At 54.8% G+C, this 69830-nt stretch overlaps 2 protein-coding genes across 4 annotated transcripts; one reads left to right on the forward strand and one right to left on the reverse strand.

Annotated features, from left to right (window-relative positions):
* Window positions 1–27390: 27390 nt before the first annotated feature.
* On the forward strand, window positions 27391–38011 carry DGCR6L (DiGeorge syndrome critical region gene 6 like). Of its 3 annotated transcripts, none has more exons than XR_008664044.1 (6): window positions 27391–27561; window positions 27649–27809; window positions 31852–31952; window positions 32744–32884; window positions 33305–33570; window positions 37232–38011. XR_008664044.1 is itself a non-coding variant. In XM_055322158.1 (5 exons), exons 1-5 carry the CDS (start codon window positions 27452–27454, stop codon window positions 33386–33388), a joined length of 597 nt encoding a protein of 198 aa, XP_055178133.1. In that variant the 5' UTR covers window positions 27391–27451; the 3' UTR covers window positions 33389–33867. The 3 variants fall into 3 exon arrangements, 1 of the variants encoding a protein (XP_055178133.1); XR_008664045.1 differs by lacking the exon at window positions 37232–38011 and adding an exon at window positions 32157–32266 and having other exon boundaries at window positions 33305–33867; XM_055322158.1 differs by lacking the exon at window positions 37232–38011 and having other exon boundaries at window positions 33305–33867.
* PRODH (proline dehydrogenase 1) lies at window positions 34338–55841 on the reverse strand. The gene is made up of 14 exons (XM_055322157.1): window positions 55559–55841; window positions 50803–51011; window positions 45895–45929; window positions 45398–45547; window positions 43798–43862; window positions 43480–43596; window positions 43000–43079; window positions 42210–42291; window positions 40755–40847; window positions 40521–40667; window positions 39575–39750; window positions 38405–38503; window positions 34992–35080; window positions 34338–34920 (listed from the first exon to the last, which is right to left on the reverse strand). Exons 1-14 carry the CDS (start codon window positions 55829–55831, stop codon window positions 34733–34735), a joined length of 1803 nt encoding a protein of 600 aa, XP_055178132.1. The 5' UTR covers window positions 55832–55841; the 3' UTR covers window positions 34338–34732.
* Window positions 55842–69830: the final 13989 nt, after the last annotated feature.

Below are 69830 nucleotides of genomic sequence, written 5' to 3' on the forward strand. Positions count from 1 at the left end.
TCTGAGCCCCCTTCCTTAATTTATGAACACATTGGCAAATAAATATAAGATGTTTCCACCTGTGCATGGATTTGGGGAGGACAGTAAGGAAGTGGTAAATTATTTTTTTTCAGATTTTATGTATTTGAGAGAGAGAGAAAGCATGAGCAGGGGCTAGAGAGAAAGCATGAGCAGGGATAAGCAGACTCCCTGCTGAGCAGGCAGGTCGATGCAGGACTCGATTCCAGGACCCTGAGATCATGACCTGAGCTGAAGGTAGACACTTCACTGATGGAACCACCCAGGTGCCCCAGGAAGTAGTAAATTAAAGGGTAAAGAAAAACCCAAGATCGGGAAAAGATGTTTTCAGATTGAGTCCAGCACATGTGCGTGCATTCTGATACAGCAAGTGCAGAGGGGGAAATCAAGGTTTCCAAGGAGGGGGAGGGAAACAGAGAGTCCTGCATAAGGAAGGAGGAAGGGGGCAAAGCATGGGGAGGCAAGCATCATGAAGGAAGATTACCTTTTGTCTTAAGTCAGAAGGAAAGAAAAGGGGATGAGCAAAAGGACAGAAATAATTAGATGCAGCAGGGTTTTGGCAGGTGGCTAGGGCTGGAGGGATGAGGGAGTTCTCACTGAGTGACCTCAATCTGCTCAGGAAAATGGGAGACAAGGTCATGTGGTGAGGATAAAGATCTGAGTTTGATTGGAAGGGACAGGACTAGAGCAGCCACTCTGATGATGAATTGGGAAATGAACCTGATGTAAATAAAAGGATTGCTAAGCAGCAGAGAGAGCAGCAGTGCTGTTACCTGGTCCAGCTGTGCAGTCTAAGCCTGGAGTGGACAGAGGGGGAGTCATGTGAGAGGGAAGGCAAGGCCGAGACCAGGGAGCACTAGGACAGAAGCTCCCCGGAATTCTGACAGGTGGGAGCAAGAGCCGTGTCCCTGCTGTGTTCCCAGAGCCCTGCACTTGCACCACCACAGCTTGTCACAGAGGGGCAGAGCTGCTCTTTTGCAAGTGTCCCCAACTGGACTGTAAACAGCCCTAGGGAAGGAGTTGTGCCCCACCCTGCTCCTGTGTCAGTACAACAGAGAACACAACCCACCTCAGGCCACAGTCAAGGACCGGTAGTAATTGTTACCCTCTTGGACTTTGACCAACCACAGAGTAGCCTTCAGGCCTTTGTGCTGACCTGGAGCTGGTTGTGTTTTCTCTCCTGAGCTTTCTGTCACTGGAGATTCGTGTCCGTCTTGACTCTGACCTGCTAACCTGGCTTTGCCAGTCCTCCTATCTTTCCCTTTCAGAGTGACTATCTGCTTCCAGAACCACTCTTCTCCCTCAGTTACCAGTTTCCAGACATCCTTATCTCCATCCATGAGTTAAATCCACTGCCTGTGCTGCCACTGTCTGCCCAGCACTGACTGTAGTGCAGTGATATCAACACCAGTGTGAGGAGAGGTCATGTTACTGCAGTGTAGACAGGATCCAGGGACAGAACTGATGAGGTTGGAGTTAAAACAGGAGAGAAGGGTTTCAGCATCTAGCATCAGTAAGGAGAACGGAAATGGAGGTCAGAAAGCCAGAGCTCAAGGAGGGAGCAAAAGAGAAATGGAGTGAAGGGTGGCACGAGATCAATAACTAACAGAATAGATGTGAGCTTGTGGGTGAGAGCAGATAGGATGACAGCACGTGCAGCCTGAAGAGCTCAACTCTGGTACCTGTGGCTCTTGGGGACAAATAAGTGAGCCTGACACTTGGAAAGAGAGAGCATGACCTCAGCTATATTTATTCCCATGAGCAGGGGACACTGTAATTATTACAAGGGCCTGTGGGTTCAGGGCTGATCCAATATTTAGAATCAAGGTTATGAGTCTATGAATTCTCAAGACATTTGTTGAATACCCTCTTTATGTGACCCAGAAATACCCAGAGCTATAAGAGAGCACAGCAGCTGCATTCTGACAGTAAAGGAGAAGTGAAGGGACCTTTCCTAAGGAGAGATCTCAGAGGATTTCCAGAAACAGGTGTCACTAGACCAAGTTCTAACAACTGGTAGGACTTTACTGGGGAGGAAACTCTTCAGACACAAGAGAAAGTACATCTCCAAACACATCCCCATGAAAGAGCATGCTGTGTTCGGCAAACCATGGACATTTTAGCATAGTTGGCGCATAGAAGACGTATCAGTGACATCAGATGAAACTTTAAAAAAATTAAGTAGAAATTAGATGATTAGGGCCCTTGCCATGATAATATATATATTTGACATTACTCCTTAGGGAAGAAAAAATATGCCATAAAATGCTATAGGAACAGAAAATTTTCAGCCAAGGAAATAGAGAATTCATGGGGAATGACACCGGACAAATCTCTACTTACTAAATGATATGCTTTTCCAGATATTAATGGGGTGAAATGTAGAAATGGAAGCTTCCTGTGGGTGTTTGGTAAAGCTAGAGTCATTCTAGGGATGCCTGGGTGGCTCAGCGGTTGAGCATCTGCCTTTAGCTCAGGGCATGATCTTAGAGTCCCAGGATCAAATCCCATATCAGGCTCCCTGCATGGAGCCTGCTTCTCCCTCTGCCTGTGTCTCTGCCTCTCTCTGTGTCTCTCATGAATAAAATAAAATCTTAAAAAAAAAACTAGAGTCATTCTGTAGAATTGAAAGAAAAGCTCTATATGAGAATGACTTCTTATTTCATGAAGATTCTCTAGCAGTGAAATAGCATTTTGAGGGAGGGAGTCTCCTATCACAAGAGGCATTAAAATAGAAACCGCAGTTGGCCTGTAGAAAGCATGTGAAAGAAGATGGTATGAAAAGCAGAAAAGACAATAATGCCTCTTTCTTCTGTCCTTCAGAATGCCAGAATGTATGCTCCACAGAGGCTGAGCAGTTGACTACCTATAGCAAACTCCAAAATTAACTCTGACATAAGCTTTTGACAAGCAGTTTCCAGGCCTCAGCAAATCTGTGGAAATGCAATTGTAAACGAAATTTTATCGTCTGAAGAACTTCTTCCACTTTAGAGCCTGAGATTTCACGCTAAAAGTACAAAAGGGGAAAGCTCCTAACATATACATAAAATAGGTTAGCATTCTTAAAAGTCCATTTCCTACTGTTGAGGATATTTTAGCCTTCATTCCACAAAGATATGTTAATTATATTCAAGATTTTATTTTTTATTTTTTAAATATTTTATTTATTCATAGAGACACAGAGAGAGAGGGGGGCAGAGACACAGGCCCAGGGAGAAGCAGGTTCCATGCAGGGAGCCTGACGTGGGAGGATCAAACCTCGGGCTGCAGGTGGCGCTAAACCGCTGTGCCACCGGGGCTGCCCAATATATATATTCAAGATTTTAAAACTGGGTGTTATTCTGTATGTTGGCAAATTGAACACCAATAAAAAATAAATTTATTATTAAAAATAATAATTAAAAAAAATAAAAAATAAAACTGCCTTCTCGCAATTGGGGTTTATAACATGGCTTTTTTCTTTAGCAAGAAATTTATTCCTATATTGCTCTTAGTCTAATTTGTCTTATTCGAATCATTTTTCATGGAGATTGAGGTCAAAAGGTGTGCTGGTTTAATCATTTTTTGCCTCAGATGGGAGAAGTTCTCAGAGTTGCATTTAGCTTATAAATATGTTTAATGACATACAATTATTTGTGCTAAATTTTAATTATGTAAACGTTCTCAAGTGCATGAAAGTCTGAGTAGTGGGGTTTTTTTAATCTCATTTTTTTCTCAACAAAAGAGTATTTGACAAACTAGTCTGTTGTATTTTAATGAAAACCAACTCTTAATGAGAATCTCAGAATTAGTTCTTTAACATAGTTAACATTTCTCAAATCTACCTGTTTAGGTTTCACATGGAATTTCACCACACAAAATAAATATTTGCTTAATCAAGACAAACTCTGCAGTTCCTAATCAAGTCAGGCTAAAACATTATATGACCCGGTAGTTTCTTTTCCTCCATTGCATTTTGTAAGTCTCCCTGATGGAAATCTAAGTAGGGGTGAAGCTCAGAATGTTTGGAGAGTCTGCACCTGTGTGGCCACATCCTCACTTCCTCACCACCTGTCACTTACCATCAGAAACTTTCCTATGCCTTACAAATTATCTAAGAAGTGTTTCCCAAGCCTGTCTGCCCATCAGAACACTAGAAAAACTTAAAAAAAAAAATAGACATCTAAGCCTCACCTAATCTTGAGAATTATTAGGTAGAAGGCTCTGAAATCTCTATTTACTAAAAAAGAAAGTTCCCCACGGGGAAATGATAAAGCAGAGCCATTGGCTGATGTGTCCAGATTTAGATTCTTTTTTTTTCAATTATTTTTAAAATTTTATTTAAATTAAATCTGCCAAGATATTACACCCAGTGCTCATCCCATCAATTTTATTAAAAAAATAAAAATAAATTTATTATTAAAAAAATAAAAATAAAACAGCAAACCCAGGGAGGGGGATTAGAAATGCAGCACACAAGGAAGTCCCCTGGACACAATTTCTGGTCCTATTACGTCAGTAAAATAGGAGATGAACAAATCAGATTGCTAGCCAGTATTTCCCTTTCATTTTTGATTTCTTGCCCACCTTCTCCATTCTCCGGAGTAGGAGATGCATCCCCAGGGTCCCAGGAGCCCTCTGCCACTGTTCCCTACCTGAGCCCTGTTCCCTACCTGCCGAGTCTTCCTCCCCACTGCTGGAGCCGTCTATGCTCTCCAGACACAAATCTGTAGGAACACAAGCATGACCAATCCTGTTATTGGAGGGAGGGGTTCACCCATTCATCCTACTCTAGTTGAGTTCTCTGTGGGTCATGAGGCATCTACCTGCCTGACCTTTCTGGTGTGTTCTAAGATGTGCACTGGACTTGGGGGAGTCAGAGACATGACAGGAATCACAGTTTCAAACCTTCTAGTGAGACTGAGATGCTATAGGAATCCACTTCATCATGTCCATTCTACTTGCCCTTTACAGTGTTCCTCTCCAAATGTGGCATGTGAAATTCCAGCAGTTATGGAGACCCCCGACATGTGGCTAATGTGTGTGAGCAATTGGAGGGTTTATTTTCTTCTATGATTTTAGTGTAGTTATCGAGTTAATGATTGTGTCAAATGGACTATAGACACACTCTCCTTGGACTGCAGAGCACTAGTGTCCAACAATGAGCAAGACATAACCCCTGCTCATTCCCATTACATTAATTGCTGGCCTGATATGACCATTCACATGTAGGTTGTTCCTGGGCTCACCCACACATGCCAGGCACTATTGGAGGCCTTTGCACACTAAGAGAATGAGGTGAACACCCCGTTCTTGGATAAATGGCCACAGAGTCAATGTAGCAGCTCTTCAATCACAATGTCATATTATAGAAATCTAAAAGCTGCTAAAATACAGATGGAACCACAAAGGAATACAGGTACCAAAACATTGTTGAGAATGAAGAACAAGGTGGTGGCTCGGTAGTTGCTGACTTCCAAGTACATTAGACAGCCACACTAGGCAAGCAGCATGTGCTGGCATAAAAGTAAGGACACACTGCAGCAGAATAGAGAGCCCCAAAATAAATGCACTCATTCATGCCATATTGATTCTTGAGGAGACTACATGATGGGAAAAGTTTACCCTCTTCAATAATGAGCAGAATGAAAAGGCATCCTACATATTGGAAAAGATATTTGCAACCCTTATATCAGAAAAGGTGTTCCTTTTCAAAATGGAAAAAAAAATAAAAAGGCATTTATACCAAATTGGAGAACAAGAAGAAGGCTTGAGTAGACATTGCCCTTAGGGAAAAAAATCAGTGGCCAACAGACCTATGAAAAGCACAACATAACACATCATGAGGGGAAATGCAAGTCCAAAGGACAATGAGTATCATTTCATCTGTTAGAACGGTGAGGACTCAATCCCAAAACCCAAACCTACTACTAATGTCGCTGAGGATGTGGATAATTTGGGTCTTTATATGTTATTAGGTGGGTAGGCAATCAGTATGGACCGATTGCCAGGCCTGGCCATCCTTGCTGGATGAAGGAAGGTCGAGGAGAGGAGCAGGAAAGTACATAGAAACACTGCCTCTGACGCTTTCCTACAGGGAATCGAATCCATATGAAATAATCTAAATGAGGCTAAACCCTAAAATGCATGCTACCTGTTACTGACAGAGTCTGGTGAGCCCTACTGACACTTTGAAGTTCAGCAAAGCTGCCACTGCATTGTGGACATTTTCAAGACAGTTGCTTTGCTCAAGATAAACAGGCACCGCTCCAACCTGTGTCTCATCTCTTTCAAGAACACTGTGCTGCAGGCTGATTCAATTCTAGAAAAACTATCCTACGGTTTTATAATTGTTCACTAATCATCATAAGTAAAATGCTATTAACAAGATTTCAACATACTGATATCCCTGCATTTCAACAAGGCCTCCATCAACAAGGTGCTATTTCTTTCCATTCATCCTTTTCTGTGCAATGTGTGGGTGTCCGTCACATCAGTGGGGACCCATTCTCCCAGGAGCCAACCAGCAAGTGGCAAGTTCTGGACTGAGGGCGGGGGGCGCCTTATGTGAGCACTGACACTGTTTAACCTGGCCCTGGCCCTGGCCCTGGCCCTGGTCATGTAGGGTGGTAGGCACCAAGCTAATAGCAAAGCTTTACTTTGAGCTCCTATTTGACACTCGCTCTTCAGTGTGTGCTTACAAATGTTGAGCATTATTTTTTTTATTGGAGTTCAATTTGCCAACATAGAGCATAACACTCAGTGCTCATCCCGCCAAGTGCCCCCCTCAGTGCCCATCACCCAGTCACCCCAACCCCCTGCCCACCTCCCTTTCCACTACCCCTTGTTCATTTCCCAGAGTTAGGTGTCTCTCATGTTTTGTCACCCTCACTGATATTTTCACTCATTATTTTTAAGGCTAATGATGCTGCTATGAAATAGATGGAAATATCCTCCTGATTCTTCTCTGCTTTGACCCTGCATGAGACACACCCCCAGCCAGGACAGATGTCTGATCTTGATTTCTGCCCCAACCCTGTCTGTGGAAAGTGAATACTAAGCAAACCTCCAGGTGCAGCTGTGGTGAGAGAGGAATGTGGGGTCGTAAGCAGTGTGCCCGGTGGGGTGAGGTTTACTTTTAGAAATTTGACACTTGCATTGATTTGCCTAAGTGAGAAATGTCTTCTGATGGAACACACACACTCAACGCACCCACTCATACAATCACATCACATCCAGTCACACAGGAACAAACCCAGCCTCCTACAGACAACCTATATCTCCTAAATGACCTACTTGCTTCCAGAGTCTGTAGAGCTGGACAATCATTTTTTCTCACAACCCCACCCTCCATTCCCAGTAGGAACCCAGGATCAGGGAAGCTCTCCAGAGCAAAGCAGAGGGGAAAGACCCACCTTGTTCATAAGCTAGATTGTTCCTTGAGAAGTGACAGATGTTGGAATACATCAAGCCACCATCTTGGGCTGCCTCCTCCTGCAGTTAGAGAGAGGGAAAGAAACACTATAAGGATCACATCACCCTGTGCACATCATCTGCACATATCTTTTGTTCTCTTGGTGACATTAGTAAGGCAGCAGAGATATAGTCATTGAGTCAGTGATCACAAAAAAAAAAAAAAAAAATGCTCAATGTGACCTGCAGAAACTTTAAATGTCAGATCTCACAGGTCCAGTTTGATCATCAAACACAAAACTATGGAGGAAGATTATTTCCTGGAAAATGCTTGCTACCATTTGTTGTGTAACCGGTGTTCTTAAAGCCCCTCTAAATATGGTGTCAGTTGGTGATTGAAACTCAGGGCCACTGTCAGCACCAAGGAAATTGTATATACCTTCTGGGATGTACATGCTCGGAAGTTCATGTCTTAAATCCATGAATATGAAAATAAAGCATCAGTTGCATTTAACACAGAAAATGACTTTACCTGAGGGAGGGCTGGGGTTTCTTTCTCTGCCTTGAACTGAGAAGTTCTTGAGTCAGGCCCTTGAGGGGAGCTATGAGGACACAGCGCCACTGTGAGGATGCTGGTGGGGCTGCCCGGGAACTCGTCAGGGAGTTTAGATGGATGAGGACAGGAGTTGAGTGTGTACTGGCGGTTGGCTAGGAAGTTACAGATTGCTGCTGGGCATCCTCCTTGGTGGACAGAGGAAGGAATGAGAGAGGAGCAGGAAATAAATGAGAACAGGGGTTGTCTTTGTAGCTAAGTGAGACTGATCAAGGTGAAATAGTCTGTGGAAAGTGTTTAAACACTAAAGTGGCTTATATGTGATGACCAGGTCCCATAATCTCTTGACTGAAGTTTTGCTAAGCTGTCCCTCTCTTCTTCTTTGGAAATCAGTTCTTGCCCCAGGATCCCCATATACTGCTACTGTATTCATCATGTCTTTGTAAGATTTTGTGCTTGATGAAAAGCAGCCTTAATTGTGGGGCTGAATTCAACCCCAGGGAAAGTATCCTCATATGATTCTTTACTAATCATCTGTCCTAAGGAAACAAGACCTGAAACTACTGCCGTTGTATCTTTTCAAAATAACCAGTCAGCTTGATACATTCCTTCCACCTTTCTTGGGCTCTATGTGTGTGTATCCATTGATTCAGGCTAGCCTGGGGCCATCAGACAAATGGGAAGTTCCTTACACAGAGGAGGCCTGGGGTGAGAGCTGGCACTCTCTAACCCAGCCGTGCCTGAGATTTGCAATGGGACTGTTGGGCACAAAGCTAACAACCAAGTTTGACATTCAGTTCCTATGTGATCAAGTGGACTAAATTACCTCCTTGTTTCTTATCTGCTATTGGTCATGTACATGCAATGACCCCAGCCATGACAGATGTTGCTCTGCGCTATCCTCGATGGGGACTTACATTTTCCAGAATCTGTGGGCTGACCAGGAATACATGGCCTTTCCTATGTGCACTTGACACCAGTGACAGGACAAAATCATTGATATGTGCACCGATAGCTGCCCTGGTTTACGTGACCGTGGAGGCCACTGTGTAATGTTGGGCCATGTAGAAGACTTTGGTAGAATCTAGTATATTAAGGTATGGACCCAGATGCTGGCTCTGCTTTGCTGACTAGCTATTTGTAGATAATGACCCCATGACTGAGCGATTAGTGCAGGTCAAGAACCTATAGCTACATTCGAACTGACACCTGGTTCACACCTTGGCTGTCCATGGAAATGGAAACATCCTCCAGGTACAGCTGTGGTGAAGGAAGGATGAGCAGGTAATGGGTGTCACAATGATGAGATGACTTTGGAAAGATGACACCTTTATTGTGCTGCAAGTGTGGGAATACCTCCTGGGAAATACACACATCCACGTTCACATTCACAACACCAACACACAGACACACACACACACGCTCAAGTGGGCGTAGGTGCTCTTCGACCCACATGCACACACACCAACACCTCCTTCTTGCCATAGTGCCTCCAGGCCTTGTATAACAAATTCTCAGTGCTTTAGTGGACAATCTCTTCTCACTATACCCCACCCCTCATTCCCAGGTGGAACCAAGAATCATGTGGCAGACATCTTTTTACCCTAGATTGCAACACCATGGATATTACTCTTAAATACATACAGTTTTTGTTGGTCCCAGCAGCCACTGCGATTGGAGAAAAGAAAACACAGTCTGGGTCACACCATCCTGTATACTGTTTGTACAGCTCTTTTGTTTGGTGAGGCCTTCAGGAAACTGGATGGAGTACAGGGGTTGAGTCAATGTTCCCCCACTCCAGTGAAAGAGGACGCTTTTAAAGATGCATGAGCTTTTCATGGCAGATCTCTGAAGTCCATTCGGATCAACAGATCCAAAATTCTTTTTGAACGACAAATATGTTCTGCTGACGAAGGTGTTGGATCCCACACACTTTTTAAGTGAGGCTGCCCTGTTACGTCCCCCTTTTTGTGGCCGCTGTCATTGGTAACAAACTTTCATTCCCCTCACAAAGGAGAGTGCTTGTGTCATCGCTAAGGTGTATTATCAGAATTTTGTCCTGCATTCATTGGAGAAGAAACCAGTGAAGCAACATGTCTATCTCAGAGAAAGAGAGGCGAGGTTACCTCAGGCAGAGATGAGGTGCCTTCCTCTGCCCAGTCCCTGGAAAGGTCCTCAGCTGGTCCCTCCATGGGATCTAGGAAGATAGAGTAGCTGTCAGTACATTGGTTGGTTGCCCAGGAATTACTTGGGGAGTTTTGCTTGATGTGGACACGGGGACACAGTGCACGGGTGTGAACAGTGAACAAGCTGCTGGGCCAACCTCCTTGGTGGACAAAGAAATACAAAGGAGAGGAGCAGGAAGGAAAAGGAATCAGGGCCTTTGCTTTCAAGCTAAAGGGATCTAATCAGTGGGAAATCATCAGTCTCAAAATGGGAAACATTCAATGCACCTTGTATTTCATGACTGAGTCCCTTGAGTTGTCCTGCCCACTGTAAAGGCCAGCCACATTCCCACTTCTTCAGCTGTTACAGGACCAGTTCAGCTTCCATGCCTTCATACATGCTGTTATGTATGTGTCCTCTATTCCTTCAGATTGTTAGGTTTTTATGGGTTCATGCTTTTATTAATAAGTAAGTATATGCTCAGCGGCCCTGTATACATTCACGATGCTGTGTACTTATCACTGCCATCTACATCCAAACCTTTTCATCCTGTCTAAGGAATCTCTGTACCCATGAAGAGATGACAGTTCCTCCTCCCCCGACCCCCTGCCTCCAGCCATCCAAGTGTCTACTTTCTGGGTCTATGAATTTGCCTACTCTAGTTTCCTCCTATGAGTGGGATTGAAGAATTTATATCTTTCTGTGCATGCCTTCTTTCAAAAAGCTATTGGTTATTCAAGGTCTATCCATTCTGCAGCATATTGAAACATTTGGGTTCTTCTTATGGCTGAGTAACATTCCATCCAATGTGCATATCACATTTTACATGTCCTTTCATCACATGCTGGATTTGGGGGTTGTATCTATCTCTAGCTCTTAGGAAGACTGCTGTCAGGAACATGGGGGCACAGATGTCAGTTAGAAATGCATTTTGACTTCCATGGTTATACTATGGTGATGGACTTGATACATTTAAATTTGTACATTTGAAATAATAGAAAAATGTGTTGCAGCATTTTTATGCTCTTCTGCTATGTCTATGTCACTGAATGAAAGAATTATTCTTAAATCACAGTACCTTCATCTGTGTCACTGATCAGGTGTACATGGTTGGGCAGACAGAAGTGCACTTTCTTAAATTTCTTCCAGAGATGAGTGATGTGGTTGTGCAGGGCTGCATAATTTCAGTCTCAACCTCAACACAAGGTCCTGGAAAATACATAGCAATAGAGAGTAGTATTGGCATCTTGTGGGCAGAATGCCATGGGGGATTAGTCCTAATTGACTCAGAGTTTGGCCTTCTGTTCCCCCTCCCTACTCACCAGCTGCCCTGCGAGTGCCCTGGCTCAGAGTTGGACTTAGGAAGAGATTGCAATGTGGTGTGCACTGAAACTCCCCAAAGACAGGTTTTGTGGGCAAATACTCTGATTTAGCAGAGAAACACAGCAAAGCACCGTGACCACACCTTATGGCCTGGGTTCTCATCCCACTTAGAACCCACACATACCTGAGAGAGTTCTGGAGGGCCCTCTGTGCCTTATTTTCTTTTTCTGAGATGTGGAAATGTCCATACTGCCTATACACTAATGTGCTGTTAGGCTAAATGGGATTTACTACACTTAGAGTCTGGAGCACAGTCAAGGGTGCCTCACAATTGCTCTGTAGGTGTGCAGCACTTGAATCACTACTGAAGGAGTTAGATATCTGGTCATGGGTGGATCTAGACAGGGGGCTTGGCTGGCTCCCCAACACGGGAGGATGGAAGCTCCTTTTTTAGCCTTCATGTGGGAACAGCACTTTACAGCTCATGGAGAATGCATAGCATCCCACTGTTGGAATCCCCACAGCAGCACCATCAGGAGGGGAAGCAGGGGCTGTAACCCATGCTTTACAGTGTGGGCATTGATAGGTAGAGAGATGAGGCAACTTCCCAGAGTGGCCACACTGATGTGTGATGGATCCTGGACAGGAAGGTAATTGGTTCCCTGGTGAGAGAGATCCATGAGCTCCCAAGACCTGCCCAGAACCCCTGAGAAAATGTTCTGGACTCTAGCGCCAACAGCTGTCCTCACGTTCTCAAATCCACCTGTGCCAATGTGTCTTTCTTTTTATTCTTTAAAGATTTATTTATGTGACAGAGAGTGAGAGCCCGCACATGGGCCCATGTGTGCACAAGCAGGGGGAGAGGGAGAGGGAGAGGGAGAGGGAGAGGGAGAAGCAGGCTCCCTGCTGAGCAGGGACCCAGATGCAGGCAGAGACCCAGATGCAGGCAGAGACCCAGATGCAGGGCTGGACCCCAGGACCCTGGTATCTTGACCTGAGCTGAAGGCAGATGCTCAATCGACTGTACCTCCCAGGCGCCCGTGTGCACATGTCTCTTTGAGCAAGAGTGGGTCCCCTGTGCAATGTGTCTGTGCCATGAAATTATTCTCGGTCTTAACTCAGCCCTGTGTTTGAGTCCCTGACAGAAAATACGATGCAGTTTCTTCCAAATCAAGCCCCAGGAAAGGACCAGGGTAGTGCAGCTTTGGCACCTTCCCCCAGCTCTCAGCAATGTCACCTCAGTCACCCAGAGTCTTCCCACTGGCCACCTACTGTGACAGGTGGTCCTCTTGCCTCCCAAGCTGATTCAAAATCCAGGCCATCCAAACCAATGATCACACTACCACCCTGCCAAGAATTAGCTTGCCTTCAACTGACAGACCCATCCTGATGAGTGGTTAATGGGAATTAACGTGAAAGTGGCATCTGGGCTGGGACTTGCTGGTTTAAGCAATTAAACCTACAATGCTGAATGTCTTACTTTTTTTTTAATAATAAACTTATTTTTTATTGTGTTCAATTTGCCAACATACAGAATAACACCCAGTGCTCATCCCATCAAGTGCCCCCCTCAGTGCCCGCCACCCAGTCACCCCCATCCCCTGCCCTCCTCCCCTTCTACCACCCCTAGTTCGTTTCCCAGGGTTAGGAGTCTTCATGTTCTGTCTCCCTTTCTGATATTTCCTACCCGTTTCTTCTTCTTTCCCTTCTTGAATGTCTTACTATTGATCTAAGGAATGGTCTGAGTGGCCTGAACTAAAGACTGTCCAAGGGTAAATGTAGCTACGCTGGCTACAGTGAGTGCCTCCCTGCTCCTTCCTTCCCTCCCTCACACCTACTCTCTACTCCCAGCTCTCTTCATCCTCTCTAGACCCTGTAGGGTTGGGGACAGGCTCCTGTCTCCTCTTAGAGAATCCCCTCCATATACATGGCCTTGAGACCCCCATCCCAGGATTCTCTTTGAGGACCATCTAACCCTCCATGACTCGGCTGACGGATGTTCACTCCACCTACCCGATGGTCCAGTCCCTTCTTACTCACTCCAAGGCATCGCTCAGCCAGCCAGTGTGAATGCATCCACATCAACCCCTGAAAATACCACAGGGAATCCCAGTTTCCTTCCCTCTAAAAATGTCTAGATTTATTTTTTTAAGATTTTATTTATTCATGAGAGACACAGGGAGAGAGAGAGAGAGAGGCAGAGACACAGGCAGAGGGAGAAGCAGGCTCCACGCAGGGAGCCTGACGTAAAACTCGATCCTGGGTCTCCAGGATCAGGCCCTGGGCCAAAGGCAGGTGCTAAACCGCTGAGCCACCCGGGCTGCCCAAAATGCCTGGATTTTGACTGCTCACATTTGCTTTCAGATTTTGGCATCTACACTGAGAAGAGCTGACCTTTCCCTGTAATGTGTTGCTGGGTGGCATCTAGATTCTCCTGATCCAGTGAGAGCAGTGTGGTGTGTTCCCTGAGTGTGTTCTCTGTAAGACTATGGACAAAGTTGGTATTTAGAAGTAGAACATTCTTCTGTAGGTAGAAGATATTTAAGGAAACCAGATTCATCAAACATCGAAATTAAGTAATACAGATAAACCAGAAAATACATTCATCTTACAAGGTGGCCAAATGGGATGGCAGAAATGAAAAGAAAAAAAAAAAGATGAAGAGATGAGTTTCTGTAAAAGTGAGCCAGCCAACTTGAGAGAACAGAAATCAGAAAATCAGTATGAACATACCTGTAGAAAATCATACCTGTAGAAAATCAGTATGAACATACTGTAGAACAGCAATTCAGATTTCCCATCGTGGGGAGCTTCTCACCTGCTACCAAACTGCACTTGATCGGCTCAGAGAGTGACAGTTGGAATGAAAGGTGAGCATCATCACATTGGTGATGGGTCATCATAGAACTTTCAGAGTGAGGGCAGCTCTGCACACTGTGGGTCCAGCTGCTGCTGTCTGGCCCAGTGGTGTCCTCGCAGGTAACTGTGGCATTAAGAGGAAATGTCTTTTCTCAAAAATGGAAGCTGGCCCATACCTTATTCTTCTCTGTTCATGAAAACAAGTTCTAGCAGAGAAAATGGCCCACCCTCTAACAGAGGTGACAGTGAAAAATTTCAGGGCGAAGAGGGATCAATCAAACATGGTAAGAAAAGAAGTTCCTTTCTTGATTAGAAATCCCATCTCCTAAAAGAGAAAGAGAGAGAGGCAAACCAAGAAATATATTTTTTTAAAAGATTTTACTTATTTATTCGAGAGAGAGAGTGAGAGAGAGAGACCAACCGAGAAGCAGGCTCCATGCAGGGAGCCTGACGTGGGACTCTATCCCGGGTCTCCAGGATCAGGTCCTGGGCTGAAGATGGCGCTGAACTGCTGAGCCACCCAGGCTGCCCAAGAAATAGATTCTTAACTCTAGAAAACAAACTGATGGTTACCAGAGGAGAGGTGAGGGGGGGATGGGTGAAATAGGTGATGGGGATCAAGGAATGTACTTGTTGTGATAAACACTGGGTGATGTAGGGAGGTGCTGAATCACTATATTGTACACCTGAAACTAATACTACACTGTATGTTAACTAACTGGAATTTAAATTAAAACTTTAAAAGATCACCTTAAAAAAAAAAAAAAAAAAGAAATCCCATCTCCTGTGGGCACTTGACGGAATGAGCACTGGGTATTATTCTATATGTTGGCAAATTGAACACCAATAAAAAATAAATTTATTAAAAAAATTCATTGAAATAAACTGGGAGTTTAAAGAAAAAAAGAAGAAAAATCCCATCTCCTCCCATTTCTGCTATTCCTCAGTTATCAGACACTTTTATTGTTTAGGATTTTATTTATTTATTTGTGAGAGACACAGAGACAGGCAGAGACATAGGCAGAGGGAGAAGCAGGCTCCATGCAGGGAGCCTGATGTGGGACTCGATCCTAGGATCCTGGGATCACGACCTGAGCCGAAGGCAGACACTCAACCACTGAGCCCCCCACATGCCCCTTGAATTTAAATTAAAAAAAAAAAAAATTCTACCGCTGTTCACCTAGTAACCCTATCCAACATTTGCATTTCTGTACCCTGTCACTGCCCATGTCATAATCAATCCATTACCCTCTCCTATCCATTCTTCCACTGATATGTGTCTGTAGACACTTCTCTCCATTTCCACAATTACCCAGGCACCCACTCCTTCACCCAACTATTTAATATTTCGCTTCTTGACATTCCTCTCTATTGTTTCCAATTTGAGGGCTGTGATGAACAGAGATGCTAAAAACATTCATGTCTGGGCACCTCGGTGGCTCAGTTGGTGAGCATCTCTCTTAGGCTCAGGTCATGATCTTGGAAACCTGAGATCAAGCCCCACATCGGTCTCCTTGCTCAGTGAGGAGTCTGCTTCTTCCTCTCCCTCTGCTCTTTCCCACTGCTCATTCTCTCTCTCATAAATAAATAAAAATAGGGATCCCTGGGTGGCGCAGTGGTTTAGCGCCTGCCTTTGGCCCAGGGCGCGATCCTGGAGACCCAGGATCGAATCCCACGTCGGGCTCCCGGTGCATGGAGCCTGCTTCTCCCTCTGCCTGTGTCTCTGCCTCTCTCTCTCTCTGTGTGTGACTATCATAAATAAAAATAAAATAAAATAAAATAAATAAAATAAAATAAAATAAAATAGAACATTCATGTCCAAGATCTCGCATTCATATAAGTGTTGTTGGGCCTGAGGGTGGAGTCCTCCAGACCACCCTCCAGGTAGATGCATCACCCTCTCAGAAAGACTCACAGGATACTCTCACAGGACTCCATGAAGCTGACTTCCTGGAGGTCAGAATGATTCTGCATGGCCCAAGTCCTCCCCACCATAAACCACTTTGGTGGCTTACACTATCCAAGGCCCCAACTAAACAAAGACACTCTTTCCAGGGAAGACATTCAAAGGTCTTAGAGCTTTTCTCCCAGGAGCCAGGTGAGGTCAAGACCTTTCTTTGGAATGTGCAAGCTGTAAAACATGCCAGACCTACTGAGTCAACCCTTGACTGCACTGAATCCATTTTCTTTCCTCTGGAATAGATGCCTGAGGCTGAGTTTCTGGGCCAGACAGGACTTGCATGTTTTTATCGTTGTGTTTGCTTATTTGTAGTGCAGGTGGAGGTGGAGGGCCTGCCACGCCATTTTCCAGAGTGGCTATACCATCTTACACTAGTACCAGCGCTGTGTGAGTGGCCAGGTTTTCCACACCCTCACCAGCATCTGGAACTGTTTTCCCACATCTCGTCTAAGGCATTCTGATAGATATGTCATGATATGTTACTGTGATTTTAATTTTTTCATGTCCTTCTTTATCATCTGCATATCCTCTTCAGTGAAGTGCCTCTTCGTGTCTTTTGCCTATTTTGTAATCAGACCGTTTCTCACCAGCACATTTTGAGAGTTGGTTTTTTTTTTTTAAATTTTAGACACCTGCCCTTGGTTGGATGTGTGATTTATAAATATTTCCCTTCAGTATGTACTTTGTTGCTTCACCTTCTTAAAAGGGTTTTTCACAGAACCTTGGTTTTAACTTCTAATAAATTCTAATTTATCCATTTCTTTTTATGGGTCCCACTTGTGTTGTCAAGTCTGAAATCTCTTTGCCAACCCTAGATCCCTGGTTTTTCTCAACGACTTTTTTTTTTTCTAATGTTTTACATTTTATAAATAAGTGTGTGATCCACTTGGAGTTAATGTTTGATGTGGTGTGAGGTTTGGGGGTTTAGGGTAGTTTAGTTTGCCTGTGGATGGTTGCGTGCCCTACTTCCGTTTGACAGACGGACCATCTTTCAGCCCAGGAATTACTTAAACATGTTTGCCAAAAATCAGTTGCACATCTTTGTTTGGGTTTCTATTCTGTTCCATTGATCAACATGTCTATCCCTCTGCCAATACCACACAGAATTTATTAACTATGTAATAACTGTTAAAATAGGAGAGAGCTTTTCCTTGTTTTTCAAAATCGCTTTAGCTATTCTAATTCCTTTGCCTTTCCATGTAATTTTTTTTTAATTGTACCTGTTAGATACAGAGCACACAAGTGCAGGGAGGACCGGAGAAGTAGGGAGAAAGAGAAAGAATCTGAAGGGGATTATGGACTGAGCACAGAGCCACAAGCAGGGCTCAACCCACAACTCAGGAGATCATGACCTGTGCCCAAACCAAGGGCGTCTGCTTAAACCAACTGAGCTACTCAGGTGCCCCACTCCCTTGTAAGTATTTTTTTTTTAAGTGCATGTTTTTCAAGAGAAGTTCTACCATTTGCTGTTTTCATTTAGCAGGTCATCAACATCTTCTCATGTTAGTAACTATAGATCTGCCTCTTCTAAAAAGTGAAAAAAAAAAGTAAAACACAAATTCATAGTGTTGATGTGCTGGAATTTATCTTACAGCTAATTTTTTCCCTCGGTTATAATAAGTAATGCTGGGATGCCTGGGTGGCTCAGCGGTTAAGCATCTGCCTTTGGCCCAGGGCGTGATCCTGGAGACCGGGATCGAGTCCGCATCCGGCTCCCCGCAGGGAGCCTACTTCTATTCTCCCTCTGCCTGTGTCTCTGCCTCTCTCTCTGTGTGTGTCTCTCAGGAATGAATAAATAAAATCTTTACGTAATAATAATAATAATAATAAAATAATCAGTAATACTGAAATCAGTATTGTAGTCTACGTGTATTTGCATAAATGTCCCCCACCCCTGTTGTCATTTGACTTTGCTTGTGCTACCTGCAAAGATCTATCGTATTCAAACTTTGCGAGGTGGGGTTTACGGCTTCTGGACTGTGTCATGCTTTAGAAAGACCTTCCCCACTGCATAATGATAAATAACAATGATTTATCCGTGTTCTCTCGGAGTACTTCCAACGTGTCCCTTGCCCAGTCCCTGCCCCCTGAGCCTCCATAGAAGTGACCAAGTGCCCCGAGAGTCGGGGAGCCCCCGGGGCTGCTCATTGAAACCCAGGCAGCGCGCCCCGGCCTGCCGGCCCCTCGGGAAGATATCCCAGTGCTTCTCGCGCTCCGGGGTCTCGCCTCGCGGAGAAGGAGCCCCAGGAGCACGGCCATGCACGCGCGGCACCCGGCACCCTGTACCCCGCACCTGGGACCCCGCACCTGGGACCCTGCACCCGGGACCTTGCACCCGGCACCCTGCACCCTGCACCCAGGAGCACGGCCGTGCACGCGCGACACCCGGCACCGGCCTCGCGGAGGGACGCGGTCGGGGGCCTGGAGGCCGCTGCGCCACCGGGTGGCGGCGGTGTGGCCTCGCCGCGGGCCATCTGGTGCCCGTGCTCAGACGTGAAGCGCGGCTCTCGGGCGCCACCTGGCCGCCGCTTTGATATGGTTTCCCCGGACCCCGGAGAACCAGGCCCGGGACCCTCTGCAAGGCCGCGGCACCCGCGGGGGTTTCCCGGTCCTGCTGCCAGTCGTGCCTGGGCGCCCCGGCCATGCGCTGCCGAGTAGACACGCAGGGACCGGGCAGAGCCGCTGCGGGGTGACAGGGACAGCGCTCCGCGCCCACGCCGACCGGCCAGGGGCCTTCGGTGCTCTCGGCCGTGTCCCGCCCCGCCAGTGGCATCGGGGCCCTCGGCCATGTCCGCCCCGGCCAGGATGGGGGGACCGGCCTTCTGGGGAGGCCCGCATGCCCCTCGCAGGCTCAGCCGCCAGCCCTCAGAGATCCCAGCTGTCAGAGGCACCTGCTGCCCATTTCCCAAGCCCCATTCCTGGTGGTCCAGCAGCGGGAGCGGTTTGCGGGGGCACAGAACAGGGCTCCTGAGGTCCGGTGCCCAGAGGTGCCTCCAAGCCTCCCTCAGTTCCACTCCCAGAGACCCCAGCTGGCCCTAACCACACAGGTGGCCTGGGCAGGTGGGCCTGCATGGGTCCCCGTGGCCGGACTCTCCCATCAGCTTTTCTGAGTCCCACCCTGGAGGTGGAGGCCAGCTGGAGCCCCATAGGTGAGTCTAGGTCAGGGGCTCCATCCGTTGTGCGGGCCTCTGTGGGACCCAATCTTTGAACACCCCCAAATACTCCAAGTCCTTCTCCAGAGCTGTGGCCTGGCCAGTGTGGCCGATGCAAGGAGGCCTGCGTAGGGCTTTACTGGGCCTCCCCGTCTTCCTTATCATCTCGTCATGGGGACCTAGCAGGCAGGGCACCCTACTGGTTGCAGGGACCCAGATCCACCCCAGTGTGGTCCTTCTTGGTGGTGCTGCACCGCCTAGCGGCCCCTTTCACAGTTTAGTTCCAGAGTGCGGACTGAAATGGGCATGGGATCTGCCCCTGCCCCCATGCCGGAGGCCAAGTCCCAAGATGCCATCCAGGAGGGCAGGATCACTCAAGTGGCCTCCAAGAGCTGACCCGGGGTGACCCGGGGAGCAGCCCGCAGCTTGGGGGAGGTGCGCGGCCTGGGCTGAAGGATGGCCCAGCACAGGATGAGCCCCTTCAGCGCGCTGTCCACCGGCCCGCCGCGTCCTGCCTGGGCTCCAGTCATGCAGGTGCCCTCAGAAAATATTCCAAGACCTTGTTCACAGGGCGGCCTGGAGCACTGAGAAGGGAACCCCAGAGGGGCAGCTGTCCCTCTGGAAGCTGGTTCTTCTGAGGCACCTTGTGGGGAACGTTTCCAAGTAACCATGGGAGGCCAGGAGGGAATATAGGCTATGAAGGTAGGCAATTGAAGGAAGTTACTAAAATAGAGAATGGAAGTCCTGAGATTTATAGGAAGAATGATTGTTACTATTAACATTCCTATTACTCATCATTATCATAATTGTTACTGTTTTTTCTGGTTAATCGTAGTTGTAAAAACACTGAAGTTTCTTTATCCAAGAAGAGCATATGATTGACTTGAAATGATGAAGCATGGGTTTCAGTCCACAAAATTTTTTAAAAATTGAAATCGAATTGACATAACATTGCATATTAGTTTCAGCTATACAACGTGATGATTTGATATTTGTATATCCAGGCATGAGATGAGAACTTTCAAGATCCACTCTTATGGATACTTTCAAATATGCAAGATGTTATTAACTATCGTCACCATGCTGTGCGGTGCATCCCCATGACATTCCTTTAGAACTGGAACCTTGTACCTTCTGACTCCCTTCACACACCCGGCCCCCCTCGAGCCTCCCATTCCTTCCTCTAGATTGGCAACCACCAATCTGTCCTCTATAGCCATGAGCTTGTTTTTGTTTTGTTTTGCTTTGTTTTTCTAGATTGCACATATAGTGAGATCATACAGAGAGAGGCACAGGCAGAGGGAAAAGCAGGCTCCATGAAGGGAGCCCGATGCAGGACTCGATCCCCGGTCTCCAGGATCACGGCCTGGGCCAAAGGAGCGCTAAACTGCTGAGCCACCCGGGCTGCCGTATTCATATCCTTTATGCCTGACTTCTTACACTCAGCATCATGCTTTTGAGACACATCCATGCTTTATCATATATCAGTGATTCATTCCTTTGACCTAATAATTTTACACTCTAAGCCACTATTATTCCCCAAATGCTAGCACAAAAAAATGTGGCAAAATGCACACTGCATTACATTGACTTCTGTCACCATTCTTCAGCTCATGCCACAGAGGCATTACGTACTGCCCTTCTCCCCAGGCCCAACCTGCCCCACACACCTTGAACCACCAGCCTGCCCAGATGACACCAATCCAGCCCAGTCACTCTGACTCAGAATACTCCACGGCACCCATCCACCTGCACTAGGACTTCAGGGGTGGGCTTTCCCAAGAGTACCCAAAAGGAGTGCTCTTAAAGGGGACGGACACAGAGTACAGCTCCCCCACCGGAAGGTAGCCATGGATGGGCTGGCCAGGACAAGAAGTCTATGCCTTGAGGCCAGGAGTCGCTGGTGCTTGAGGCATCAATGGTGGAGAGTGCTGTTGGCAGATTAAGGGAAATAAACGACAGCCTGAGGAAGAAAAACCTACGTTTAATTGGGGTTCCCGAGGGTGCCGAAAGGGACAGAGGGCCAGAATATGTATTTGAGCAAATCCTAGCTGAAAACGTTCCTAATCTGGGAAGGGAAACAGGCATTCAGATCCAGGAAATAGAGAGATCCCCCCCCTAAAATCAATAAAAACCGTTCAACACCTCGACATTTAATAGTGAACCTTGCAAATTCCAAAGATAAAGAGAAGATCCTTAAAGCAGCAAGAGACAAGAAATCCCTGACTTTCGTGGGGAGGAATATTAGGGTAACAGCAGACCTCTCCACAGAGACGTGGCAGGCCAGAAAGGGCTGGCAGGATATATTCAGGATCCTAAATGAGAAGAACATGCAACCAAGAATACTTTATCCAGCAAGGCTCTCATTCAAAATGGAAGGGGAGATAAAGAGCTTCCAAGACAGGCAGGAACTGAAAGAATATGTGACCTCCAAACCAGCTCTGCAAGAAATTTTAAGGGGGACTCTTAAAATTCCCCTTTAAGAAGAAGTTCAGTGGAACAATCCACAAAAACAAGGACTGAATAGATAACATGATGACACTAAACTCATATCTGTCAATAGTAACTCTGAACCTGAACAGGCTTAATGACCCCATCAAAAGGCGCAGGATTTCAGACTGGATAAAAAAGCAGGACCCATCTATTTGCTGTCTACAAGAGACTCATTTTAGACAGAAGGACACCTACAACCTGAAAATAAAAGGTTGGAGAACCATTTACCATTCAAATGGTCCTCACAAGAAAGCAGGGGTAGCCATCCTTATATCAGATAAACTACAATTTACCCCAAAGACTGTAGTGAGAGATGAAGAGGGACACTATCTCATACTTAAAGGATCTATCCAGCAAGAGGACTTAACAATCCTCAATATATATGCCCCGAATGTGGGAACTGCCAAATATTTAAACCCAATTAATAACCAAAGTGAAGAAATACTTAGATAATAATACACTTATACTTGGTGACTTCAATCTAGCTCTTTCTACCCTCGATAGGTCTTCTAAGCACAACATCTCCAAAGAAACGAGAGCTTTAAATGATACACTGGACCAGATGGATTTCACAGATATCTACAGAACTTTACATCCAAACTCAACTGAATACACATTCTTCTCAAGTGCACATGGAACTTTCTCCAGAATAGACCACATACTGGGTCACAAATCGGGTCTGAACCGATACCAAAAGATTGGAATCGTCCCCTGCATATTCTCAGACCATAATGCCTTGAAATTAGAACTAAATCACAACAAGAAGTTTGGAAGGACCTCAAACACATGGAGGTGAAGGACCATCCTGCTAAAAGATGAAAGGGTCAACCAGGAAATTAAGGAAGAATTAAAAAGATTCATGGAAACTAATGAGAATGAAGATACAACCGTTCGAAATCTTTGGGATGCAGCAAAAGCAGTCCTGAGGGGGAAATACATCGCAATACAAGCATCCATTCAAAAACTGGAAAGAACTCAAATACAAAAACTAACCTTACACATAAAGGAGCTAGAGAAAAAACAGCAAATGGACCCTACGCCCAGCAGAAGAAGAGAGTTAACAAAGATTCGAGCAGAACTCAACGAAATCGAGACCAGAAGAACTGTGGAACAGATCAACAGAACCAGGAGTTGGTTCTTTGAAAGAATTAATAAGATAGATAAACCATTAGCCAACCTTATTAAAAAGAAGAGAGAGAAGACTCAAATTAATAAAATCATGAATGAGAAAGGAGAGATCACTACCAACACCAAGGAAATACAAACGATTTTAAAAACATACTATGAACAGCTCTACGCCAATAAATTAGGCAATCTAGAAGAAATGGACGCATTCCTGGAAAGCCACAAACTACAAAAAATGGAACAGGAAGAAATAGAAAACCTGAATAGGCCCATAACCAGGGAGGAAATTGAAGCAGTCATCAAAAACCTCCCAAGACACAAGAGTCCAGGGTCAGATGGCTTCCCAGGGGAATTTTATCAAACGTTTAAAGAAGAAACCATACCTATTCTACTAAAGCTGTTTGGAAAGATAGAAAGAGATGGAGTACTTCCAAACTCGTTCTATGAGGCCAGCATCACCTTAATTCCAAAACCAGACAAAGACCCCACCAAAAAGGAGAATTACAGACCAATATCCCTGATGAACATGGATGCAAAAATTCTCAACAAGATACTAGCCAATAGGATCCAACAACACATTAAGAAAATTATTCACCATGACCAAGTAGGATTTATCCCCGGGACACAGGCTTGTTCAACACTCGTAAAACAATCAATGTGATTCATCATATCAGCAAGAGAAAAACCACGAACCATATGATCCTCTCATTAGATGCAGAGAAAGCATTTGTCAAAATACAGCATCCATTCCTGATCAAAACTCTTCAGAGTGTAGGGAGAGAGGGAACTTTCCTCGACATCTTAAAAGCCATCTACAAAAAGCCCACAGCAAATATCATTCTCAATGGGGAAGCACTGGGAGCCTTTCCCCTAAGATCAGGAACAAGACAGGGATGTCCACTCTCACCACTGCTATTCAGCATAGCCCTAGAAGTCCTAGCCTCAGCAATCAGACAACAAAAAGACATTAAAGGCATTCAAATTGGCAAAGAAGAAGTCAAACTCCCCCTCTTTGCCGATGACATGGTACTCTACATAGAAAACCCAAAAGCCTCCACCCCAAGATTGCTAGAACTCATACAGCAATTTGGCAGCGTGGCAGGATACAAAAATCAATGCCCAGAAATCAATGGCATTTCTATACACTAACAATGAGACTGAAGAAAGAGAAATTAAGGAGTCAATCCCATTTACAATTGCACCCAAAAGCATAAGATACCTAGGAATAAACCTAACCAAAGAGGTAAAGGATCAATACCCTAAAAACTATAGAACACTTCTGAAAGAAATTGAGGAAGACACAAAGAGATGGAAAAATATTCCATGCTCATGGATTGGCAGAATTAATATTGTGAAAATGTCAATATTACCCAGGGCAATTTACACGTTTAATGCAATCCCTATCAAAATACCATGGACTTTCTTCAGAGAGTTGGAACAAATTATTTTAAGATTTGTGTGGAATCAGAAAAGACCCCGAATAGCCAGGGGAATTTTAAAAAAGAAAACCATATCTGGGGGCATCACAATGCCAGATTTCAGGTTGTACTACAAAGCTGTGGTCATCAAGACAGTGTGGTACTGGCACAAAAACAGACACATAGCTCAATGGAACAGAATAGAGAACCCAGAAGTGGACCCTGAACTTTATGGTCAACTAATATTCGACAAAGGAGGAAAGACGATCCACTGGAAGAAAGACAGTCTCTTCAATAAATGGTGCTGGGAAAATTGGACATCCACATGCAGAAGAATGAAACTCGACCACTCTCTTGCACCATACAGGAAGATAAACTCAAAATGGATGAAAGATCTAAATGTGAGACAAGACTCCATCCAAATCCTAGAGGAGAACACAGGCAACACCCTTTTTGAACTCGGCCACAGTAACTTCTTGCAAGATATCTCCACGAAGGCAAAAGAAACAAAAGCAAAAATGAACTATTGGGACTTCATCAAGATAAGAAGCTTTTGCACAGCAAAGGATACAGTCCACAAAACTAAAAGACAAGCTACAGAATGGGAGAAGATATTTGCAAATTGCATATCAGATAAAGGGCTAGTTTCCAAAATCTATAAAGAACTTATTAAACTCAACAGCAAAGAAACAAACAATCCAATCATGAAATGGGCAAAAGACATGAAGAGAAATCTCACAGAGGAAGACATAGACATGGCCAACATGCACATGAGAAAATGCTCTGCATCACTTGCCATCAGGGAAATACAAATCAAAACCACAATGAGATACCACCTCACACCAGTGAGAATGGGGAACATTAACAAGGCAGGAAACAACAAATGTTGGAGAGGATGCGGAGAAAAGGGAACCCTCTTACACTGTTGGTGGGAATGTGAACTGGTGCAGCCCCTCTGGAAAACTGTGTGGAGGTTCCTCAAAGAGTTAAAAATAGACCTGCCCTATGACCCAGCAATTGCACTGTTAGGGATTTACCCCGAAGATTCAGATGCAATGAAACTCCGGGCCACCTGCACCCCGATGTTTCTAGCAGCAATGTCCACAGTAGCCAAACTGTGGAAGGAGCCTCGGTGTCCATCGAAAGATGAATGGATAAAGAAGATGTGGTCTATGTAGACAATGGAATATTCCTCAGCCATTAGAAACGACAAATACCCACCGTTTGCTTCAATGTGGATGGAACTGGAGGGTATTATGCTGAGTGAAGTAAGTCAATCGGAGAAGGACAAACAGTGTATGTTCTCATTCATTTGGGGAATATAAATAATAGTGAAAGGGAATATAAGGGAAGGGAGAAGAAATGTGTGGGAGATATCAGAAAGGGAGACAGAACATAAAGACTCCTAACTCTGGGAAATGAACTAGGGGTGGTGGGAGGGGAGGAGGGGGGGTGGGGGTGAGTGGGTGACAGGCACTGAGGGGGACACTTGACGGGATGAGCACTGGGTGTTATTCTGTATGTTGGTAAATTGAACACCAATAATAAATTAATTTATTTAAAAAAAAAGAGAGAGAGTGCTGTCGGCAGCCTTCAGTAGGCCCGTCTTGGTGAACTGCAGTGCAGCCCTCAGGATTTGGGAGTAAGGCCTGCCATCATCCGCAGACAATTACACTCCTTTTGAGAACTAGCTCTTGGCCTGCTATTGGATCTTCATAGAGACTGAGCACTTGAGTATGGCCATCAAGTTACCATGCCACCCAAGCTACCCCTCATGAACTGGATGCTATCTGATCCACCAAGCCATAACACTGGGTATGCACAGCAGCACTTCACCATCCAGTGGAAGTGTACAGGTGTCATTGGGCCCGAGCAGGCCTTAAACACACGTATGTTACATGAAGAAGTGGCCCAAATGCCCATGGTCCCCACTCCTGCTACACTGCCTTCTCTCCCAGCCTGCACCTATGGCCTACGCAGGTTGTTTCCTATGCTGATGATGGGGGCCTGGTTTACAGGTGGCTCTGAATGATCTTCAGGAAATGGATAGCAACAGCATTAGGGCCCCTCTCCCGTAGCATCCTCGGAGGACAGTGGTGCAGGGAGTCCCTTCCAGGGGGCAGGACTTCCAGCCGTGCACCTGCGGGTGTGGTGCACTTTGCTTGAAAGTAGAAATGACCAGATGTGCCATTGCCAGGGGTGGGCTATGGCCAATGGCCTGGCGGGACGGTCAGGGACTTGGGAGGAACAGGACTGGAAAACTGGTGACCAGCTTGGGGAAACAGGTGTGTGGACAGACCTGTATTGAGTAGGAAGAGAGAGAGAGAAAAAGAGAGATGTGTGTCCACGGTGAAGGCGCGGCCAAGGGTGACATCGGCAGAGGGGGACTCCAGGCACTGAGGGGACGGAACGATCCATTCGCTGGACACCAGGCAGCCTCTCTGCCCAACCAACCCGGTCACTGTCATGCTCGGTGGTGGGGAACAGAGGGGCCGCGGTGCAGGGATGCAGGATCTGTGCAGAGTCCGCACAACCGACTTCCACTCTGCAAGGCTGCCCTGGGTACGAGCACCACGGAGCGCCCGGTCGCCAGCAGCCGACACCAACGCGAGCCCCCGCACCCCCGCGCCCACCTCGGGACGCGGCCGGGGGGCGGGGCCGCGCTCCGAGCCGGCCAGGGCGGCAGAGCGCGCTTCTCTGAAATCTCGCGATATGGAGGCTGCGCGGTGACGCCTCTGAAGTCGCGTGGGGGAAAAGGGCGCGGCAAGAGGCGGCGACCGAGAGGGACCCCGCCCCGCACCGCCGCGGAGGGGCGGAGCCAGCCTCGTGCCGGCGGGCGCAGGGCGCAGGGGGCGGGCCGCGCCGCGCCTAACTGTCGTAAAAGGGGGCAGCGCCGGACGTGGCTGTCGTAAAAGGGGCGGGGCGCGCCGCCCTCGGGACGGACGCAGGGGACGCGCGTCGCCCTGGCCGCGGCTGGCCGGGTTCGGGCGCCATGGAGCGCTACCCAGGCGCCTTGGACGAGGCTGTGGATGGGGCCCGGCAGCAGGAGCGGCACTACCAGCTGCTGTCCGCGCTGCAGAGCCTAGTGAAAGAGCTGCCCAGGTGCGCGGCCGCGGGGCGGGGCGGCGCGGGGCGGGCGGCGGAGGCGGCCCCGGGCCCCGCCCGCGCTCACCGCCCCTCTGCCCGCAGCTCGTTCCAGCAGCGCCTGTCCTACACGACGCTCAGCGACCTGGCCCTGGCGCTCCTGGACGGGACCGTGTTCGAGATCGTGCAGGGGCTGCTGGAGATCCAGCACCTCACCGAGAAGAGCCTGTACAACCAGCGCCTGCGGCTGCAGAACGAGCACCGAGGTGCGCCCCCTCCCCCCGCCCCTCGGCCTCCGCGCCAGGCCGAGCCTCCCTCCCTGGGGGTCGCCCCGGTGGCGCCCCGAAACGTGACCAGGTCAGGGTCAGGAGACGACTGCTAGCGCTCTGGTGGTGACGGAGGCGTCGGCAGTTCAGCCTTTTCAGCCGCACAGTCCCTCCGGGCCGCCCCCCGCCGGGTGCCGGGACTTGCCCGCGCGCCGGCTCAGTCCCCGGCAGGCCCCGGGGGGCGGTCGGCGGTACGGCTGGAGCCCTGACGGTCAGACGCCCTCCTGCAGCGCGGAGCGCACGCCACCCGCACAGAGAGCGCGTAGAGCCCCCTGCAGGATGCCCGCTGCCACCCTGGGGACCCGGAAACGTCCTCACTTTAGCCGAAGCCTCGTGAGCCGCGGCCCCTCGCAGGCGCCCCCACTGAGGGGTCTCGGGGAGCCCTGCAAGGTATGCTGCGCAGCTCTGCCCCATCACGTTTTCCCACCTTTGTTGTTTTTCCCCAGCTTACTTATTAAGAAAAAAAAAACATTTAGTACAGGGTAATGTTAGGGTATCCTCTCCAGCTAGATTCAGGAATCAACATTTTGCCAAAGCTCTTGACACCCCTGAACATAAACAACACCAAGGGCTTCACCGGGAGTCTTCAGCGTCCCTCTAGCCTGGGGTTTTCAGCGCAGCGCTGCCTTTTGTGGCTTGAACAAGTCTTAATGGTAAGACAGTATGTTGTTGTGTGTTGCAAGATGTTGAGCAGCATCCCTGGCTCCCGTCCGCGAGAGGATGGTGGTACGTTCCCACAGTGACAAACGTCCCCAGACATCCTTGGGGGTCAGCCCCGGCTCGGGACTGAGAACCATGCTCCAAAGCAAGAAGGCTCCAGCGTGAGCGCAACAGAGGCGTCCTGGAAACTTACTCATCTCAGGGGGTCTTCTGAGCTTCAGTCCACAGTCGCATTATCCAGCCGGTTGCCAACCGTGGCTTTATGAGGCCGGCCTGGGTTTATGCATTGCGGTTGGTTACTTTGGCCTCTTCTGCTTCTGGGAAATAGCCCCATGTACCCTGGTATTGACTTTGTGAAGGGTTCTACCTGTAGGATGTCCCCCTTCTGGACCTGTCGGGTTGCTTCCTCCTGCTGTCGTGGAACCGTCTCTCCACCCTCTGTGTTCCCTGTAAACTGACTGGACAGCAGGTCTAGGCATGATGATAGGCAGCTTAAGCTTTTGTGGCCAAAACTAGAGTGTGTCTCAGGAGTGGACATGGGGTTGTGTTGAATCCCTTTTTCTGCATCTATGGAGATGATCACGTGGCTTTTTGGTCACTACAGTGAGTTACACTCATTTCTTTCATTCCTGGGATAAACCGCATTCCTGGGATAAATCCCATTTGGTCAGGATGTATTACCCTTTTTGCTTGTGTTGGATTTGATTTGCTAAAATCTTGTGAAGAATCTTTGCCTCTATGTTCATAATGGACATTGTAGTTTCTTTTTTTTTTTTTTTTAATTTTTATTTATTTATGATAGTCACAGAGAGAGAGAGAGGCAGAGACACAGGCAGAGGGAGAAGCAGGCTCCATGCACTGGAAGCCCGATGTGGGATTCGATCCCGGGTCTCCAGAATCGCGCCCTGGGCCAAAGGCAGGCGCCAAACCACTGCGCCACCCAGGGATCCCGACGTTGTAGTTTCTTATAACATCTTTGGATGGGGTATTAGGGTAAGGGTGGCTTCATAGAATGCATGGGTTACTGTTCTCTTTCATTTTTTAGAAGAACTTTTATGGAATTGGTATTACCTTTTCCCCATTGTTGGAGTGACTGTCTTTGCAAACATCCCTGTGAGGTGTAAGATGCATACGGTCACAAATCCAAGGTACATAGCTCATTATTCTTTGTAATGCTCAAATTGTGCCACATTTGGTCGGTGGGAGAGCCCTGAGGCTGGCTCCCCTGTACTTTTGATGTGTCCCCATCATTCTTGGAGCACTTCTCTGCTTTCTGGCACAGGAAGGTGTTTTCTCATTCTTTCCCTGCCTCAGCTCACCTCCAGCTTCTGCAGGAGCCACCCATCAGGATGAACCTTCCCCTCTGGCCACCATAAAGCTTTCCCACCTCTCCTGCCTGTGCTTGAGTCTCTGCCAAATGCAGGCAGTGGTGGCCACTTAATCTTTGCTGTCAGTAAGTAATTCCTGTTCTCCTTTGGGTGATCTATGTTTATCTCCACAGAGGTTACTAGTTCAGAGAGTGAATAAGCACTCAGATTAATAAAAGTGGAAGGTGGACAGCAATTCTTCCACAAAATCCTGGCTCCTTTTAGTGAGTCGTTTTTGATAACCCTCTAGACACTTTGCTACTTGTTCTTTGGAAGTTTTGGGCGGGTTTTAATGCCACCAGCAGTGGGTGAGCACCCTGTGGCTTTGGCTCTCTGCTTTTCCTTCCCCCTTGACTGAGCAGGTGGTAGCGATTGGCTCCTGTTGCTTTCCTTAGTCATTGCTAAAGCCAGGCCCCATCTGCCTGGGCAGTGGCCACAGCTCTCTTCTCACCTATGGTTGCCCACCCAGTGGAATTTGGGATTTGCAGCAATGTTTGATAAACGGAGTAAAGGAGATGCCATATCCCAGGTGGGATGGGAGGAAACAGATAAGGCAGGGATATGTCCTCTCCTTATAAACATTAACCAGGGAGCATCTTGCTTGCCCTGTCTCAGAAGACCCCCTGAGATGTCTTAAGTGTGCATCTTGGTTTTAAACTCATTTAAGGTGATAAATGCCGTTGTTGAAGGTTCATCCTGGTGGGATGCTGATGGGATGCACAGGATGCCAAGAAACAGGAGATTGGGAAGTTTCTGGGCACAGGAGGTGCCAAACCCTTGGCGAAGACATAGCGTTTTGTTTGTGTTTCCTTATAGGAGACATCTGGCCACTTGATACCGGTCTAGGATTTGGGTCACGTAGTTTGGATTCTGTTGTTGGGTTTTGGTTTTGGCCGTTGTTTTGAGAGAGAAAAAGCGGGGGTGGGAGGTGCAGAGGAGAGAGAGCATCTTAAGCAGGCTCCATGCCCAGTGCAGAGCCCAACCCAGGGCTCGAACTGTCGACCCTGAGATCATGAACTGAGCCAAAATCAAGAGTTGGATGCTTAACTGACTGAGCCACCCAGATGCCCCTAGGCTGTGTAGTTTATTCTATTTTGTAATTGGTTTCTTTTCATTCCATGGTATCTTTCTTCTCTGATCAGTCCTAATAGAGTGGACGGTTTTTCTTATATTTATGGTGTGATTTAACGATGACCGTGGGAGCTGTCCTCAGTGGTCTTGGTGAGCCCCTCTCCAAGCAACACAGATTCCCCAGCACAGGGCCTCTAATGGCTCATCCCATCCTTGGGTCTCCCAGAGTTTGTACCTGCCCTACTCCCTCAAGGCACTAGGAATGAGATGGGACAGCTCTGCCCACCCTGAAGGGCAACACTGAGGGACTGACACTACCACGCCTCCATGAGTAGAGGCCATGCCATGCTTGGGCACAATGACTCCTCTCCTTGCTGCCCTCCTTTTCCGGAGGTTGCCTGGGTGGTGTCCTGGACATCTCAGTGAACACCCCATGGGTGATGGGCAGCTCACACCCAGGACTACTGGCCTGTGGCCATCCAAGCCCAGAAGCCTCCAGACTGCAGTCTCCTACTCTTCTTGGTCTTCTGAGCACTGGCTGCAGCTGTGGCCCCACCCCCCATGCCAGCCTGTCCTGTCTCACCCTCCCATGTTGCCTTGTACCCTCCAGAGTCCCCTAGATCCTCGCTGCTGGAGAAAGGCTCTGCCCTGGGTATGGGCAAGATCGAGTGAGCTAGGGCACTAGACATCCCCTAGAACCTCACCCAGCTTCTAATGCAGGGCTTCAGGTGGGCTGGGTCATCAGGCAGGGCTTCGTGTCTGCCCCTTGGCCTGGCTGCCCCATGGTGGGACAGCCAGGATAGGTGCCAAGGCAAGAAGTGTTCCCTGCCCCCCTCCATCTCGCCCATCACCACCTACTAGACTTCTCTGGTCTCCTCTTCTAGTGCTCAGGCAGGCGCTGCGACAGAAGCACCAGGAAGCCCAGCAGGCCTGCCGACCCCACAACTTGCCTGTGCTCCAGGCAGCTCAGCAGCGTGAGCTGGAGGTGAGGGTGTGGGCTGGGTGGGTACCACTTGGGCTCTGCTGACTAGGCTGCGGTGAAGAGGGCTTAGGGCGCTTTGGGCCTCAGCTTGGGTGGGTCATTGGAAGCCTGAAGAGTCCCCAAATGTGGCTCTTTACTGGCAGTTGGGATGTGGCAGGACCAAGTGGAGAGTGTGTGACTCCCCTGCCCCCCCCCCTTGCTTCCCAGGACTGTAGCTCCTCAGAGGGCTGGGCCTGTTCAGGGCAATGGTGGGATGAGGGGACCAGCCAGCAGAGGTCCATCCTGTTCCCAGGATGCTCAGGACCACCAGGAGACCCGTATGTAACCAAGAAGCCATGGGTGGTGGGGGGTGCATGGAAAGACTTCTGCAGGGTCCCAAGCAGCCCAGGGCCAGGGTGCACAAGGAAGAGGTGCCTAGCTGGGATCAGCTGGCAGCTCCAGGGGGAGGGAATATATACAAAGGCCCAGAGACGGTTGGCAACTTGATAGTAAACAGAAGTAGACCTGGCATCTGGCCAGCTCATGTGGTCCCAAGCAGTCCTTTCTGGGCAAGGCCTGGACAGCAAAGGGAGGACACCTGGCTGGAGGTCCAGATGGGAGAGCATCCCCGTGGGGCAGCTGAGGCTTTCTGCAGGGCTCAGTGTGGCAGAGAAGGGAGCAGTCTGGGTGCAGTAAGGGCACCGTCAGTGATCTTGGAATGGGGAACAGGCTGGAGGAAGTGGCAGCCCACCGATGTGTGTGAGGCAGTGTGTGATGGGCAGGGGGCTGAGCCCTGAGCCGCCCTCCCCGTGCAGGCTGTGGAGCACCGGATCCGTGAGGAGCAGCGGGCAATGGACCAGAAGATTGTCCTAGAGCTGGACCGGAAGGTAGCAGACCAGCAGAGCACACTGGAGAAGGCAGGGGTTGCTGGCTTCTATGTGACCACCAACCCACAGGTCAGTGCCTCAGTCCTGCCCTGGCACAGCCCAGGGGATGCTGGTTCCCAAAGGCCCAGTTCCCTTTGGGGTTTTATCCATGAGGGGGGGCCGTGGGGGGGAGGAATTAGTAAGGCAGGTCCCACTGCCTCCGCCCACAGGAGGGCGAGCCAGCTGGCTGTGGGAGCATCGTTCACTTTCTCCAGGCCTGCTGCTCACAGGGCCCTCACTGGTCCTCCCTGTGTGCTGAGCCAGGGCAGCGGCAGGCCTTGGTGCAGGGTGATGTCCCTGCTTCTGTCCCTTTCTGGCCAGCTGTGGCCAGGATTCACTGGAAGTCAGTCCCACGGGTTCCTTGCCTGGCATTCTCGGGAAACGGGGCTCCTGCCAAGACAGGAGAGACCGGTGTCATTCTGGTCTCACAGCAGCCCTTCTGCATCCCAGGAGCTGACACTGCAGATGAACCTGTTGGAACTCATCAGGAAGCTGCAACAGAGGGGCTGCCAGGCAGGCAAGACAGCCCTGTGATCAGCTGGGGTCTCTGCCAGTTAACCGCTGCCCGTCACACCTGAGAGACAGCTCTGTCCCTCTGTCACCGCAAGTGGCAGGAAGCTGAGTGGAACTTGTCCTTCTGACACCTGGCCACCACCTTCCCAGCTGCCTGCAGGAGAGGTCGACCGTCTGCAGAGAGGCCAAGTGGACCCCTGGCGGTCAGTACCTGCCACCCACCTTTGGCCACCCACCTTTGTCTGAAGCTAGGATGATGGTAAAGGGAAGAGCGGGTCTGCTCTGCTGGCTGTCCGCTCCAGACCTCAGGGGACAGTGGAGCTGGAGGTCCTAGCACCTTCTCACTCCACTGGGCACATCCTCACCTCTGCCATGCCCCAGGTTTCACGCTTGTTCTGGTGTCAGCCCCTTCCTTGGCAGGTGCAGCCCCCTAAGTAAGTGGGAGACAGTCCAAGGCCCAAGGCCTGTGTGGCCCAGAGAAATAAAGGTATCTCAGTGTAGCCTGCATGTGGCTTGTGTGATAGCTCTGTGGCACCTGCCATGACAGGGCCCTCACCTGGTAGCTCCACGGCCTACAGAGGAACCAGCAGATGCCCCCAGGCATTAGGACCACATCTAGGCCGCCTGGGGAAACTGGAAGTGCGTGGGCAGCCAGGAGTCTGCTCCTGTCAGAGCAGCACCCTGGCTCTGGGGTGGAGAAGCGCCAGGCCCACCCCTAGGAACATCCTGCCTGCACTGGTCTGAGCCCAGGGACCCTGCTGTCATCCTGGGGTGTGAGTGTCCAGCACCCCGGGTAGCCTAATCTGTGATACAGCCTGAAGGGAGGTATGGGTGGGTCTGCCCCACCCATGGTGGGCCGGGGCCCAGGGACACATGGTGCCAGAGGGGCAGAGCCATCAGGGCCACTCCATCTTTGATGCTGATCCCACGGGAAGGCGCGAGAGAGCACTGCAGGCATGAAGCTGAGGGCTGCAGCAGTACTGGTTTATTGACCAGGCCAGCTTCCCAGCCCGGCAGCTGCCCACCTATGGGGGTTAGGGTGTGGGCTGGGTAAACCCTGGCTTACAGGGTGGTCCTTGGGGTCCAGGTTCATGGGAGCAGGCAGGAGAAGGGTCGTGCTCACTGTGGAAAGGCACTCCTTCCTGACAGTCCCCAGTAGCTCTGGCAGGCACCAGACACCCCCTGCGTGCCCACATCCCGAGCAAGAGCACGGAGGCCACTTCCAGCAGGTCTCACAGTCTTGGGCATAAAAAGGTGAATCCACGTGAGGCTGGGGTTGGACTACGGCTATGGCATTGGGCTGGGGGCCCTGGGAAGGGCTGGAGGTCAAGTGTGAAGGTGGGTGACGCCAGTTGCCCACGAACGCTAGGCTGGATGGTGGAAGAGGCTGCCTGTGCGGATCCTCCGCTTGAGCTCCTGCCACAGCAGCTGCCGCTCCCGCCAGGCGCCCTTCATGACTCCACTGTTCTCCAGGGCACGCCGAGATAGGTAGGGCAGCACATCCATCACAGGGCCATAGGGCACATACTTGTACACAGGAAACCCGGCCTGGCCTGGACACAGGCAGGAGCAGTGAGTCCCAGCCCTGGACACCCCCACCCTGTTCCCCAGAGGCCTGGCTCACCTAGTGGGAAGCTGATCTGGTCGCACATGCCCAGTAGCTGTCCAAAGTATACCTGGCGATCGGCAGGGTACAGGCCAAGCTCCTCCATCCTATAGACAGATGAGGTGGCAGGTGAGCCCCTGCCCCAGTGCCACTCCCAGATTCTCAAGCATACAATTTAACCTCCATCCCTTGCTGTCTGGGGCACAGGTATAGGCTCTGTGCCGCCCAAACCCCTGCCCTGCTGGTTCCCACCTCAGCCCGTGGCCACCAAGTTCCCTCCTTCCCCTCCCTCCTGTCTACCCTTACCTCTGTTCTGGTGCCCTGCCCAGCAAGGCAAGCCTGCCCCAAGGTGTGGCCTGGGGAGGCTCTCAGAGGGCCCCACCCCGGCCCTTCCTGAGCCCCTCTGCTTCAGGGACACATCCCCAATGTCTCCCTCCCACCGGGTCTCTTGTCCTCCCCTTGCTGGCTGCTCCGCCCCGTAGAGCAGCACCAGCCCCTGGAGGCCATGGATTCTTTACAAGTCAGCTGGTCTACACTGAGATGGGCTACAGGTACTGAACACACGTGGAATTTTGAATTCCATATCAAACTGGAAAAAAGAATGCATTTTTCCAAAATACTGAATACAGGTAATATTTTGGGTGTTCTTTGTGTGGCTAATAGAACATTTCTATAGTGCTCAGATGTTGGGGTGGGTGGCGCACACAACTCTGTCGGGCGTCCTTTCCTGTCCTCATACCTCCCCACTCACAGGATCTTACCAAAATTCCCAGGGTTTGAAATGTCTACTGGCTGAGGATTCCCACATTTTTACCTCCAGCTTCCTGTATCCACGTGTCTGCACCAGCGCTCTGAAACCTCCCCTTGTCCTTCCACCTCCAGGCATGTTCAGCCTGAGTCCTCATCCCCACGCAGGCTGCCGGCCTAGGAGTGTGCACCCCTGGCTCTCAGAGCATTGAGGACACCTCGCCCTGGCATGAGGGTCATCCCACTGGCCCTTTCCCTCCTTCCCTCAGAGTCTGGCTCCAATGTGGGGGCCACACAGTCTAAAGCAGGCCACAATCTCTACCATGTTGATCTGGTCTCCAGTATCTCTGTCCCCCGCTAGAACATGAACCCTATTAGAGCAGGGCTGCCACACTACTGCTGTCCTCCTGACCTCTGGTGGTGGGACATTCCAGTGGCTCCCACAATGACCGCTGCTGACCACTTTCCACACCCTCTGCCCTGTGACTGCAACTTTGTCCAGCACATGGGGCCCTCCACCTGCCATCTGGGCTAGGCCTCCGGACTTCTTTGGCCATGAGGACAAGAGCAAATATGATGTGGGCAGAGGCTTGCCCTCTCCAGGGCTTCTCCAGGGCAAAGCCCGGCCTATCGGAAATTGGACATGTGATGCGGTCCCCTTTGCCGCCCCTGCCAATGAATGAAGCCATTTAGGGCCAGTCAGGCTTTAGCTGACCACAGATGCAAGACAAACCCATAGAATATACTGCAGTTCAGGTCTCTGAGTTGTGAGCTGGTTTGCCACTCGGCCAAAGCTGACACAGGCTATCAGACTGAGATCCCTGGTGTGGCATTAGAGACCTGGGCTGCTTCCTCCGGGAAGGCGAGCCCCAGCCGCTGCGGGCTCCCTGGCCCCCCGAGCAGGAGCAGGGAGCTGTGCAGGCTGAGCCTTCGCCGTGACATCTGTGGAGTGGTACTTGGGAGCCTGGCACGGCCCCTGGGGGCGATGAGAGCGCTCGGCTGGCACTCGAGCCGGGGGAAAGCGGTGTCCAGGGCTGGGGGCCGCCCCTGCTAAGACGGTGAAGATACACAGCTCTTGGTGGGAAGGTTCAGAAGACAGGAGAAAGGAAGCCCTTCTGAGGGCAGGTTCTGACTTAGTTGCACTGCCCTCCGCGTGACTGGTGTCTGAGTGGACTACCTGTGATCCCCGCTGGCGGCCCACCGAAGCTGCTGAGTTCGTAACTGAGACCCGGGAAGGGGGCACCGTCCACACCGCTGACCCCCACGGGGGCCTGCACTGTGCAGGGGCGCAGCTTCCCAGCTGCCCTGCCAGGGGAGGCTCTTGGTGTACATTGTCTAGTTGTAGTGGAGGACCCTGGTGCCTGAGGGGTTCAAGCTTTGATCAAATCTCCATCACAGAGTAGTATTTTTAAGTCTAAGGGAAAACCAGGTTTTAGGATTTGCAACTTAATCAGGTATCTGTTTTAAAAGTCAGGCTACAACTAATTTTTTTGTTTCTGCACTGAACACAGAAGGTGCTCCTGACCCTGTGACATCCGGTGACAAGGACGGGGCATCCGAGGCAGGAAATGAGCACCTGGGAAGTCCCTAGGGATGGAGGGAGGAAGACAGAACAGTCCTGTCCAGCTGGGACGCCACTCGGCCCCCCGGCTGTCCCAGGGAAACAGCCACACCACCCTGGCAGGAACTCTTGCAAGGGAGCCTCGCCACAGTCTGCATTCGGCCCGGGTGGCACTGGTGGCCTCGGCGTTCCTGTCCTCACCCTGATGGCCGTGGCCACTGTGCATTAGAAATCATGCTTGTCAGCTGTAGTTTCAGGCTGTGAAAAAGCTGTGTGGTCACAAGTGGAGAGTAAGTGCCGCGTCCCCGAACGAGTGTGGAGCGACCAGTGTCAGCTCATCAGGAGGCACCCTGAAGGCACCCAGCCTGGCTGCGCCCCGCTCCGGCTGCAACCTGCCCCAGCTGCTCCTTCATCGCCCCTTCCCGAAGCCTGGCTCAGCCCCAAGCCTTGAGCACCCTGCTCTGCTCCTGGGAGAAGCAAGGGCCGGGAAGGCCGCTGCCGCTATGCTGGGGGCCTCAAGCCCAGGAAGGTGGCAACCGGGGTAGACAGAATTGCCCCCACATGGTGCTGCCTGGGTTAGGACAGAAAACACAACAGGGGGATGACACTGGGGTATTCGTGAATTTACCTCACCTTATTCCTCTATCTGACTTGTCTGGATTCTACCAAAGTTTTGCTCCACAGGGCAGGCATTTAAAGAGAAAACAGACTATATTAAATTCTAAATGCAGTTTAAAGCATTGAAAGAAATTCTTTATGAGTGAGGTGACGTGCCAGCCACCTCCTGAGGGTGGCCCACGTTACAAGCTGCACTTGGGCATGGCAGTAAGCTATTTAAATCACCTAATGAAGCCTGGTTTTCGAATTCACAACTTCAGTAAAGCGGGTACTAATTTTAAAAACCAAAGTAACTGCCGGCAGCCTTTTCTACTGCAGCGCCAAGGCCACTCGGGCCTGGGAGGCAGGGGCCCGCAGGACACCAAAGCTGCCGCTCCAGGTCGCCGCACAGACGTTACCCTGCGAATACCACCGCGTCTGGCCGGTCGCGGCACGTGCTTCCACGGCACTCATCCCGAGCCCCTCCCCGGCTGGGGAGCACCAGACTGCTAGAGGGGGTGCCTACCTGCGCAGCGTGAAGTGAACCGTGTCTTCATTGTGGGAGGCCACCATCACTTTGGCTTTGCTGTTGTGCTTCAGCTCCTCCAGGACATAGTTGAGGCACCTGAGGGGAGTGCCACATGAGCCCCCACCTGCAGAGGCCACAGGCAGGCCCAGGGCCATCCAGCAGGCCCATTCCTCCCAAGCATGGCCACAGCGGTGGGACCAGGGCTACACCTGTCACTCCTCAGCACCTCTTGGGCAGGAAAGCAAACAGCAGCTCCTGGGCTAGATGTGCGGCAGGGGACTAGCTGGGGCAAGTCCCAGTGCCCCAGGCACCCGTGACTGGTGCGGCTTCGCTTCTGGGAAGCGGTCCCCAAGGAAGTGAAAGGCCTGGGGGGCGGTGTGAGGATGCTACCGTTTGGCAGTGATGGTGTATGTCCTCGGACCCAGCAACTCCACGGCCAGGAACGTGCCACAACTGTGTCCTTGCCCGTGAGTGCATGGGGGCAAGGTAGGTGCCGAGCCACTGCTAGAATGACCTGACGGCGAACCACCCAGAGCTCACAGAGATGGGCACCCTGCTGGCTGTTGGGTTCACGCCTCGGGCCTGCACGTGACACAGGAGAATCCAGATGGGTGTCACGTGGAGAAGCAAGGGCACAAGGGATGCATGATGCCAGAGCTGGCGTGAGTACACACCTGGCACACCGGGGAGCTCTAGGAAAGCAGCAGGGTGCTGCCGGTAGGGGGCAGGAGCCAGAGCGGGCAGACACCCACGGCCTCCTGGAGAGAAAGCACGGGCTCTGCATGTCCTGCTGCACGAGCGTCAGCAAGGCCAACAGACCAGAAGCAGGTGCACAACAGCTGACAACTCTGTACCACGAAAGACAAGAGGGCTGCTCGAGGCATCTCCCTGGTCCTGGGTGTGCACGGGAGCTGGTGGGGGACCTGGGCCAGTTTAGATTTATTCAGTAGACTTTTCCGTACTAAAAATGCACCTTCATAGTTCTGGGAAAGGGTAGACCAAAAGCAGAGGAGATCATCGGTTCCGGCCTCAAGCATACCGTTGGTCCTATGGAGGCTTCTGACTCACAGGCCTGCCCCGTCTTCAGATGGGGGTCACATGGGGTGGGTTCCAGCAGCCCTGCCCAGGAAGCCACGAAGCCCTGAGGAACCAGGAGGGCTGGCGCACCTGTGGTACATGGCATTGGTGGCCTCATACGTAGGGTTGATGGGGTCCTCGTAGCCGATCTCTGCGGCACGGGTACGTTCCTGGGCCATGTAGGCACCACGCACTAGCTTGGCCCCAAAGCACCAGCCTTCACGGCGAGCCAGCTCCACGTCCAGGGTGACGTTGTCATAGGCGTCCTGTGGGACCAGGGCCACAAGTTGACGATGACCAGGATGATGCCCCCCCTGGCCTGTGTCCCCTAAGACCCAGGTGCCCCCAGGGTACAGTCACCGTGAGACCCCAGGGCCAGCAGGAGCTGCCTAGCCTGCAGGGGCTTAGGGGGGGCTGAGAGACAAGCACAGGTAAGGAAGGCCTGTTGACCTGTCTCTAAGAAACAAGGATTCCTCTGTGTGGCCTGGGGACAACCTGCCAGGGGCCGGTCTAGGTGCCAGCAGCCACGGCAGGCTCCAGGGTCTCCTCAGGCTGACTGGGGGACAGGGGTCCTGCTTGCTCGGGACATCGGCCCGGATCCCACGCCGTGTCCTCCAAATACCTGCCTGATCCCAGAACAGCCCAGCCCAGGTCTGTGCTCGCCGATCCCACCCTGAAGGACCCCAGGCTCCCTGAGGTACATGCCAAATTCTGAGCAAGTCTTTGGGGGTGGGGGGGGGGTACCAGTGCATTCATCGGATCCTCAGAGGGACCCGAATTAAAAAGTGGCAGGAAAAACCCGTGACTTGTGAGGCCTTCGGCATGCGGGGATTACAGCACATGGAGCGGACTGTACAAAGGCCCCCCCGCCTCCCTCCTACCCCTTCTACACCCCATCTGGGACCGGAGGCCCACAGAAGGGGCCGGCACACAGCTGGTGACAGGGTCCTGGGCCTTTCTTCCTGCTCGAGGCCTCTTCCCCAGCACCAGCAGGCCTCGGGGGAGGCCGGCAGCAGGCAGCAGGCAGGGCCAGTACCTTGAGGTAGCACTGGTACGTGTTGAATATGAGCGGCTTCTCCACGTTGAACTTGCGCTGCATTTCCAGCGTCAGGCGGCTGATGGCCGGCTGGAAGTACGTCTGCTCGGCGTCCACCATCAGCCGCACGCCCATCTCGGCAGCTTTCTAAGAGGTGCAGGGGGGGACGGGGGGTTCGACTGGGGTCCGGTAAGCCAGGCACCCCCCTCTCTGGGCACGCTCAGGGTCCTCGACCTTGGCCAGGATGTCCATCCTCTGCAGCATCCTCGTCATCTGCAGCTCTTCCTCCTCAGTAAACCGTGACAGCAGAGGCTCCAGCTGTCCTGTCTGGGGCGGCGTGTGGTCAGGCTGCAGCCGGGCTTCAAGACCCTACCTGCCCAAAGGGCAGCCCCCTGCCCCGTGTGCAGGGCCCACCAACACCCAGGGCATGGTCCCCAGGACCAGCAAGGCCACCTCATCCCCACCGCCCCCCTTCCCTGTTTTTTAGTAAAGATCAGTGCCCTGCCCCGAGGCCACATGGTACCCCAGAACGTCACTGCCAGCCACCACCCTCTGACTCACAGGGCTAGCCGCCCCAGGTCAGGCCTGCACCCGAGGTGTCTGCTCCCACAGCCTCCCCAGGACCCTCGCAGGACATCCCCCTCCTGCCCCCAGACAATGGTAAGGAAGTAACCCTTGACCCATCCAATCACCCAGGACTCAGCTCCCAGCAAGGAGAGGGCTCGGAGGAAGAACTGCAGCTACAGGGAGGTGGGGACAGCTCACAGTGGGGACAGAGGCACCATCCCCAGACAGTGGCCTTCCCCTGAAGGCTCGTACAGCACCGGGCCCCATGCCCATGACCATGCTAGCGCCACATGCCCACTAACACCTGCCCAGGGCACTCCTGGAGGGGCCTTAAGCTTGCCCCTCTGCTGGCCCTGTGTCTCAGTTGGGGGATGGGCCCTCAGTCCACTGGGGCCAGATGCTTGTGGAAGGCACGGTTGGCGGGATGTTTTCCCAAGGTGCTTCTGCTGCTGCTTTACAGCCCAGCCTGAGGGGGGTTTTCAAACAGGGTGCAGAGTCCTGGCACCTCCCACAGGCAAGAGGGGCAGCGGGGAGGGGGGCTCATTCCTCTCCCCTTGAACACAGGCTGGCCTGGCGATTTGCTTTTCACACACACAACTGGGCCCAGGTGACGCTATGGGACACGTGAGGCTAGGCTGGAAAAGATGCTTCCGCCTGGCTTGGGTGGGGTGGGCACGACACTCACCCTGGGAACCCAGGCACCGCATGGTGAGGAAGCCCTGCCCCACAGCCAGCACCACCCGCCGGCTGTGTGAGCAGGGCCCCTGCACAATGACCCTAGGCCCCGCCACCCTCCAAGAACAACCGCAAGGGAACCAGAGCTACCACCACCAGCTGGGCCCCGGCAGTCCCGAACCATGCCAGCGATAATAGGATTACTGCCATTTCAGGCCACCGAGGTTTGGGATGGCCCAGCATGCACGGGTAGATGACATGGGTCTCTGTGCCCCTCTGTGGGGCACTCGGGGGGGGATCTGTCCTCTTCCCCCGGACCATAGGGTGCTGTGCGGCCAGGAAGGACAGTGCTCCCTGCCAGCTGTGGCCCCAGGGTAAGGGACAGGGAACATTCCCTTCTCAGCCCTGCACCCCGATGAGACAGGGCTCAGGGGCGAGGGGTGCCACCTGCATGTTAGGAACCACCAGGTGCTTGGAGAGCTCGGTCCTGCTGTCGATGAGGCTGTTCCAGTCCAGCAGGTCCAGGGTGCTGCGGGAGAAGCTGCATGAGCACAGGGGCGCCAGGGTCTATGGGGGGGGGGCAGTCCCCACACCAGCCCACACCTTAAAAGGGCACCCCAAGCCCAACTCCCACAGAGCCCGCCTTGGTGTTCAGTTCCAAAAGACAAATAAAATGTTCACGTTGTCCTCTGTTTACAAAATGGAAACCTAAACCACAACATTCTTGCAGTGGGGTGGTGGGGGCTGTTACAAACCCAGGGTAAACAGCAAGAACAGCGTGGGCCATGGCAGGCCTGGGAAAGAGCCAAACGTGGGAGGCCCCGTGTGTGAAGGGGCAGCTTCTGCAGCCCAGGGGCCCTGGTGACCTCAGTCCCCTCGGGACCTCAGCTGCCGTGACCCTCCTGCCTGCCTGCCACACGGGTCCCAGGAAGGGCTGAGTGTGGCACACTTACTCCAGGACCCAAATAATTCTGTGAGCAGCGCTGCCAGCCCAGGGGCGCTCCCACCCAGCTGTAGTCCTGCCTGGCCCTGGCCTAGCCGCAGCCCCGGCCGTGCGGACCCCGGCACCCTGTCAACTCCGGCTGTGTGTCAGGGAAAAGGCCCTTCGGCACTGTCACCCCAGGCCCATGCTCTCCAGGAGAGCACCCAGGACTGGGAGAAGCCAGGGGACTCTGCAGGAACCAGAGCTGAATCGGGGTAGATGGTCCCGAATTCCCAGCTCGGGGGCGACGCTTACCCAGACACACCCAGGGTCTCCGCAGTGAACCAGTTCTCAATCTCCGTCCTGGAGGCGATGCCCATCTTTGCCACACTTTCCTTGAGAAGTGAGAAGGTGCCAGTCCTGGGGACCTGCCCTAGTCCCGTTCACTAACACTCCCTGTTCCCCCGGAACGTCCGTGTTGCTCTTTTGACCTTATTAGAGCATTAGGGTGAACGGGATACAGTTCGGGTTTGTGTTTCTGCTTCACAGACAGGTCTATTCCTTCCTGTCCCTAATGCCGCTTCCCAGACCCAGAGCTCTGCAGCACCCTGCCACCTGCAGGGCAAGCCTCCCCCTCCCCCAACCCCCCTCCCAGCGTGTCCTTCCCAACGGACCCCAGCCGCCACAGGGGGTGCTGGGAGCCTCTGGGAACCCACCTCAAACTCTACCTGGCCAGTCCTCCCCGAGCCCCTCGGTGCCCACCCACTCACACCCACCGGGGCAAGGCTGTCCCACCTGTAGCACAGCCACCTCCAACTTGGTATCCATGGCAGCCAGACCAGTCTTCCCTTGCTCTGCAGCCATTTGGTGAAAGAATCGTCTCCACTTGGTCAGCACATCTGAGAACTGCAGCTGCAAGTGCAGGCCTGAGCCACCGTCTTGTGCATGCCCAGCTTCTAAGCCCTGCAGAGACTCCGGGCCCCCCCTGGGTCCACCTGGTACCCAGCTCCCAACACCAAGGTGCCAACACAGGAGCTTTCACTTCATGCTCACCGCATGAGGCTCAGCCAAGTTCTTACAAACTCTCTGCAGGCAGAAGGTTCTGGCACTTACCAGAAACTGAGGTCTCCCCAGTGCAGTGAGCTTGATGGCTGAGAAGCCATCATCACTGGCTCCGCCTGTTGGAAGCCACAGGAAGAACCATTAGGGCTCCAGACGGGAACGGGGAGGACCAGGAGCCTGTGCCCAGAATCTGTACTCGAGGCAGACACATCTCGCCAGATGTGGGACGGACTGCAAAGGGCTGGCAGGGACCCTCTTCTACCGATGGCCGACAGCACACAAGGTCCCAGGTCTTCCTTACAGATGGGCCTGAGCCCTCCAGGGAGCCCTGAATGACCCACTGCCACCTGCTGCCGTATGTCCTCCCTTCCCCACCGGCCCTCCCAGGGGCTGCAGCCACGCTACCCCCCCACCCCCACCCCCTCGGGCCTTCTGCACCCAGCGTGCCGCCCCTCCCGCCCTCCCTGGAGGCAGCTCTAAGTGGCAGCTCGGCAATCTCAGGCTCAGGTGGGTGGCCCCAGGAGCCCCTGCCAGCTCCCCCACCACCCGCCCTGAACAGGAGGGGAGAGCCCACCAAGGAGCCATATATCCTGGCTGGTGGCTAACACAGCGTCCCTACCTATGGAGCCCATAAGCACACACGCTCAGGGCGGCTTGGGACACCCAAGGGGCGGGAACAGGCAGCTTGGCGGGGTTCGTTAGCATGGATCCAGGAGGGTGGTGGCCAGAGGAGCCGAGGAGAACAGCCCCTTCTATCCCTGCCTCGTGTCCTTTCCCATGCCACCCACCAGCACTCCAGGCTGCCCAAGGCGAGGGCAGGGGTGGGGGGATAGGGCTCACAGAACACAGAGACTCCCAACACAGCAGAAGGTGGAGCACAGAAGGCCCCAACCGCTCCCCTCTCCTCCCCCCGAGAAACCCACGACCTGTCTTCAGGTCTGTGACCTTCACTCCAGGTCTGTGACCTTCACTCCGGGCACAGCAGGCCCGGAGGCGGGGAGGCGGCCCTTTCTCTGGCCCCCCCAGGGCCAAGTGTCACCCTGACCACCTGCTGTCTCCCCAGCACGGCTCTCAGAAGGCAGCTTCTGAGCACCACCCACTCCCACCCCTTCCAGGGTTCAGAAGGTACAAAGTTCCCTATTGGAAGGCTGCTGGGGCCCCATGGGGAGGGGTGGGGGCTGCACTGTGGCTGGGGAGGCCCCGGAGACTCCAGGGCACAGAGGCCCACCTGACTCGCCTCCCTCGGTGGGCACTCCACCCGGAGGCCAGCTGGGTGGGGAGGCCTCCGTGGCACCGGCTCCTGGAGCGGCACAGCCACGGGCAAAGCCGAGGGCCCAGTGTGGCTAGGCTCGAGCCCCGGATCCTGGCGGGGGGCCGCTCAGCCTGCTGACGGCCTTCCTGAGGTTCACGGCTGGGCACTGGTGTCCAGGAGGAGGCGCCCGGCTCCTTCGGCAGGGGCTGGACTCAGGCGTGACCCCGGGATGACCTGAGCCCACATGTGGCTCCGCACCACTCGCGGTCAACCTTATGGCTGTCTGGGCCACCCGGAGAGCCTGGACTCACTTCCCCCGTGAGCACATCTGCACACGGGGCTCAGCCTTGACTCCAGCCCCGCCGGCAGGCGTACAGCCAGCAAGGAGCCGGGCCCCACCTGAAGCCTCGATGCAGCGCAGGAACGTCTCCATGTGGCTGTCACACTTGGCTTCACTGGCATAGAAGTAGGTGCGGGCACTGATGACACCGTCCCTGCGGTCTCCGAAGGCCGGGTGGGCCTGGTACTGCCTCTCCCTCTTACTCGTACCTAGAGGCGCAGGCAAGTGGCCTGAGCACACAGGCTCCCGCTCAACGCTGGGCAAACGCGGGGCCTCCCGGGCGGCCGGCGGGCCTGCTCCCGCTCCGTGCTGCCCACCACTCCCTGCGCCCTCCCCTGGCTGAGCCCTCGTCACAGGCCGGGCCCACGAGGGCCAGGGAACCAGGCCCCTGACAGGGCCCCAAGGATGTCAGCCGACCTAGAGCAATGGCCTGGAGGCTTCCAGGGAGAAGCCATGTGGGCACAAGTCTGGACCCCCGAATCCGGGTCTCCCTGAGCAGGGGTGGGGGGACGAGCGCAGAGAGCGTTTGTTCCGGGGGGGCCTCCTCTTAACTCACCACTGCCCTCCCTCTCGACAGCCGAGGTACAGGACCTGCAGGAAGGAAGGAGCGGGTGACGGCCTGCAGGTGACAGGCACGGTTCCCTATCGCAGTCAGGGGCGCAGTCAGGGGCGGAGGAAGCCAGGGGCTGAGCCGGAGGGCCGGCCAGGGTGCCTCCCGCGCCCCCTCCCTCCGCACCCACCCCGCCTGCAGGGTCACCGCCCCTCACACCCCCACCTAGCCCAGCGGCCCTGGCCCCCAGCCCCAGGGGGAGGGCGAGGAGTGAGTCCACCCAGGCGGCAGCCCCAGGCACGGAGCAGGTGCTCCTTCCGAGGGGAAGTTGGGGCCCGGGCCAGGCGGGGCCCACAAAGCGAGGACCCAGGCGGCCACACGCACAAAATGCCCAGAGTCGAGGAGCAAGGGCCCTGCTCTGTTCTGTGCCCCCTACATCCAGGCACCTCCCACCGCCAGGAGCCCCAAGTCGGGCTCTGGGCTCCTGCCAGGTGCAGCTAGCTCCACCCCTAGCCACTGCCCCCAGCACCCGGCCCCATTCCTACCCCAGAGGCGAATCTTCCAAAAAACAACCAGCATTTTTCTTAAATGCAAGCTCCCCCTCCCCGCCCCGCCCTCCCGGTCTCCCATTACACCCAAATAATAGCCTCCCAAGCCTCAGGAGAAGCCGGTGAGGCCGCCTGAGGCCATGGTGGCCTCTGCCCGCCCTCAGGCTCAGCCCAGCCACCCTGGCCTCTGGCTGGGCCCTCGCCACCTGCCGCCCCCGCCACCCGGACCTGCTAGAATCGCAGCAGCCCCCACCCCCCTCTGAGTGCGCCTGCCGTCTAGGACAGCACCCTATCACGGCTAAGCTTGCCCAGATGAAGGGCCCTGGCCACACTCCCCCGGGCTTGGGGGTGGCAGTCCAGCGGCTTCCCGACCCAGCTACCACAGAAAGAGCTCAGCCAAAGCCCCACAGCTATCCAGTGAGCTCCCAAACGCTTGGGCCCCTTGGGGCTCCTGAGGCTCCACTCACATTTCGAAAAAGGACAGCAATGCCCCCAACTCCCCCCCCCCCCTCAGGGCGCCTGAGGCCGAGATGAAGCCGGTGACACTGCTGGGAGGTAACCGCACCTGGTGGCCTCAAGCCAAGTCAAAGAGCCACACTGGCTTTCATCCCCGGCTCCTCCAACAAGTCTGGGGCTGCGGGCCACCCTCCAGGAGTCCCTCCTTTGGGCCCTGGCTCTTGTGCCACCCCAGGGCCCGTATCTGGCAACTCTGAGCCAGGATGCCCAGGTCAGGACCTGGACGGCCCAGTAGTCAGGCCAGTCCACAGGGGCTGGGGCTCCATCGACATAGTGCTGCCCAGCCCACAAGGCCCCATCCTGGGGACAGGGGACAGGAACCATGTCATGGCCACTAGACATGTGTGCTCGATGTACAGAAGAGGGTGTCACAGTGCGACAATATCTGACTCTGTAACATGAAGGAGGGGTTAGCCCTACACACGGCGTCCCCACTGGGAACCAGGAGCTGCCTCAGGCTGGGGCCCAGGTACAACCAGGCAAAAGCATCACTCAGGCCTCACCATCCGCAACAAGGTGCCAATGAGACCCCTTGGTCACCTGCAGCCCACCTCTCATCGGCAAGGAGGGTGGCTCCTGGGGACTCGGGCCTGCCTTGTAAGCACACAGCCACGGCTCAGAGTAACAGAGTATCCACCTCCAAGGTGCCCGCCTTCCGGGCAGGCCGCATTCCATTCACAGGGGAAATCATTATCTAAAAGGCCCCCTGGGGCCCAGCACAGTGTAAGGTGGCTCAACATTTCCACAGCCGGCCTGTCCACCCTCCGGGCCCCAGCTAGGCTCCACAGGTGAAGGCAGCACAGGCCACCCCTTCCTGGCTGCCAGCAGGCCCAGCGGCAGGACGCAGGGGCTGTGGCCATTTCCATCCCTGAGCCTCCTGGGCACAGACCAGACAGGAGCCCTGTAGCAGTGGACTAAGCGGAGGAACCGGGTGGGCCGCACCGCCGCGTGCTCAGGGCCCAGCGGCCTGCCTCCAAGCAGACGGCAGCACAAGGGCCGAGGCTCACACTCAACCAGGCCTGGCGGGTGGGTCACGAGAGACAAAGACGGCAGCTGCCAGGTGCAGTGGAGCAATGTCATCGGTGGGGAAAGGAAGGGAGTGCCTTGTGCACACACACACACGCACACACACACGTGCACAGCCCAGGACCTGGAAGGGCGAAGAGAGTGTGCCCCGGGGGCAGAGGGCAGAAGCACGTGAGCACCAGGGCTGCCGAGGCGGCAGGAAGGCCCAACCATCCCCTAGGCCGCCTCCAAACTCAGCTCGCTGCTCGGGAGGATGTGTTGACTGGACGCCTTTTAGGAAAAAGCAGAAAGTGAGGGGAGCCCTGGCCGGCTCTGCCCTGGGGGCATTGTGGGAAGCCCAGTGGAGCTCACTCCCATCTGCACACCCACCTCCCTGGCGCCCCAGGCAGCACCCGAGTCTTCCGAGAGCTCTGCACACGCCAGTCCCGGGCCGGCTGCCAGCACCTGGGCTCCACCTCCAGCCGTCCCTGCGTCTGCATAGCCGAGACACCTACCTGCCGTACGCACTGTCCCTGGGTGTTCTCATCACAGCCCACCATCGGGAGGTGCCCTAGCCCCCTATCTCACAGCTCTCAGACTGCTGGGGAGACCCCATTGGGCTCCTCTCCTAGAAGCCCCAGCTTCTGCCTTCTATCAGGTATTGCGGGAAACATGGTCCCACCCAGCCCTCTCCCTCCAGCACCTATAGCCTCCCATCTCCTGCTTGCTACCCCAGGGAACCCTTCCTGGGCCCCCTCCTCAGACCCTCGGGAGGCCTGCTGGCGGCCCCGTGCATTCAGATGCCTCCATCCTTTCTGTCCTCATATGGTTATGCCAGGGCAGGCTCAGCACTACCTGTACCCTCCCTTGCCCAACTCCTGTGACCTTAGGGGCAGTGACCCCTGTACCACTCCCCAGAGCAGGGTCTGTGGGCCTTGTGACAAGATTAGCGAGACAGACTTCTGCCCCCTGCCCCCAGGACACAGAAGCAGTCTCTGCATGGCGGCGGGGTGCGTGGGGGCTGCATATTGGAGCCCCCCCTGAGCAAGGACACCCGGTAAGCCGGGCAGGCAATTTGACAGCGTAGATGTTCAACCAGCACCTGCAAGCCTGGCTCTGCCCCCTCAGCCCAGGCCTCTCCAAAGGCACTGGGCCACGGGGCAGCAGAGCCAGCCACGAGGCTTTGACACCTGCCACTGACATCGGCTGGAGTCCCCATGTTAGGATGGGAGGGACCACCATTCACATGCCAAAGCCCACCAAGCAGAGCTCCTCACAGCATCAGGGTGGCCCTGGGGCACGGCTCCTCGGCACCAGGCACCATGCCCGAGCAAGGCCGGCCCACCTCCCAGGGTTCCCCCTGCAGGACAGGCAGGAAGCCAGCCAGATCACCCTGGGAAAGGAATCTTCCTGCCAGAGGGAGAAAATCTCATTGTGAAACCACTCAGCCCTCAACCCAGCAGGGACACAGAGCCCATTAGTCATTCAATAGGCAGCCCCACTGAGGGCCGCCCCACGAGGACTACACAGAGGGGTGCCAAGCTGGAGGACCCCGCCTTTCAGACAGCAAATGGCCGGGCAGGGGCTGGGCTCCGCAGGCCAATCCACTGCCACTGCTGCTGCTGCTGCTGCTTGGCTTGGACATTCCGTTCCCAGGGCAGGAGCCTCGGGTCATGCCTTTCCTCCTCCCCTCCCCTCTCGTCGGCAGGCCAGAGCAAACACCCCAGTCTCAGATAGGGCAGGCTACTCAGCAGGCCTGTCCCCACTAAAGGTCCCAGATGCAAGCAAGCGTGCAGCTACCAACGTAAGAACAAGGCATTCCGCACAGAAAGGGCTGATGTTGCCTGGATCTCCTGTGCGGTTACCTCCCCAGGAAGCAGAGGGTGACCTTGTTGTCTAATTTTGTTCCATGGCCCAGAAGGGTGAGTCAGGGAGGTGCCCATCTGTCCCAGAGAACAGGCCCTGCAGCAAGGTTGGTAACCTTGGGAGGAGACCCCAGGCCAGCCTGCCACACTGACCCCTGGACTCACCAGAGCCCACCTGCTGATTTGAAAACCCTCCCAGAAGGGGTAGCTGTCAGGTTGGCGTCTGTCTGTGGCTCAGGTCATGACCCCGGGGTCCTGGGATTGAGCCCCTCATTGGGCTCCCTGCTCAGCGGGGCATCTGCTTCTCCCTCTCCCTCGGTCCCTCCCCCCACCCTGCTCATATTCTCTCTCTCTCTTTCTCTCTCTCTCTCTCTCTCTCTCTCTCTCTCTAATAAAGTCTTTTTTAAAAAAAGAAGAGAAAACCTCCCAGGAGCGAGGCAAAGGTGGGGCAGGTTAGCGATCCCTCAGATGAGATGCTTTGGAACAGGAAGCCAGAGCACCTCCTACACCAGGCTCAGCAAACATTGTTTGCGGACACTCAGGTAGCATCGGCCTCCAGCTTTGTGGCCCATATGGCACCTGCCGTAGCTATCAACTCTGCCCCCCCCAACCCCGAGCAAAAGTGATTTGACTTTCATGTACTTTTCCCGTGTCACACAAGATCATTCTCGTTTTGTTTCAACCAGTTATAAAAAAGTCCCCGCCACTCTCAGCCTGCAGACCACACAAAACCTGGCAGGCGGGCCACACTGGGCTGTGGCCCACAGTCGCCATCCCCGATCCCGGCCCCTCCTCCAGCCTGGCGCACACAGGGAGCCCGGAGGTGCCCTTCGCACAGAGCAAAAGTGCAAGCACCCCAGACAGAGCCCGGGGAGCAGGCCGACCAAGCTCCCCCAGCCCGGGGGCCTCTTCCCAGCCCCGCCCCGCTGGCCCAGGACGGACGCTCTGGGGTTCCGGGCAGATGCCCAGGGAGGCCTTACTCCATCTCCTTGCGCTCGGCCTCCTCGGGGCTCAGATCCTCCTCCACCCCATAGTCCAAGATGGAGCCCACTCCGAATGCCCTGTTGTGCTGGATCACAGGCCGGATGGACTCCTGGTCCTCGCCGGCCACAAACTGCCCGTAGAAGGTCATCTTCATCAGCTTTTCAAACAGCCTTTGCCCCAGAAGCCTCCTGGTGAGATGGAGCAGCTGAAAGGCAGAAGGAAAGGGTTGTCCCGGCCACCCTGGCTCCCCTGTCCCCAGCAGGACACCCCTGCTCCCCCGCCCCCTTCGCTCCAACCGTAGAGCCTTGACACTGCCCCCAGGGCCAACCCCCGACTCTGGCCTTGGTTTACCAGTGGGCACCACCGGCAGCAGCTGGTTTCTCAGCTCGTAGCTACTGTGAATCCACTCCTCACGTAGGGCAGAGGTCCACAGAGGTCCCAGTGCCCCCCTGCCCCCAACACCACTCACCTCCCTGCCCTGCATGCTCACGGGTGACCCCAGAGGCACAGAGCGGGTGCCTGACCACCACTCAGTGGATACAGAAATGAACAGCAGGTCTCTCTGGGAACAGCAGCGGGTGAGTTCATCGTAACATTCTCTGTATCCATACTTGCTGGGTTATGCCAGGTAGGAGGAGGATTTGGTACAACTTTCTAGCAGGCGAGCACCCAGATTTTTCAATGTTTTGTTCACTGCTTATTCCAAGTCCCTAAAACAGTGCCTGGCAAGGGGCCGGCCCTCCAGTGGTTGCCGAACAGATGAACACATGCGGAAATTCAGATGGAGTCTGACTTCAGCTACAGTAAACCTTAGGCTAACAATAAGCCAAGTGACCATCTTCAAGGTCTGGGAGATGAGAGCCCATCATGGGACCAGTGGATTTAGGACAGTCCATCCAGGGCCTTAGCAGACCTACAGCTCAAGTGGACGTGCCCCTGAGGAAGACAGCTGCCCATAAACCACTCAGCTTTCTCCTCCAACCACACTGCCACATACCCAATTTCTGCCATCGTTCATCCCCAAAGTCCTGAGCCTCTGCTTTGGGCCTGGTACAATTCTAGGATAAGAAGGAGTTCACATCTGGGGGTCCCTGGGTGGCTCAGCGGTTTAGCTTCTGCCTTTGGCCCAGTGCGTGATCCTGGGGTCCCAGGATCGAGTCCCACATCAGGGTCCCTGCATAGAGCCTGCTTCTCCCTCTGCCTGTGTCTCTGCCTCTCTCTCTTTCTCTCTCTGTGTCTCTCAGGAATAAATCAATAAAATCTTTAAAAAAAAAAAAAAAAAGGAGTTCACATCCTATAGGGGAGACCTCAAAGGAACAAGCCACCTCCACGGAGTGGTTCAGAACAGGGTGAGGGAGTGACAGGTGGGAGATGTTTGCTAACTCAGATCCAGAGAGGGGGGCTTGCCAGGGCATGGGGGTGGCACAGAGCTCCTGTAGCAGGAACAGCCAGGCCAGGAAGGAATGAGGACAGCAGAGTCCCCTGGGGCTGCAAGGGATGGCTGCTGGAGGGGCACATCTGCCATCTGTGTAGGAATTCCTGTGTCCACTGTCCCTGGCACTCAGCTCCAAGACAGAAAAAGCCTGAGGTCTGTCAAGCCTAATGGATAAGAGAACCCTTTTCTGAGGAACATCTCTTGGGATCAGGCCTTCAGGGAACAATCCCTAGTCTAAGCAGAAGTATGAGCGAATCAAACACCTGCATCCCCAAACCAACCCTGAGCAGCCCCACCCACACTGGCCTAAAGGCAGACCCGCCCATAATCGCAGGCTGGGGCTTGGCAGAGATGCCTCAGGAGCCCACCTGAGGGCACCAGGGGGCATCCCAAGGCCACGGTGTCTCCGGGCCATCCCCTCTGCCTTGCCTGGCTCTCTGCAGCACCTGGCTTCATGGCATCTCACCGTTTTTATAAAAAGGATGAGAAATGGAAAATAAAAGGCCAACTCAGGAGAACGGGACAGGCTGCCTTAGCCCTACGCAGCCCAGGCCAGAAGTCAGGGAATCCATGGGCCAGAGCACCTCTGCCAGAGGAAAAGCTGGATCTTGATTATATCAAAGATTTCACCCCAGTGGTAGGTGGAGCAGAATCGGACTCCTGAAAACCATTATCTGGCTCTGGAAAACCCCTGCCGTCGTACATGTCAGTTCTGGGAACTCAGAAATCCCCACATGTGGAAACAGGCCCGTCATCTACTCTCGGGCCAGCAAATTTTCCTGTCCAGGGCCACATGGTAAATCATGCAGGCTGTGTGGGTCACACGGTCGCAGTCGTAACCACTCAACCTGCTGGTGAAGCATGAAAGCAGCCACAGCCAATGCTAATCAAAGAAGCAGGAGCAAGGCAAACACTGGAATTTGGCCCAGGGCATCCTGGGCTGGTAACCTCCTGTACACCCGGCACTTCACAGGGACCACCTCCCCAAGGAGAGGCGGGGCTCGGAGGGAATGGCAGGGAAGGCCACTCAGGTCACCGAGCCAGTCACTCACCCTCTCACTCTGGCAAAGGGAAGCCAGCCCATCAAGAGGGCTATGGAAGCACATGGGGCAGGGCTGACCGATCTGAAGCTAACTGCAGAGCAAAGCCACCCCTTGAAAAACACCGGCGGCATCAGGTGTACCCCTGGGTGGCACAGCCTGAAATGAGGGCAGGCCCCACTCTGCCCCAGGTGGGGGCATTCTCAGTGGGTTTGGAAACTTGCACCAGGAACACATAAACTGGTTTTCACTGTAAAAGACTCAAACAGATGTGTGCAGAGCAAGGAGGGGTGAGGCCAGTTACCTGTCCTCCCTGTCCCCCAAGGTCACCATCCTGTCCCCGTCCTCATCACCCCCTTCTGCACTGGCTTACACCCAAGCACAGAAGCCTTTCTCGTGGAACACGTGGGCTTCCTAAACTCTTGTCTTCTGGCAAGGAAGGGATCCCACTGGGTCCCAAACCAGTACAGCAGCTCAAACAGGGCTGCTTCAGGCGGACACTCCCTAGGAACAGGTTTGACGATCCCGCTGCCACCAGGTGCTGCTCAGACTCGCACTGTTGAGCAGAAGGAATTTTCACAACAGGCCAGAGAACAAAGTGAGTAAGTACTGGTCCTGCTGAGCAGCCCACAGCCCTGCAGCCTGGCCTCCGCCCCGTCTCCTCCAGGGCCAGGCACTGAGGCCCCTGACCCCAGTGTAACCACTAGTAATGCTGTGGCCTAACAAGCCCCACAGGGAGCACACGTCAGTGGGCTCCTGGCGGCATCCTCGGGGCCAAGCCTCCCCACACCTCCAGGTACCCACGGTGGTCCCCGAACTGCAGCGCTTTCTGGCCTTGGGCAGTGGTCACCTACAGGACCCCACGGTCCCCAGCTCTGCTGGCTCCTCCCCTGGCTTTGCTCTCAGGGCTGAGACCAGACAAACATGGCCTGGATGGTTCCAAGCCTTCACTCCTCCCTTCCAGCCGCATGGCTGCACCAGTCCTGCCCCGGCATCCCAGTCCCACACAGCCGACCCATAAGGCCCCAGCTGCCCGAGCCAGGACCCTTTCCGTGTCCTCCACAGAGACCTCGCAGCAGCTACTTCCTCTCGGGTCATCCCCACGCCCCAGCTGGCTCCTCCCTCCTGACCCCTGCTCCTCCAGGATGTGCTGCTCCTTTCAGGTTGTCCCTCAGACACTGGTGCTTCCCAGCCTTCACCCCCCACCAGGTGCCCCGACCCCCGACCGTCCTCTCCAGTTGGCCTGGGCGCTCCAGAGCCACAAATTTACCACAGGGGATCCGCGTCTCCCACAAACACAGATGGCTTTCCAGAAGCTTCCACATCCCCAGCTCTGCCCCTCCTCCTCCTCATTTCCTTTCCACTCCTGCCACTATCAGTGCTAGGGTGCATCTGAGTAGAACCCGTGGAGAGAGCCCCCGTGCAACACTCCGCTGGCCTCACAGTGCCCTCACTCACCGAGTCCGGCCTGGTGGGCCTGTACCCTCAGCTGCCAGCACCGTGGTCTCGCCTTCACCTAGGGCTGCAGGTGCCTTGGTCCAGCCCCCCAGTCCCCCAGCTCCCCCAGCGCCCAAGGGCGGCGGCAACACCCGCTCAGCACAGTCTCACTTGAGCAATGAACACCTCCGGCATGAAAAGCCTTCCAGACCCTCAGCACCAGCAGCTGCACCCTGCAAGCTGTTCCCAGGATCACCCCGAAACAACCGTCTTCTCTGTACATCCAGACTGACACTGGCTAAGACAGTGTTCTGCTTTTTACTTCCCCAAAGCCCTCAAGACTTTTCACAGTTACTATGTTGAACTAATACAAGTAAGTTGTAACTCAAGTGGCTTCCCATTTTCCCCAACATCCAGTGGCCGTGTCTAGCGAGCTCCCTCCTAAGCCACCACCTCTGAGAACTCTGGGTTCCCAGGCCATGACCCTCCAACACCTCCAAGACATCCCTTTAGGCAACACTGGAAAGCGCTGCATTTAGATTTCAGGCGACGACGTTGCAGGACTGCAGGAGGCCCACAGCTTAAACATTCAGAAGCTGGTCTTGGTCTTTAGTTGCTGGTCACGGGCACGCGGGAGAATTGACGAGGCCCGGAAGGGGACGCGGGAAACCCCTCCCTTCCCGACGCCCCGGCTGCAAGCGATGCTCAAGTGGCCCCCGCTTTCCAGTAACGCTTCCCGGAGCCCACGGAGGGGCCCACGGAGGGGCCGGCGCGCCCCGCCCCGCCCCGCCGCGCCCCGCCGCGCCCCTGCCCCCGGCCGCCCGCAGGCCGCCCGCACACCTGCTCGTGGTGCGCCAGCAGCCAGGGCGAGGCGCACAGGCGCAGCACCAGCCAGCCGCGCACCAGCTCCCCGCTGCGCCGGCTGCGGTACGCCTCCCGGGGGCTCCCGAAGTCCACGACCGGCGGCGGCGGCCGCGCGGCCTCGGCCGCCCCGCAGCCCGGCGCCGCCCCCCGGCCCGCGGCAGGCTGCTCCCGGGCCGCGGGCGCGGTGGACAGCGGGGCGACGCGGGCGGGGCCGGAGCGCAGCGCGGACACCACGCGCCTCGCAGCCATGGCGGGCCGGACGCCGCTCCGCCGCCGCCCAAGTACCAGCCGCCCGCCCCGCCCCGCCCCGCCCCGGGACGCGCCCCCAGGGCTCCCGCCCCCCGAGGCCCCGCCCCGCCGCGCCCCTCCTCGGGAGCCCCGCCCGCCCCGTCCCGCCCCGCCCCGCCCCGGGACGCGCCCCCAACGGCTCCCGCCCCCCCGGAGGCCCCGCCCCGCCCCGCCGCGCCCCTCCTCGGGAGCCCCGCCCGCCCCGCCCCGCCCCGCCCCGCCCCGGGACGCGCCCCCAACGGCTCCCGCCCCCCCGGAGGCCCCGCCCCGCCCCGCCGCGCCCCTCCTCGGGAGCCCCGCCCGCCCCGTCCCGCCCCGCCCCGCCGCGCCCCTCCTCGGGAGCCCCGCCCGCCCCGCCCCTCCCCGCCCCGCCCCGGGACGCGCCCCCAACGGCTCCCGCCCCCCCGGAGGCCCCGCCCCGCCCCGCCGCGCCCCTCCTCGGGAGCCCCGCCCGCCCCGTCCCGCCCCGCCCCGCCGCGCCCCTCCTCGGGAGCCCCGCCCCGCCCCGGGACGCGCCCCCAGGGCTCCCGCCCCCCGAGGCCCCGCCCCGCCGCGCCCCTCCTCGGGAGCCCCACCCGCCCCGTCCCGCCCCGCCCCGCCCCGGGACGCGCCCCCAACGGCTCCCGCCCCCCCGGAGGCCCCGCCCCGCCGCGCCCCTCCTCGGGAGCCCCGCCCGCCCCGCCCCGCCCCGCCCCGGGACGCGCCCCCAACGGCTCCCGCCCCCCGGAGGCCCCGCCCCGCCGCGCCCCGCCCCCTCCTCGGAAGCCCCCCACCCGACCCAGGACGCGCGCCCCCGGCGGCCCCCTCCCTCACCCCGAGGCCCCGCCCCGCCCCGCCCCCTCCTCGGGAGCCCCCCCCCGACCCAGGACGCGCGCCCCCGGCGGCCCCCTCCCTCACCCGAGGCCCCGCCCCGCCCCGCCCCCTCCTCGGGAGCCCCCCCCCCCGACCCAGGACGCGCGCCCCCGGCGGCCCCCTCCCTCACCCCGAGGCCCCGCCCCGCCCCGCCCCCTCCTCGGGAGCCCCCCCCCCGACCCAGGACGCGCGCCCCCGGCGGCCCCCTCCCTCACCCCGAGGCCCCGCCCCGCCCCGCCCCCTCCTCGGGAGCCCCCCCCCGACCCAGGACGCGCGCCCCCGGCGGCCCCCTCCCTCACCCCGAGACCCCGCCCCGCCCCGCCCCCTCCTCGGGAGCCCCCCCCCCGACCCAGGACGCGCGCCCCCGGCGGCCCCCTCCCTCACCCCGAGGCCCCGCCCCGCCCCCTCCTCGGGAGCCCCCCCACCCCGCCCCGGGACGCGCGCCCCCGGCGGCCCCCTCCCTCCCTCTCCCGAGGCCCCGCCCCGCCCCCCCCCCAGGAGGCCCGACCCCTGCGACCGGTGAGTTAAGGCCTAGAGCCAGGAACTCAGGGGTCCGACCCTTCAGCGGCTTGAAACTTAGCTCACCCAGGGCAGGTCGGCCTTGGCAGTTGGCCCTGGCCACCAGACTCCCCCCTTTCCCTTCCATGAACGATCTTCCCTCCTCCTGAAAACCCTTCAGGGCTCCCTGCTGCCATCAAGACAAAGCTGCATGGCTCAGTCTGGCTCATCCACCATCAGCCTCCGGGCCCCTGCCCACACCCACCCTACCTCCCTCACCCGTGCCGCTCATTTGCCAGCCCTCGCACTGCCCTCCAGCCCGCTGCTACCGTCCCTCCAGTACCTGTCCATCCCCCTGCACCCCACACCCCTTCCTTCTACTCCTCAGGGTCAGCTTGGCAGACATGTCCCTGGCTGGGCACCAACTTGTCCACAACTCCTTCTTCCACTTGTTGCTGGCTTTGCTTTGAGCCTCAAAAATAAAGGTTTCAGGGGCACCTGGGTGGTTCGGTGGTTGAGCATCTACCTTTGGCTCAGGGGGTGATCCCGGAGTCCTGGGATCAAGTCCCGCATCGAGCTCCCCACAGGGAGCCTGTTTCTCCCTCTGCCTGTGTCTCGGCCTCTCTCTACGTGTCTCTCATGAATAAATAAGATCTTAAAATAAATAAATACCTAAAGCTTTCCGTTATTTCACTAACAAAAATGGGTTTGTTCGGAAATAGCAGAGAACTGCAATTCGGGACAGGGGAGATGTAGCAAAACCATAGGGCAAGTCTGGGGAACGAAGGAAAGGGAATGCTCTTTTACAGAGGTGAGGGGGGATTTGGAAGGAAAGATTATAAACGGCAAAGTCCATTGGAGTAAACAGGGAATCTGAAGTATAGTGGCTTTTCATTGGCTGCGTTGTGACGGTCTCATTAGCTGGGCCGTTGCTGGAGGAGGAGAAAAAAACTTTCTCCTGCCTGGGTAGTAAAGCAGCAGCAGGATGGACTTGCTGCGAGCTGCTCTTCCTGTTGGGCGAGAGCGCTCCACCTGCCGGTTCCCTGACTCCACGTTAAACCATTTCCCTTTTTATGAATTTTCACTCTGTGCAGAGTCCCAGCCACCCACCATGTTCCCCCCCACTGCCGCCTTACTGTCTTTATTAAATGAAGGAGGAAACGAGCATGTGTGATGTGGGAACTTTGACCCCAGGCTCTAGGCTGCAGGCTGTGGCTTTAAGACTTGCCTTCTGGGCCCTGCCCTGACCGCTGAGTCACCTTGGATCACACCGAGCCCTTGCCTAGCATCCTGGCTCCTGCTTTCTGTGCAGATGCCCCTTTGATGCCACATCCTGTCCTCTGTTGTGTACACCAACTGCCCAGGTTGCAGTGTTCCCCAAGGGCATCTGTGCCAGATACCACGACTGGACCCAGGTTCCCAGCACTCAGCCTCCCCAGGCATTGTGCGTCAGGAGAAACAGTCTCACCTCCTGGGCAGGTGCACCCACCATCAACACCAGCAAACACAGGGCTAGAGACCCTAACCCTAACCCTCCCCACCGGGAGCCCATACTGTGCTCAGCTGGGGGATAATCCTGTTGATTTTATATGCTGCTGCCCAGTGACCTCCCTCTAATACAGTCATACGAGAGGCAGGGAGAGGGAAGTCCCTTGGCACCACTGGCTGTGTCACCTGTCACCGCTCTGATAATGGAGAAGGTTCTTAGCTATCCATATTACATAGACTTTTGGCAAAATGATGGAGCACATGAAATGCCAGGTCAGCCCACAGTCCAACAGTCTCGTGCACCTCTCCCCCAACATGCCAGGCACCTCCATTCCTGCTCTAACTCGGAAATACCAGAGTGCAGTCTAAGCCAAAACACAGCTGACAAGGTCAAGGCTAGGTCCAGGTAAAGCTCACGGAGGAGGTGGTCACGCGGTGGTCAGTGATGGGGCCCGTCCTGGCACCAGCACCCAGGCACCCGGGACAGTCCCTGGAGCTACTCAGTCCAGCCTCATGCAGGTGGAAGGTCACTTTGGGTTTACCACTGCACGTCTTACAGCAAAACATTCACTGTAGCCTGTGGCTCAAAGGCAAAGGATTCGAGGATGGTGGCAGTGAAAACAGAGGAGTAGGAAGCTGCAGGAAGTCATCTCACCACGGAATGAACAACTGAACTGTGTTAGGCAACTATTCCAGGACTCTGGAGCCTAGTAGACCATGCAGTCCCCAGGGGAAGCTGGATGAAGAAACTCCAGTCCATTTTAGTCCATTTAGTCCCCACCAAATAGTGGTGATGTTTGCTCAACCTTGCAAATTATATTAATAAACCATTCAGTTGTGCCCTCGAAATGGGTAAGTCATATAGTGTGCGAATTGTATCCCAATAAGCTGTCATGTTACCAAAGCAAAGGGTTCACAGTCAGGGCATCTGCTTTAGGGCAGCGTATGACCTGGGGTGGGGGGGACAGAGAAACAGGGCCACACAGTGTTCGCTGAGATGGTCCGTTCACCTAAAGACTGAGGCAGCGTCACAGGCCACCAGGTCCCCAGTGACCATGATCTACCTGGGAGTGTCCCCGCAGAGACCAGGCCGGCCTGCAAGATGTCTGCTGAATAGGAACATAAATAAAACAAGTGACTTTTTCAGCGGTCCTCGGTCAATGCTACGAAGCCGGTTCTGCTGGGAATGGCTGCTGGCACATTTCGAAAGAGGGACGGGCCCGGGGCCAGAGATCATGGTAAGAGTTTGTGGAGGGGCGGGGGTCCCCAGGAGGTGAGCGCAGGGGGCAGAGGGCTGGGCCCCTGTCCTCCAGCTCAGAAGACTGAGGTCGACCCAAGGGGGCCACTCCTCAGTGGGTTCGGTCACGCGGCAGTCATCTGCTGGTCACCCCGGCCCCACAAGGTCGGGCCGGTCAGCAGGGCCAGGCGTTCCCAAGAGAAGCAGCCAGGGGACAGGCCTCAGCAGGCAGCCTGCCCTGCCATCTCAGGGCCCCGAGAGACCCCTCTCGGTGTGGTCACATGCCCCGGCTCTTCCCAGACGGCCCTCCCTCCGAGTCCCTCCTGTGTCCTGTCTCATACGGACACTCGGTGAAATATTTGTTTTCACTCCAGCCATGAACTTTTTTTTTTTTAAAAGATTTATTTATTTATTTATTTATTTATTTATTTATTTATTTGAGAGAGAATTAGCAGGGGAAGGGGCAGTGGGAGAGGAAGAAGCAGATTCCTCACTGAACAAGGAACCCGATGTGGGGCTTGATATGGGGCTCGATCCCAGGACTCTGAGATCGTGACCTGAGCTGAAGGCAGATGCTTAATTAACTGAGCCACCCAGACACCCCTCCAGCCATGAACTTGACATTAGAACTCGGTCAAAGTTATTATTTTGCTGTGCGTCTCTTACCCATATTTCCCGAAATATCTGTCTACCTGAATCATAGCCGCCACCACTCCCGCCCTCCACCCCCCACGCGGGGATTCATTCTGATTTATTGCATTTTTGCCACTTGCTCTGTACCCATTTTTACTGATATATTTGTTCTGGCTGCTTGCAGAGGAATCCATTCACATTTGTTTAATTTGAGGCTTGTTTTCCGTTATCGGCCTGCACCAAACACCAGCCAGTATTTGCTCCCCTGTCATGTAAATTCCCGCATGGGCACATCATCCCCTTAGCCACGCCACGCCAGCATTCACAGATTCCGCTCGAGCTCTATTTAGCTAAGGGATGTTATTCATTGTTTCCAGAGCTGGTAAAACATGATTGTGTTTCCTGAAGTTAAGATCGTCCACTAGATCCTTTGTACCATGTTTACGTGGGTACAGTCACACTGTGCCACACCAGCCACTCTGTATGGTCACATTCCACTCATGTGTGAGAAAAGGAGCTCAGACCCCTCCCCCCACCAGTTTCCTCCTAAAATCAGGGTGCACTCCATACGCTGATGAGTGTGGCAATCACCACCTTCCCCTACAGGAGCTACAATGACTGCCCTGTTTTATGCGGGGCGAACCGAGGTTCACAGAGCAAGGGCCAGCTGCCCTAGGGCCCACAGCTGGACTGGAAGCTGCGGTGGCTGTCCCCAGAGCCTTCTTCCACCTTTTCCTTTTCCTTCTTCCACCTGTCAGGTGTGCGCTAGGGCCACAGAGCCCGCCTCCTCCCACCAGATCCCTGGCCAGGGGTGGCTTGGGGAAGCAGAAACGCAGGAGCCCAGCACAGGCACAGGCCTAGGAAGGCAGCCAAGTTGGAGGGACCTTCAGCCCCTGGCAACAGAAAGGAAGGAAAGACGACAGGGTTAAACTGGATAAACGTGTGTGTCTTCATGGTGAGCGAATTGGACTTCCATACGGTGAAGAGGATGGGACACTCAGGGCTCAAGATGCCTTTAACAGGATCGAGAGGGGGGGTGCCAGTGAAGGCTGGGATAACGCAATTACGCCAGTGGCCACCCCCCTTCCCATCATGTCTTGGGCACGGCCCTGTACCAGGAGCACGTGGAAGGCAAAGCCAGGACGCAGACAGCCGTGTAGGACCAGAGAGAGTCTGGGACTTCTATGGAGAAGCGAGAAGGGTAACAATACCCATCTCATGGGGTCATTGCCAAGGCTCAACCGGCCCCAGAGGGGTTTAACACAGGCCTGGCACCCACCAAGCACCTGATGAAGCAGAGCTGTGCTTTTGCCACCTGTGTGGGGTGCCTGAGAGGTACAGGGAGGCCTCAGGAAACCAAGTCCCCCAGAAGCTGGGCAGAGCTCAGGAGAAGGTTGGCTGCTGTCTTGGAGAGGTCAAGGCAGGGCTTGAAGATGAGCAGGCCACAGACTGGGGGCCCCACATGGAAGGATAGTCCTGAGGGTACAGATGTGGCGGTGCCCCCACAGCTTTTCTGTATGGTGGCTGGTGGCCTGAGGGGTGCTGGTAGGCCACCAAGGTCGTAGACCTTTGCAGGGCTGACAGGTGCTGGGCCAAGTCTTGGAGACAAAGCCATCCCGAGAAGCTTGACTTTGGCCTCCCCACAGCCCTTTCTGAGGGGCCCCACACAGAGAGAGAAATGTCAGATCTAGGCAGGATGTCACAGACATGCCCTGGGGCCTGCAGGGTTGACCAGGAGCCAGGATGTTTGGTGATGCTGGGCCAGCCACACCCTCTCTGCTCCAGCCTGGTGATGGTGACCCCAGCCCAAGTGGGGACGTCCCCGGAGAGCAGAGTCCAGGGGACTCACCAGGGGATTCAGGCCTCTCCCCAGAGCTATGGGGCAAGACGCAGGAAGACGCCTGCGACAAGCTGCTCTGATGGCCTCAGCATGTGCCGCAGGCCCCATAGGGTCTCCTGGGTAGAGTGTGGGAGGGCAGAAACAGCCACTTGTGACTTTACACGACTCTATTTTTTAAAATATTTTTTAGATTTATTTATTTATTTTTATTTATTTATTTATTTATTTATTTATTTATTTATTTATTTATTCATGAAAGACACACACAGAAAGAAAGACACAGGCAGAGGGAGAAGCAGGCTCCATGCAGGGAGCCCGACATGGGACTCGATCCTGGGACCCCAGGGTTGCACCCCGGGCTGCAGGCAGCGCTAAACCACTGCACCACCAGGGCTGCCCAACTCTGTCTACTTTGAGCTTTTTTTTTATCCCAACAAGCAAATGTGACTTTTGTGATAAAATACATATATTATATATATATACATTTAAGTGCTTAAATAACAGCCATAGAAAAGACAAAGCAGTGGCTTCTGGTTCAAGTCCTAGACACCTGTGACCAGCCTTTCATAGCTTTGGACACTAGTGGAAATGGCCCTCGCCCAGCCAGCTGCCTTGCATAAGTAGACCCTCCTGCCCCCTGTCCTTGGCAGTCTGTACTCCAAGGCAGGTGGCCCTGGTGTACAGGGGATACGCTTGTCCAGTGTCCCCAGGGCTCAGTCTGGCTGTGTGTGCCAAACTGGCTGGCAGCAAGGGCCTCAGGCCCGGCTGTGTTTCTTGGGTACCCATGCAGGGACTGGAGGGCTTCCCAGAGGAAGTGACAGCTGAATTATGACAAGGAGGACTCAGGCTTGGTGAAGAAGAGCTGGGGCCTCAGGGGGTCACAGTGAAACTCAGAGATGGAGAAGCTGGTGCCCCTCCTCCATCAGCCAAACTCAACTTGAGCTGCCCCTCTAGCCAGCAGAGTGCCCTGGGGGTGGCTCGCAGTCTCTGCTTCTGATTTCTGACCCTTTGCCGTGGGACCCCATGCCTTCAATTCCCTCCAGCCAGGCAGGGATGAACCCACCCCCAGCAGTCATCACTGGTCCCGGCTCCCAAACCGCAGCTGCTCATGGTGCTTTGGGCATAGGGAGAGGTTGGGGGCTCCCTACTCTGCCTCTCCCCAGTAGACACATCAGAACTTTCACCAGAGTCACTGATGTGGGCCCCCCGGCTAGAGCAGGGATGGAAAGGAGCTGCACCCAGCATGGCTGAGTGCCTCCCAGGGGCCTCATGCCTCCTTGGGCTGCACGGGAGGCAGTTCAGCCCAGATCTTCTGAGGGTCTGAGGGTCACTCAGAGGCAGGGGCAGAGCCGGTCTGGCCCACTGGTTCAGGAGGCAGTGGGGGTCTTGGACTGTGATCTCTCCCTGTACCCCCTGATAAAGATGGTTCAGGACATCCTTAAATGTCACCACTGGGGCTGACGGGCTGGGAGTACCGTGGGCATCCTCATGATGATAACGTGAGCCTCTGTTTAAGTGTTAGCCACGTGGGTGTGAATCACTGATACACAAGGAAGGGAACCCCCTTGTAGGTGAAGCCGTGTGCCCACAAGGGCAGGGGGAAGGGGGGCAAGAACCCACGAACAAAGGCAGACAAGGCTAGGGATGACCTCTATGATAATGTTTGTATTGATTGCTTTTTTTAAAAAAAAAGATTTTATTTATCCATTCATAGACAGAGAGAGAGAGAGGCAGAGACACAGGCAGAGGGAGAAGCAGGCTCCATGCAGGGAGCCTGACGTGGGACCCGATCCCGGGGCTCCAGGATCACGCCCTGGACTGCAGGCGGCGCTAAACCCCTGTGCCACCGGGGCTGCCCTGATTGCTTTTTAAAAAAGAATAACATGTTTTACAAAAGTATTAACACCATAAAATAACCCTGCAGCTTGGTTTTTAATGTGTGATCATTTGGACAGGTTGGAAACGTGAGCCACCAGGCTGACCCCTAGCTGGTGCCCTTCAACCCAGGCTCTCCGGAACTTACCTAAGATTGATGGGCTGGCACCATCCAGGGTGTCCGTGGGCGCTGTTCAAGGCCTCTGGCTCCTGCCTGGGAAACGCCCCAGTGCACGGTCAGCACTTCTGCTCCATGTGGCCCAGGAGCCTGGCCCCCCACCAGGCTGTTCCCTAGCTGCCCTTCCGCAGGTGCCAGGGTAAGTGGAAAGCTTCTCAGGGCACGTGGAGCCGACGTGGTCTAGAGCCCCCTCGCCCTGCCCCTCCACCTCCCCACCTCCCTCCCGGCTCCCACCCCTGCACCAGGCCTCTGAAGGCTTGGGAGTCTCAGCCCAACATTGATTTTCATTCCGGCCACGCTTTGATGTTGGTACACACTGTGCCTCCAGGTGCGGGGGGATGATGCTGACCTTGGCCTCCTTGGCCTCGGCAGAGCACACGTCTGACGTCCACCTGAGCATCCCGCCACTTTCCTAAAGGGGCTGCAACCAGCACCAAGGCCGCTGGCCGTCTGTGTTAGACTCTGTTATCACAGAAAGCAGTTCAGATGGGCCTCCCCCTCCTCTGATCAATGTTTAAACACACATGGGGTGGGGGGAGGCAGCAGGGCGGGGGGGGGATTGTGTCCCCCTGCCAGCCCAGAGGCTGCCAGCTGGTGAGGGCGAGGGGAAGTAGGAAACCACGGACACGGGGGTCCTGTGTCTTCTTGAGAGGCTGAGCCTGGGGGGTGACAGTCCCACCCCAAGGAAGCCCCAGGGGCCGGGGGCGGATGCCTCTGGCAGAGTGGGGCTGTGAGGCACGGTGGGAAGTCCCACCTCCGGGCCATAGGAGGTCAGCCAGGAGCAGCCCTGGCAGAGACTGGCAGCCCAGAGGTGCTGGGGTAGCTGGTAGAGAAATGAAATACACGAACTCGGGGTTGGAAGTCAGAGTCCTGTGGGGTCCCTCCACCCTCTGTGCCACCCCGCTTCTGCCTGAATCTCCATCCCAGTTTCCAGGAACCTGGCTCTGGATCACCCAGGCCTCACTCTCAGACTCTCAGAGGCCTTGGCTTGCTTTGAACACCGCCTGATGTTTTGGAAAAGCTCATTTCCTTTCTGATTATAGAGCCGGCAGGTAGCTCTTTGTAGACGTCTTGATAAATACACGGAAAGGCGGTGGACACCACAGCATCATCTGAGATCCCAGGACCCAGGCTGGGAAGCCAGAGCTGAAATTCAGGTATAACTCTCGCCAGGCTCTTTTCTTTGCAGGTGTGACACGCATGTGTGCACGCAAGGGTAGATCCACGCACACCTGCATGTGCCCACTCAGCATGCTCGCCCCATACCATGCGTGAGTTTGTGTGTGCACGCACACCTTCTTTTCTGGGACTTCCCGCCCCTCCTGGGTCCCAGCTCCTGTGCTCCTGGAGCTTTCACATCATCCTTGTCCTCACGGGGGCCTGTCTGCTGTCCAGGACGAGCCATATAGGAGGGCTGCCTCAGGGTGAGTTCTCAAGAGACCAGACGACCCTGTGCCAGCTCATGGTAGTTTGGTGGGTGCAGAGGCCCCAGGAGACCTGAGAAACCCTTTTGGTAGTGCCCTCCTCCGCAGCCTCCTAGGGAAGTGGTCTGCACCCAACAAGGGTGGATGGGATCGGGAGCAGTGGCAATGGGGGACCTGTGGCACACCACCTCTCAAAGCGCAGGGTGATGTCCTAGAAGAGCAGGAGCCTTGGGGGTGCCAAGGGAGGTTGGGGGAGGGGGGTCCTGAGGCACCAAGAGCTTCTCAACAAATGGGTCTGAGTCACGGAGCTTTCACCTGGAGCCCATCATGAGCCCAGCACCGTGCACCCAGCCTCAGCTCAGCCCCGGCCGCCGAGAGCCAGCACACCCCACAGACACAGATGGACAACAGTGGCGGCTACCTTGGGACAGCAGCTTCCACTTACTGAGTGTGCACTAGATCTGGGCACGGGCGTCAGCATCGAAGCCACTGCACATCTGGAACAGCCTGCAGGCCTTTTAAAACCATGAGCCAGCCACCATTAAGATTGACAGGACTCTTTGTGTCATGCGTAGAGCTCCGGGCACATAGAGGGAGGGCCACCATACAGGTACACTCCCCCCCTCGATATCCTGCACTTCGCACAGTGGGTCTGGCTGGTGACCCCTCCGACCGCAGGGGGCTGGAGGGGCTGGGCCCCAGTCCAGGGTGCAAACTGGGGGCAGAAGGTAGAAGGCCTGACCTTAGCCTCCCTTAGACTCCCCAGCTCGAGGGCCAAGAATGGGGAGCAGTAGTGCAGGGCACACGAGGTGATGTTTCCTGTCATGGCCTCCACCACCTGGGCTGTGGCCCCAAAGAGGCCCTCCTGCCGCTGCCCCTCTTCGGAGGCCACGTGCTAGGCTGACCCCTGCTGTCCGCCAGAGAGAATCCAGCAGGAGCTCTGGGGGGGGGGGGGCTGGGTGCAGAGCTTAGCACGGGCTCCCAGCCCCTCAGACCTCACGGGTGGGACCCCGCACCTGCACCCACACCAGCACCCTCCGGCCCTGGTCTGGGATCCCAGGATGAGGGCCCACGGCGACAGAGCTGGCCAGCAGAGGGCAGCAGAGGGCAGCAGAGGGCTACCGAGCCTCCCTGATGGAGCCCCGCCCCTGCCCCCGCCCCCCGGGGACCTTGTCCCTCCTCCAGGACCCTGAGACCCTGACCCCTGGCTGCCGGGGAATGTCAAGGCTCACCCTTCCCTCTCCCCACCCCGGAAGAGCTGCTAGCCTGAGGAGTACCTGCCCTTTAGGCCCTTCTGCGGGCCCCAACACAGGGCCCCTGGCATCCGTCCCCATCTCACACACACACACACACACACACACACACACACACACACACATCACCCTCCTTGACACTGTCCTGGCCAAACCTGGAGCCTCACTCAGGGTCTCCCTCCTGCACTCCTGAGCCCCCAGAGGCTGGGGTGAGGCTCTAGAGTGTTCCAGGTTGTGCTCATGATGAACACACGCCAGGGCCCCTACAGCACACCGCTGTCGCCACTGCACCACACCTCCTGGAGAAGGTAACTTCTGGCAGCACAGAGACCTCTGCTTGGCAGGTGGGCCGGGGGCAGGGTCTTGCTCCACAGGCAGGGGAACAACTTCACGGAGCAAGACAGCCTCCATGGTCCTATCCCTAGCCTGGCCGCTCGAAGGGCCCAGCCCTGGGCCCAGTCGGCCCCACACTTGACTCTTCTCGCACATGCCCTGGCCCTCTCCTCCCCAGACACTACACAGCACTCCTGGCCCTAGAGATACTGCCCCTATTCTCCTCCAATCGCCCCCTCTCCTACCCCCTCCCCCTCTGTCCTCACCCTACTTGCTTGGCCTCTGTTCTGGACAGAAGCTTCTAACTGCCCTCCTGCCCCACCAATGCCTGAGAAACCATCCAGGGCCACCTCCTGCGCTTAGACTGAACCTCGGCTGCCCCATCCCAGCCACATTAGCACCTCTCCTACCCTACCTACGGCAGTTGGGACATGACTGGGACTGACCCTTTCCTGCTGTGAGGACAAGGGCCTGGCTGGCTCAGCTCATCAGAACAGGCTTGTCCCTGCCACAGCAGCTGGTCCGAATCAGCCTAGGCTGGTCCCAGGCTAGCCCAGTCACTGTGTCCTACCCGGGATATGGTGACGGTCCAGGTTGGTGACGGCAGTGGGGCCCAGGTGGCTACTGGATGGCTAGCTGAGACGAACAGACCGTGAGCTACTGAGATGGCAAGTTGGGCCCGCAGAGCCACACTGCTGAGGGAACCCCAAGGAGCAGAGCTGAGCCCTGATCAAGCATCACCTGAAGCCTACCCTGCCGCAAATCCTCCCAGTTACATAAGCCCACAAGTTCCTTTCACCATCCCACTCAGTTTGCAGTAAGTTATCTGTTCCTTGGAGCCAAAGGCTCACTGTGGGTGTATCACCCCCATCCACCTCCACCTCACCCCACCCCCGGCCAAAGCTTCTTCCCTCTGCGGCGTGCCACGTGAGCTCCAACAGCAATATCTTTACCCTTATTGCCTCTATCTGGACTGGGCCCAAAGACCCGACAGGCTCCATGCCCCCTCTCCCCCCTACTCCGACCAGGTCTTTGCTGAGCTCTGGTCACTCATTTACTTACCTCTGACACCCGTCTCAAGTTCGAGGTGACTGGATTTGCCCTGGGAGAGCCATGCCCCCTAGGAGGTAGAGCGAAGTGAGGCCCTGCACCCCCAGCCTAAAGCCCCGGGGGTTTGCAGTCAGAGGTAGTTGCCCTACCCATGCTGGGGTTCACCATGCTGGTCTCTCTTCTTGGGGGCAGGGGGATGTTGTGACAATCCAGGGGAGTCACGTCAGAGACAGGGGATGAAGGTTCCACCTGTTGTAGTAGGAACCTCGTGTTTTGGTTTTTCCCTTTCTGCTTCCCAATTAGGAGTGAGGTGGCCTAGGAGGAGAGTGGCTGGTGGCCCCACGGTCTGCAGGATGAAATGCAAATATCCTCTCCACAGATGAGAGGCTGTTCTAGGCCACGGTGAGCTCTGGTTCAAGGGCCACTGTGGTTCTCTGAGAAAGAACAGAGGCTTCTGGGAGGTAGAAAGGAGTGTGGGGGGACCAACTTCAGTTCCAGGGTCCCCAGGCATCCTCTGCCACACCTCAGTCACCAGGAAAATGCCACCTCCCTAGGCCCACAGCGGTACCCCAGGGCTCCCAATTAGCCGTGGGCACAGCCAGCCCCTGAGTCCCCGAGTCCCGGTTGGGGAGGCCGCACCCCTGCGCTCCGTGCTGCGGGCCCGCCTCGTTGAAAGCCTGTCTTCCCAATTATCTGCAGCCGGCTTGCCTCGGGGATAATTGGCTCCCTGCAGCTCTTTGCGAGGTCCTCTGCCTCCGGGGAAAGCAGGCGAGGGGCAGGCGGGTGGTGCCCACCCCAAAAAACAATCCCATTGGCCCACAGCGAGCCCCAGAGGTGCCCCTTGGCCCCCAAGGGCCCAGCGCCAACCAATAGCGCCAACCAACCAACTCAGTGGCTGGCTGTGTCCATCTGGAAGTCATTGCATAGAAGAGGAGAATGCCCTCAACGCAGACTCTGGAGGGACCCCTACCGCCCCCCCCAATCCTGCTCCATCCCCTAGGGAAGGCCGCCCCTCCATGCCCCCTGGCCCTGCCCACTGCCCCACCTGGGTCCACACCTCGTCCTCAGGGTCCCGCAGCCCGACAGCATGCTTTGTCCACCCTCCTGCACCCACACCAGGTGTCTGCAGCCCCCTATCCCACGTGGGGAGCACCAGGAAGACAGGCCAGGCCTGATGTGCCCTGTGTGTGACGCCGGGTCTGTGGCCGGGCAGGTGGCCAGAGCAATGGCCTTGGCTGGCTCTCTGATGAGCTTGAGAAGCTGGCAAAACCTGTGCGCTCCCTCTAGGAATGGGTACGA

This window comes from Nyctereutes procyonoides, unplaced genomic scaffold (assembly GCF_905146905.1).
Source record: "Nyctereutes procyonoides isolate TBG_1078 unplaced genomic scaffold, NYPRO_anot_genome, whole genome shotgun sequence".
Lineage (NCBI taxonomy): Eukaryota > Metazoa > Chordata > Mammalia > Carnivora > Canidae > Nyctereutes > Nyctereutes procyonoides.

Bases quoted from the DNA above. Each gene is read 5' to 3' on its own strand.
- DGCR6L (XM_055322158.1), top strand. From the start codon at position 27,452: ATGGAGCGCTACCCAGGCGCCTTGGACGAGGCTGTGGATGGGGCCCGG. The intron at 31,953-32,743 runs GTGAGGGTGTGG...CTCCCCGTGCAG, and splicing joins CTCAGCAGCGTGAGCTGGAG to GCTGTGGAGCACCGGATCCG. The intron at 32,885-33,304 runs GTCAGTGCCTCA...TCTGCATCCCAG, and splicing joins ATGTGACCACCAACCCACAG to GAGCTGACACTGCAGATGAA.
- PRODH (XM_055322157.1), bottom strand. From the start codon at position 55,831: ATGGCTGCGAGGCGCGTGGTGTCCGCGCTGCGCTCCGGCCCCGCCCGC. The intron at 39,751-40,520 runs GTACTGGCCCTG...CTGGTCCCACAG, and splicing joins CGTACCAGTGCTACCTCAAG to GACGCCTATGACAACGTCAC. The intron at 35,081-38,404 runs GTAGGCACCCCC...ATCTGTCTATAG, and splicing joins GTTCACTTCACGCTGCGCAG to GATGGAGGAGCTTGGCCTGT.